This window comes from Cupressus sempervirens, chromosome 10 (assembly GCF_028749045.1).
Source record: "Cupressus sempervirens isolate cs-2001-9-10 chromosome 10, ASM2874904v1, whole genome shotgun sequence".
NCBI lineage: Eukaryota > Viridiplantae > Streptophyta > Pinopsida > Cupressales > Cupressaceae > Cupressus > Cupressus sempervirens.
The window spans coordinates 497,642,369-497,714,457 of record NC_143127.1 but is presented as its reverse complement, the minus strand read 5'-3'; the positions used below and the strand labels follow the sequence as shown (position 1 = coordinate 497,714,457).

At 34.0% G+C, this 72,089-nt stretch overlaps 1 protein-coding gene across 1 annotated transcript; it reads right to left on the bottom strand.

The window, feature by feature from the left end:
• Nucleotides 1-30,098: 30,098 nt before the first annotated feature.
• LOC149534841 (uncharacterized) lies at nucleotides 30,099-30,551 on the bottom strand. The gene is made up of 2 exons (XM_089806079.1): nucleotides 30,305-30,551; nucleotides 30,099-30,206 (listed from the first exon to the last, which is right to left on the bottom strand). The coding sequence occupies exons 1-2, from the start codon at nucleotides 30,512-30,514 to the stop codon at nucleotides 30,099-30,101; spliced, it is 318 nt and encodes a 105-aa protein (XP_089662205.1). The 5' UTR covers nucleotides 30,515-30,551.
• Between the last annotated feature and the right edge of the window lie 41,538 nt (nucleotides 30,552-72,089).

The following is a 72,089-nucleotide window of genomic DNA, read 5'->3' as shown; positions in this document are numbered from 1 at the left end:
AGTGAAGTTTTGAGGAAGAAGATTTCTAATTTTTTAGCATTAATTTTTGGTCCTAAAGCTTTAGTGTAGTTTTCTATTAAAAAAATTTAAAATTATCTGCCTCTTCTTTAGAGCTTATTGCTGTTAGGATTGTGTCATATGCAAACTCTTGATGGATGATGTTAGAGATGTTCTCGGTGATCATTATGCATTTAATATTTTTATCAGTTTGAGCTATTTTGATGGTTCTCCTCAAGGTTTCCACCATGAAGAGGAAGGGTGAGATAGGGTCTCCATGTCATATTCCCCTAGAGATACTAAAGAAACTTTCCGGTGTACCATTGATTAGTAGAGATATTTTTGGTGTTGAGATACATTGAAAGATGATATTGACATATTGATGCGAGAATCCAAATGCTTCTAGATTTTTGCATTTAAGAATCTCCAATCCACCTTATTGTATGCTTTTTGTATATCCAATGTCACTAACATAATTGCCTCCTTACTCTTTGATGTTGAATGAATAGTTTCTTGGATAAATGATATAACATCTAAAATGGATCTACCTAGCACCAACCCTATTTTATCTTCAGAGATAAGTTTGTGAAGATAAAATTTTAAATGGTTTTCTTAAGATTTAGATAAAATCTTATAAGTAGTATTACAGAGAGCTATCGGTCTAAAACCTCCTGGCTGCTTAGCATTACATTTTTTAGGTATTAGAATTAGGAATGTGTGATTAATTTCTGTTAATAGTGATCCTTCATTTTTTGTGGCTTCGATTGCTTTCCATAGATCTTCCCCTATAACTTCCTAGCATTTTTGAAAAAAGAATTCCTGGAATCCATTTGGTCCTGGTGATTTATCAAGATTAATAGTAAAAAGAGTTGTTTTAATTTTTGTAAGTGGGAAACATTTATTGAGAGACTTATTATCTTCTTCTGAGATAATTCATGGGATTTCTTTCGGCATCTCATCTTGAGCTACTCGATTTGAAAATTCAAAGTTATTTAGGATATTCTCAAAATAATCTACAAATACCTTTGATATTTTGATGGGACAATCTTCCATATTACCCTCTTTGTTTTTAATATTCATGATTTTGTTTATTGTCCTATGATGTAGAGTACTAGTATGAAATTATTTAGTATTTTGATCTCCTTCTGCCAACCATTTCTCCCTTAATTTTTGTTTCTAGAACATTTCCTCCTTTGCTAAAAGATCTTCCTATTTTGACAGTAGTTCTTTTTCTTGTATATATTTCTCATTGTCCATTCCATTTTTAATTTCTTCTTGATTTAGTTTGTTCATTTTTCTTCTATATTAAGGTTTTCTTTAAATATGTTGTTGAATTGTGATTTGTTCCATTTTAGGGTTTTTTTTCTTTGACCATTTTTAATTTGGAAATAAAGAAAAATATTTTTGACCCTTGGACTTGTCCTTCTTAACACCAATTTTTCATATTTCCCATGAAATTCTTATCTAGGAACCATATTTTTTTAACATTTAAAAGGGTTTCTCATAGATTTTGTAGGTTCAACAAAATCTAATGTTACTGGAAAATGATCCGAGCTTGCAAGTGGAAAAAATATTTAGTTTGATCTCCATATCTTCAATATTGCTTAGATCTCCTTTAATGAAGAATCTGTCCAATCTCTTTGCTATGTAGTTGAAGTCTTTCCTCCTATTATTCTATGTAAATATTCCATTTTTGGTTGGAATATCTATTAATGTGTTTTTTCTGCCCATTCTCTAAAGTCCACTATCACTCGTGAAGTTGTTTATAGTCCCCCATATTTTTCTCCTCTTTTAAGTGTTGTATTAAAATCTCCTCCAATGATAATATTTTCATTATGATAACTCTCTAGGAAGAAGTTGATCTCATTCCATACTAGAACTTTGTTTGTTGTTTGGGTGGGACCATATACATTTATTAGTATGATCCGGAAGTTGTTGCTTAGACATGAGACTCTGCAACCCATCTAATTAGTATTAATCTATTTGTCTATTTGTGTTTTCTTTTTCTCAATCTAATTAGAATGGTTGTGAGCTCTATTTTTCTAGCTGTGTTTTCTTTTTCTCAATCTATTTGACTCTTTCCCTCTATCTTATATGTCTTTCTATTTCCTAATTGTTGTTCTTGTCTTCTTCTAGATCATGGTTACTTCCTGGAATACCGTGTTCCTTAATAAATATTTCTTCGACCAATTTTACTATTTCTTCTCTTACTTCTTCTAAAGTCTTTTTTGTTTCTTTATCCTTATGTTTTTTTTCCCTTTCTACTCCATGTGCTTTTAGTTTGCTACTATTATTTGATCCTCTAGGTCATTTTGAAGGAGCAGGACCTTGCGAGTCAATTTGTTCAATTTTTTCATATTGAGTTCCATCTCTTCTAGACTTTCATTTTCTTCTTTGCATTCTTTACATTTTTTGAATTTTGATAGTTTATGTTAATTTTCCATAATTTTCTTCAATTCTCTTTTCATTTCCTTTGTTTTCTTTATTTTTACCCTTTGATCTTATTGTTCTACTACTTTAATCCCCTTTGTCTGTATTTTTGGGTTTTCCTTATTAATTCAACTTCCTTCCTTATGTTTGTCATTTTCCTTTTTCTTCCAGTTGTTGATGCTCTTTAAGGATTCTTTTAGATTTTTCTTGTTATTATCCATTTTGAAATGTGTTCCTACTATTCCATTAATTTCCCCTTTGAAATACGTGAATCTTAAATTATAGATTGATCTATTAGTTTTTTTTTCTCTAGATTTAACTATAGTTTGACCTAACTTAGTATTGACTAAGAATTTGATTTTATTTGAAGTTTTAAAATTTTCTTCAACTCCTATTAGATTTCCTAGTGATTGCCCCATCCTATTTAGGATGACAAAATCATTTAATTCTGGAGGGAAATTTTCACATTCTATCCATTTAGCTATTAATTGTTTCTGATTGTTGTTTTCATTAAAATTTGGCATCCATGTTATGAATTTAACTAGATATCCTTTATAAAAACAATTAGATATTCCTAAATTCATTCTTGATTCTAAAATTTAGACATTGAATAAACAAAGAATGCTTATTATAATTGGTGATGATACTTATATGGGTGCTACAAATCTTTGTTAAATTCCATACCAATTTTGATTTGTGATTTTGTAGATCATTCCAAAATGCATATACTCCTAGCATGGAGCATTCCTATTAGTTTTTCTCACTAGTTTCATTGCTAATAATAGTGTCTTTTCTATCATCAGGGTTGATTTCTTTGGGACAAAAAATCTGGATTTCTTCCAGCTTGCATAGGTTTAACTACCTTTTTCGATGAGGTGGAATGTAGGATGGGGGTTTGGTGGAGCTAGAAGGTAATTTGTTCATCCCTTTGACATGGTCTACAATCTGGGGTGGTTAGGTTTTGAAATGCATAATGGAACACTAATCACTACTAAAACATTTGTAGGGCATGGAATATTACAAAAATCAAAGATGGTCTACGGATATTTCCTTGTGGGACAGTCTTTACCTAGCTTTCTCTAATTTTAGTATATTTAGTTTGGTTAATGAAAAAAATTTGGTTCTTAAGTCACGTTGATTCTTTTTCTCCAATAGGGCTTGATTTTGATGTAATTTGGGTAGAGCTTGGTCTCTTGATTTTCTGATTTGCTACATGCTACAAATGCCTCCATTTTGATCTTCATTATTCTTTTGGTTAATGGAAATTTCTATATTTCACATTTCATGGAGTTGAACTAGGGTTTTGAATCCATTTGATTTTGCTTCAAGTTTGATGAATCATCTTCCTTTTTGTTTCGAAGATAGAGCATCAAAACTATTCTTCGTATTGAATAAGCTAGATACCACTGATTTATGTGATTTTGGTTTTGAGGCTAGATTAGGGTTATGAGGATGATTGAGAATGCTCATTTGGGGATGATATTTAGCACTTTTCTTAAGTTCTACTTTTTTGAGAGGACTAATTTTTTGGCTTTATTCATCATTTTCTCTTTCAAGAAAAATATGTTTTGGTTTTTACTCTTTTGAGCCACTTTATGATTTACTAGAAATCCTTTTTGAGAAATTTTCAACCAAAAATTTAGTTTCAAGATTAGGTAAAACAATTCAAAAAATCTCATTTTAAATTTTGTCAAAAAGTAATTTGTTTGAAAATCTAAAATTACATAATTTTATATTCTATTAAATTAATCTGTAGCCCTTTAAAATAATCTCTATTCTTCTACTTATGGTCAATTGATTAATTGGAATAAGAGCTCTTTGTATTTTATTAATACTCTTGCTTCTAGATAGGGTAAGATTGCTAATATCCTTCGTTGTTCTATCAGATCTTTTCCTTGTATTTACCTAGGTCTCCCTTTGGGACCTAATCCTTCAAATTATTTTTGGGAGGCTCTTGTTAAGAAATTCAACAAGAAATTAGTAGGACAGAAGGGTAATTTTCTGAGTTGAGTTGGTAAAGCCACTCTTCTTAGGGCATGCCTCCAAAGTATCCCTACTTATGCTTTGAGTCTCTTCAAGATTCCAACTAAATATGATGATACTATTGACAAAATCCAAAGGAATTTCCTTTGGTCAGGATTTGAGGAGAAGAAGAGAATGGCTTTAATTGCTTGGGAGAAAAATTTTAAGCCTAAATTGGATGGTGGATTGGGAATCAGGTCTATTAGGAGAATGAATAAAGCTTTACTTGCTAAGTAGGGTTGGAGATTTTACCATGACAACAAGGAGTGGAGTTCTATTTGGAAACATAAATATCTCTTTGTTGCTACTTCGTTGCTTGATTTTCTATCTTATTCAATTGTCCAATCTTCTTCTACTATTTGGGGTGTTGTTCAGGGAACTAGGCATATTTTAATCAAGGGATACATTTGGAAAGTGGGCAATGGGCATAAGATCAAGTTTTGGGATGACGTGTAGCTTTTGAATCATCCTTTGATTGAGGATTTTTAGGATAGAACACTTGTTGATATATGCAAATAGAGTTTTGGTATTTTAGTGGAGAATTATTGGATTAATAGTGAATGGGTTAATCTTGCTGAAAGTAATATGGTTTTTACCAGTATCTAGTTAATTTTGAATTTTTTTGCCTTTATCCTCATATTGAAGATAAAAGGATTTGGGGGACTGAAACAAGAGGTTGTTTTAAAATTTCTTCTATTTTTAGATTTGAGGAAAAGGGAACTATACCTTTATGGGTTAAAGCTTGGATTGAAGGTCTCACTCCTAAAATTAATATTTTTATTTTGGATCTTGCTTCAAAAAAAAATCTTAACTTTGGAAAATCTACAAAAAAGAGGGGTTTATGTGCTCAACAGATGTTGTCAATGTAAAATGGAATTTGAAGATAGGAATCACCTTTTCTTAAATTGCAGATCCAATCAAAAAGTTTGGAGTTATATCCTTATTTATTGGAACTTAAATTGGGTTCAACATAATAATATTGATCGATGTTTCAACAATTGGATCTATCCTTCAAAGGGTGTTGATATTGGTTTTTTGTGGAAAATTTCTCTACCCCATCTTTGGTGGGGAATTTGGAAAGAAATAAATAATAGTTTTTTTAGAGACAGAGAAATTCCTAAGTAGGTTCTCAATCACAATATTATCAGAGAAATCAAGGAAAACTTCAAACCTCAAAGAAAATTGAGTGATGAAATCCAAATTAATAATCCTATGAAGACTAAAGGCTATAAAACCAAACTTGATGATTAGAGACAGAATCTTAAATGGGATTCTCCACCTATGGGTTGGATTAAAGGTAATTTTGGTGGTGCTGCTAAAGGAAATCCTAGTAAAGTTGGTTGTGGAGGTTTTTTGAGGGACCATATTAGTAGAATTACTGATGCTATTACCATTCTTATAGGGATATCTACTAGCAATAAAGCAGAGGCTATGAATGCTTTGTAAACTATGAGGTTGGCAGTGAATTCTGGTTATCAAAGTCTTTGGTTGGAAGGAGATCCACTCAACATTATTAATGTGCTTAATCGTAAGAGCCTAGTTACTTGGACTATTGAGGGAATTATAATGGAAATTAAAAACCTTATTAATAAATTTGATAATGTTTTATTTTCTCATATTTTTCAGGAGGGTAATTCAGTTGTTGATTGGATTGCAAACCATGTTGTCTATAGGGAAAGTAAGTTGAGGTGGTAATCTAACCTATGTAAGGAAGTTGAGCTAACAATGATAGTTAATTATGACAAGCCACATGCTAGAGAAGGAAAGATTTCCTAAGATTGGAAAATTTATTAAGGGGAGTGATGGGTTTACGGAGGATAGTATGAGTTTCCTTAAGAAGTACTTAGGTTCTATTATGAGTTGTGTTTGACACTTATGTAAGGTTAATATCTCCTCAGTAATCATAAAAAAATTACACTTTTTTCTGGTTTCTATTTCTTATGTGAATTGTAGGTGAAAGCAAGATTTCGAGATGGGAGGGGAATCTAAAAAGAAAGAATTGAGCAATTGCAAGGAATGGAAGGAAAATGCTTTTGTGTGGGAGATTTTGTAGAAGGGGAAAGTTATGATGTACACTGAGAGACTCCATGGGTATAAACATCACATTACAAAGATCTTCTTCAAAAATTGCTTTGAAGAAAGGGTCACTTTGCATGGGGTCACAATGAACTTCACTGAAGAATTCATTTCTAATCTTATGGGGCCTCCTATGGAAGGGATAAAATTTAGTAAGGAAACTAGTATCTCGAACACACCTTTTAAGAAATTCTTGAAGATGGAAGATGAAGAGAAAAATTTGGAGAAAAATGATGACTTCTATGACTTGAAACAAATTAAGTTCATCTAGAGGGACGTGTTGTCATGTATCAGTCAATATTTTATTCTTGATGGTAGGGCAAAGAGAGTCCATAAATTTCACTTTATTTTCCTAAATCATTTTAGGCATAGAGATAACATCTCCTTTCTATTTTATCTAGGGTACTCTTTTCTTCAAAGTCTATATGCTCATAGGAAGAAAGATTCCTAGCTTATGCTTCATGAAGGTTTAATATTACTTATAGAATATTTTTGTAAAAGTGAGGCCATTAAGCCCTCTCCACTTTTGGAGAAGAGGAAAGTATCTGGTGGTGAACCTCATTCTAAGAGAATTAAGGTTAAAGCGAGGAGGGAACAAGTGATAGCAAGAGTATAAATAAATGTTTTCAAATGGTGGAGGAATATGAAAAACATGGAGAAAATCACAGAATCTGAGAATTCTGACAATGATGATAAGACAGCAATGGAGGAACTTAGTTCCAACCTAGATGGATATTTTGGAAGCAAAAAGGTGTCCACTGGTAAAGATAATGTGGAGGGTAGCAAGGAAAAAATTAATGACTCAAATTTTGGGTCAGAAGCCCTTGGGGACGATGAGAAAAAATAGAGTGCTCACCCTTCCCATTTGAAGATGAGTGACAACAAGGAGAAAATGGAGGAGGATACTAGTAAGTAAATTGAGGATAAAGGCCTTGCTACTAAGGACAATAGCCCAAGTAAAGAGGAAAAAGAGGAAAGGACGAAGAAGTAGGATATCAATACTAATATCTAGATCAATACAATAACTACTACTATTAACTTTGAGAATAGGCTCATTGCAGATCATAGGGAAGATTCTCATGAAGAAAAATCCTTTCTTCACATTGCTAAGCTTAAAGTGGAGGCTTCCCTTTAGTGCAATTCTTGGCTTTACAATGAAATCATGGTACTTAAGAAGAAAATAGAGGTTATGGAGAAGGAGCTAGATTATGAACATACCATGAGAGCTTAGATGAAAATACAAATTGGTAACATCTCTGGTAAGCTCAAGGAATATGAATAGGAGATCTATTACTTAATTAAGGAAAGTGGTCAAAGAATGGAATAGGTCAGTTCTAGTCTAGGTAAGAAGAGCAATGAGGAGATAATGTCTCCAGGTAATGTTGGGATGAGGAGTCCAGGAGGACCTAGTAAGAGAACTAGGAAAAGCACAAAGAAAAAGGTTACTACAGCTCTTGAGGCTCTTGTTTTAACGTGGTGGATATCATCAAAGAGATGTTGTAGGTGTTGGTCATGGGAGCTAGTGTGCTAGTTGTTTCTCTATGTAGTTTTACTAGTTTTTCTTTTTGTTTTCTAGCTTGTTTAAAAACCTAGGTTCTAGGTCCTTGTAAAACGTGGTTTTCTTTTTATGGTTTAAACTTTTGGTTTTAGGTCCTTGTAAAACCTATTTTCTTTGTTTAAAACTTTAGGTTTCAGGTCCTTGTAAAACCTGGTGGTGCTTAATGTTTATCTTTAGTTTTTTTTAAAGGGTTTTAGGTCCCTTCAAAACTTGTTTTTACCTTAATCTAAAATAGTGATGCTGTAGTTTATAAGATTTATCATATATTTGTTCTTTGCATTGGTTTTATCTTAGATTTTAGTTGCTACATATTTAACTTCTTTTTTTAATACTAACTCTTGTGTTCATATCGATTGATACTTACAATGTGAATCTTTCAATCTTATTTGTGTTTAGCTCACATACTACTTTACAAGGAGGATATAGGTTTTCTAGGATCAAAGATTTGTAAAAGGAGAAAGAAATGATATTTTTATCAAGTAAAAAAGAAAGAAAGAAAGGATATTATTATGATTATTTTATCAAATATAATCGTAGCAGGGTGAACCCACAATAGTGGGTTACACTTTTTCAGAGGAAGAAATTCCTCCAAACAAGCGCAGATCGAAAAAATTACCCGTATAGTTTCGATAGAAACTCTTTTTCAAAGTTTCGATCGAAACTAGTTACTTTCGATAGAAAGTAACTGTCGATCAAAACTAACCCACGTTCATAGTTTCGATCAAAACTTAAGTAAAGTTTCGATCGAAACTTTGAACGCGGGTTTCCCCGTGGTTTAAAAGTTTCGATCAAAACTTTGAACGCGGGTTTCCCCGCGGTTTAAAAGTTTTGATCGAAACTTTACTTAAGTTTCGATCGAAACTATGAAACCCGCTAGCATAAATAGCGACACGGTCGAATTCTCTCCTCATTATTTCGATCGAAAGTTGGAGAGAGCTTGGCATCCGCTTTATCGACCGTCTGAAAAAGGTATGAAACATTTGTTTTTTCATTTTTTCTATTGTTTTAGTTAAAATTTATATGTTTTTTTGTATATTTTATTGTTTTTTATATATGTTTCTTTGTATATTTTATTTTACTATTCATGCTTAAGCCTCTAATGTTATTATGAATCTCTAAATTAGATCTAAGTATATAATATTATCTTTTAATTTAAAATTTATTTAAAAATTTATTATTTTAGATGTTCTAAAATGTATTTAGTTTATGTATTTATTACAATGTTGAATGATTAGATTAGATGTAAATTTATGGTTCAAGTTACATGTAATTTTACAAATAAATATAATTTTGACTTAGAACCATATAACCTTGACCTAGAACCATATAACCTTGACCTAAAACCATATAACCTCGACCTAAATTCATTATTTAAACTATAATCATGACCTAACCATATAGTTATGTACAATAAAATCCTAAACATATATAAGTAAGTACTTAATCACATAACAACTCGCCAAGGGATCAAAACAAAAAACTTCTAATACTATTTAAAATAATTTTACTTAAATTGTATTGTACTTTGTTTCATGGATCAAAAATGGATGATGTAAACTATTTTATAAATGTATATTCTTTCAGCCTTTCATACCCTGTGACATGTACAGTGGATGATTGTGCATTCCGAATTAATTTGCCAAGTGGCATTCGGAACAAATGTATATAAATTATTTAAATGGATTGAACTGAAGTCTAGTTAATATTATTTCATGTGGATGTGTTATTTATTTTACTTTTAGTACTTATAATTATTTAAAAATGAAATGTAAATGTGCTCATTAAGGAATTTGCAATCTCTTATGTTTTTTATAATTGTAAATTATTGTATGTATGTTATTGTTTGCTTAGTAAAACTTTTGATTAGTTCTTTGGATCCCTTGGCTAGGCCTCATTTAGAATTAACTATAATGTCAGTTTGTAAATTGAATTTAAAAATAATCTAAGTATATAATTAACTATATTATAATTCAATCACATGTCTTAACTTGGGTCTAGATCCTAAATTAAATACATATATAAGAATGTCAGAGATTAATTTGCATCTAGGTAAGAATATAACATACATATACATACATACTTGAAACATATATAACTTAGAATGTGTATGACCTAAAGAATACATGTTACAACCTTTAATTAATAAAAGTTAATTATAAGAACATAACTTGATTAAATAATATACAAGTTACATAAAAAAATGTACATCATATAATCTAATGTTCATGTAAAGATTAAATATATTTAACTTAAATTTTAAGTCTTAAGTTCCTTAATGCTAAATAGTAGCCCTAAATTATACTAAACCTGGTCATAATCCTAACTGTAAAACCCTTTAATCATAAATTATAACCCCTAATCTTAGATGCACACTTGAAACCATAAAACTTTTCTAAATCTCAATTTGAACCGTAGAGGTCTAAATGATAAACCCCAACATTAAATAGTAAATCATATTAATACTTGATCCTAACTTTAATTAAATAGTAAATCATATTAATACTTGATCCTAACTTTAATTATATAAATTTATTTAAACTATGTGTTAAAACCATAATCAAAATTTTTATTGCTAATACAAATCCTAACCCTCAGAATCATACTTCTAGTTCAACATGATGTAAACCCATACCCTAACCCTCTAACCATACTTCTAGCAATGATCATGTACAAACCTATAAGCTATAATTGAATAAATGTTAAACCATGACCCTAAATTATACTAAACCCTAGAATCAGATGTATGTGTACACTAAGATCCTAAAATTTGTTAAATTTAAATGCTAAACTCTAATTTTAAAAGCTAGCTAGATATAAACTAATTTAAGTACTAAACCATTATTCTAACCCTATTTCATAAATTATAATGGTAAGTTCCCTTATACTAGATGATAAGTCCCAACCCTTATCCTAAATTATAAGCCCTAATCATAATCCTAGATCCATAAATTTAAACCCTGATGTACAAACCATAACCCTAAAAATAATACTAATACCAATGTCAACCCATATCCTAACCCTATAAATAGTACTAATAGAAATGTAAACCCAATGTACCCTAACCCTAGAATCATAACTATAACCCTAAATCCTAAATGCTAACTTGCCTACTTTACTAACCCTAATTGATCTAGCCTATAATTTCTACTCAGGTACTTGGGACCTCCGACCACATGATCCTAACCCTTTAATCATGGTCTCAATCCTAAATCATAGCCCTAACCATAATTCTAACTCTAACTAGGTAAACCTAAAACTAAAATTTAATTATCCAAACCCTAACCTCAAGATCTTAAAATTTAATTTCTAAACCCTTATATTATAAATGATAATTTACGAGCTAAATCATAAGATTATATATATATAATCCATGCATATCATATCAAAAGAATCATATAGAAATGTCATTTATGACATGTCCATCATATCAAAATATCAAAAAATGAATGATATCATAATTTAGCATTATATCTTAATATTTAACACTAAAATAAACTAACCCCTGGGTCTTGACCTTAAACCAAATTGAATATATCAAACTAGATTGAAAGGTAACCCTGGCCCTTAACTAATTAATATTATACTTATAAAACAAATTGAATTAAACCATGATCATAAATAGGTAATTATATATCCCAAGTTAATAGTAGAAACCTTGAATTTAACCTTAAATCCTTTCCCCAACCATTAACAAAATTGAACCGTTACCCTAAGATTGAATTCAAATGTTAATTCAATTTATTAACTCTTGTCCTAATTGAAACCTAAGCATGTAAACCTAATCAAATAGTACAAACCAAATTGAACCCTAATCCTAAAACTAATTAAACATTGATATCAAGGTCTCAAAATGATACATCAATGTTATATATATGTACACAAATAGATCTATATATGCAAATAGATCTAACAAGTTTATGTGCACACATATGTCTAAAACCTTTGAACATTCAATCTAACTTAGATAGATATATTACTTGCAGACATGTAGTTCTTAAAAGGTCCCTGAGTTACAAACATTATATATATAACAACATATGTGTTTTAAAATTTAGTTTTCTTTTAAGGTATATGTTCATTTAAGTTTTAGGACTTTTATATATATGTAGACATGTACGTGCATGTTTAATTTTATTAAAACAATTTAGATAAAAGTTTTTAAATTTTGTCAAATTGTACATACATATATGTTAATATAAATTTCAAGTTTATTAAATGTCATACATTTTAATTTTAATTTTCAGGTTTACACATTATACGCGCACCTACATACATTGACATGGCTGATCAACAACCTTCTATCCCCCCCGAGCAGCCTGTCCCCCTCGAGCAGCCTATACCTGGGCCCGAGCAGCCTATCCTGGGCCCTGAGCAACAGCCAATACCCGGGACCGAGCAGCCTATCCCAGGCCCTGAGCAGCAGCCTGTCCCCCCTGAGAAGCATCATGTCTGCCATGATTAGCTACCTATCCCACCTCAGGAGCTCTATGATCGCACTAACCAGGAGATTCATAGACTCCAGGAATCCCTGACTAGTGGCACATCCTCCAGTGTTTATAGTGGTACATGCCAGACTATCTTACGTAGCCTAACATTTATTCAAGATGAGATTCATGGCGCTGCCCCATATTCTACACATACTATATAGGCTGTCCTTGACAGTAAGAGACGAGAGGTCTCCTCTAGTCTTTCACTCCAGGAGGTGCAGGGCTTGGTGCCCAAAGATGTCTTGAAGAGGGAATGTTTCCCTCATTATCTTTGACAAAAGTATGTGAAGGGGTGTTCTCCCCTTAAGTGTACAGATCCACAGATGGATGCATTGATATACCCATGCTTCCTTGCTGCCCATGGTCGTTATCCAAATAACGACCAAATTCCACTCTATTTTTCCCGACAGCTTTATGCAGAGGTTCGCTTACGCAGGGCGGTGAACTACACAGATTTACCAGGACATTTAGGATAGGGGCGTGGTAGATTGGCTGATAGGCAGCCAGGTCGTCCCCCATTGGCACATAGATCGATTTTCGGAGAGAGGGCACCTGCTATTTCCCCTGTGTTAGGTCCATCAGCTGATGAGGCCATGCGTACCACTTAGTTACGTGGGGTCCTTCAAGGATTTGGAGAGATTGTAGCAGCTGTTAGATCTATTTCGAGTGATGAGGTTGGTTAGTATTTGATGTCTCATCAGCGTTCTAGATCATCATCCTATGCTTCATCTTCAGGAAACTTGTACAGTGCAGCAGGCATCCCTTCAGTGGCTAGCTTAGAGGGTCTCACTGGAGTGTTGGCATGAGATACTATGATTGGTTTGGCTGAGGATTTATTAGATACATATAGATTTTTATTAGAGCATCTTGGCATACCCATATCAGATGTTCGAGGTCATGTCCATGGTAGTACTAAGACACATCCTCAGCCATATTCCTCTCATCGATCAAGTAGTGGTCATGGTGGTAGTGCACATGATGATCCATCTATTGACCACTCTTTTGCTCCATAGAGACATATACATACCATAGACCCTTCAACCAGTGTTACAGTGCAGGCTCAGAGTTCAGATGTGGGCCTTGATGATGTTGATTTGAGCTTGTCGACCACAGGGTGGATGGACTTGTTGACACGTGATGATTCTACTTCTATGCCATCTCATGTACATAGTCCACTTGGCTCGTCATTATTAGGACATGTGCCAGTCACCAGCCATGGGGCCCACGTAGATGCAGAGATTGAGCTTGATGCGATGCAATGAAATCTGGATGCATTAGTGGACACGATCGATGCTAGGCAATCCGACTATTATCAGATGCCACCATCTACATAGGTAAAAAAAATTTCAAGTTCATGTTAAAATTTCAATCATTTCAAACTAATTTAATTTAGACATGTGCATGTGTGCACATGTACATGTATATCATGCACGTAGATTCAAATGTAATCATGTAGAGAAATTTTAATTTGATGTGTTGCCCGTGCACGTGTACAATGTAGGGGGACGTGCCTATTTTTACTCCAGCTTTGATGCCAGATCGTGTACGTCGTGGAGACTCATTGGATGATGTCAGTAGTGGAGAGGTAATGTTTATTTATGTTTTGATTACATACATGTACATGTATTTCAATATCACTTTCTCTTGATTAAATGTATGTATGTATTGATATCACTTTCTCTTGAATTTATATATAGGGGTCAGCACATCCTAGTGAGCACCTTGATACTAGTCAGTCTTCAGAGCGCGTTGTGAGGAGGCGTGGCGATGATAGTCCTGCACGTGATGATCTATAGTTTTTTTTATCTAGATGATTTCTTGTAGACTTTCATCCAGAGAGACATTCATATATGTTAGATAGACACTTTATATACACACATGATGCATGTTATATTTATATTTGATTTGATATAGATGTACCTGGATTTACATGTCTACATGTGTGCACACTATATTTATATTTGATATTATCTTATGATAGATCTCTAGATAGATACATGTTTTTGTTATTTGTTCTCGAGATGATTGATACATGTTGCATTATGTTGTGTAATCTAATGTACATACTAGATCTAGATCTAGTATATTATAAATTGTTTCTATCTAAGATATGTAAGTAATTTATTTAGATATGTACGTGCATGTTTAATATATTGATTAAATTTAGATATATATATATATATATATATAGTTCATGTAATTTAAATGTTTGGTAATATATTGAACATGTATTAAATGTTAAAGTATCAGGTAATTAGTTGTACATAATTCCTAACTCGAGTAAATCTATAGAACTCATCCCTTTTATTTGTACACATATCCTAGAATTTTATCCCCTTATTGATGTTGTAAAATTCAAGTCCAACTTAAAACATGTACATGTTCAAAATTTAGTTTAAACAAATTGCAATTTGAACTTGAAAGCTCACATGTCAAGTAATTAGTTAAATCGAAAGCTCACATGTCCTAAAATTGAAAGCACATGTCCTAATTAGTTAAATTGAAAGTGTACATGTGTTCTAAAATTGACAAGTTAAATGAAATAGAAAGTTCAATATAATTTAGAAAGTTAAATGAATTCTTGCATTGAGTTAAAAATGAAATAGTAAACGTTCAATTTAGAAAATTAGTTATTGGAAACCAAATTTCAAGTTGTTCAACACAATTTGAAATAGTTTGAACCAAATTTCAAATTGTTCTTGAGTTACATTTCAAATTTTAATCATAGTGAAATTTTAATTCAAGTGCACACATGTATCCTAGGATTTTATCCCCTTAAGCCCAATGTTCTAATTCAAGTCCAACTTAAAACATGTACATGTTCAAAATTTAGTTAAACAAATTGCAATTTGAACTTGAAAGCTCACATGTCCTAAAATTGAAAGCTCACATGTCAGGTAATTAGTTAAATTGAAAGCTTGCATGTCCTAAAATTGAAAGCACATGTCCTAATTAGTTAAATTGAAAGCATACATGTGTCCAAAAATTGACAAGTTAAGTGAAATAGAAAGTTCAATATAATTAATTTTACAAACTTCTAATTTCATCCTCTTAAGAAAAGTGGTGTTCGAATTTCTTTCCCTCAAGGTGCACATGTCAGGTAATTAGTGTACACACATGTACATATAAGTTCATAATTTCTATAATTAGTTACTTTAGAAAATTCAAAATGAAAGAGTAAAAGTTCAATTTAGAAAATTAGTTATTCCACAAAATTTCAAATTGATCAAATGATTGTTCAACCAAATTTCAAATAGTTTGAACCAAATTTCAATTGTTCTTGAGTTACATTTCAAATTATGAGTTGTTTCTATCTCATATCAAGTGGATCAACTCATTCTTGGATAACATTTAATATTTTCTCAAGATCATCAATATGGAGCCTCCACTTACGTATTCCAGGTCCTTTGACTGGATGAAGAGTTAGACCAGTGGCAATAACATGGTTACTATATTGATATACCTTATTGTTAGGTTGATAATCGGTGAAATGAATCCCACTTTTAAGTACTTTTATTTGCTTCAAATATGTTCCTTGTACAACAACAGAACCTACACATGTACACATTTAAAAAATACATCAATCTTGAATTTAAGTCAAAGAATTTGAATTCATTAAAAATATAGATACTTGACATACATATATACATAATTCAACTATATACTAACCTGTGGGAAAAATAATTTCATCACTTATTTCAGTCTTTGTTAGCTTCTCTCTTTCCATGGTGCAACGTAATAAATAATAGCTAGCACCTTCTACATTTTCCGATTCTGCTATGATGTCATGTCCCTCTCTTAGCAACATAATTATAACAGGGGATTTTCCTATCATTGACTCTCGTAGGCAAATAATTATGGGGAGAGGGTCGATTTTGTCTTCCAAATAAATAAGCGGGGCCTACTCATTTGAATATTAAATAAAGGTTGTATTCTAACTTTATAAAGTCAATTATTTAATTTTGTAAAGTTAATATTTGTAGTGCAAGAAGGTTCCGGATAATTCCCAGAAACTTCCCAGCAAAGAAATAAATAGAGGACATAGGGCTCTCGTTGAAGCAAGCAATTTAATGGATTTCTCTATTTATCATATTGGAGCAATTTGTGGTCTTCAGTCTGCAAATTCCCATTAGATCTTTGGGAACGAGAACTCCTTGGGATCTGCATAACTGAGGAGGTGGGATATCTTCCGAAGGGTTGCACATTGGAGGTGGTCTTCAGCCATCTCATGTTGTGATTATTTGCGCATTCGGATTATTTTGAGGATGACGATTTGAAATCCTGAGTACTGGCAGAATTGAAATGTGGAACTCTCTTTCCAGTCCGAAACAGCAGTTTAGAGTTTACGTGATCAATAGAATGCATTAAGATTGGACGGCAGATAGGAAGCCAACAGGAAGGGTGATCGCATCAAGATTGGGAAAATTACAGAATTATCACCGAATCTGAGATTGGATTACTGAAGGGAGGGAACGCGGATTTGGAACCGCTTGTGAGCTTCAATTACTCCTGCAACCAGCGGGGTCGGCTGCCGACAGTTTGGGTGCCTCCACAAGTTACGACCTGATCGCAGACAGGGAACCAGTCACCAAATCACAGGCGATGGGAGTTAATGCACGCAGCGGGAGAATGGTGGTCTGTCGATTAGCTGGGAAAGAGATCCTCGAATCTTGACCTAAGTAAATCGCACAGCAGATTATATTAAAGGAAAGACGGCACCCATATTCCCATCGTCCCTGAAAATGGACGCTTGAATAATCCAAATCTGGGGCACGAATCAATAGGTTCCATTTCTAATATTGCGCTATTGTAATTTTTTTTCCATTTGATCACCCATAAAACTGGATAGTTCATACTATAGTTTCTCTTGCAACTGTATCATTTACTGATTCTTGCCCATATTATTATTCGTTGTATAAGATTAGTCTGGTTCATGGCAAGTATTTGATAAAAGGTTAACACTTTAAACTCTTATAGAGAGGGCCATCAGTATCTGGTAGTTAATTGTTTGTCGAAATGACTAATCCTTGAAGTATGAATCGTGAGTGCTAAAAGAACCAATAACTGCTGGGCCATTTCAGTGGTATCAGAGCAGTAGTCCTGCCATCCTGATTGGGTAAAAGTACTTTAATTGCCGGAGTTATATTCAAGGACAGGGATATGGGTGAAAGACAAAGTCCGCCAAGATTTCCCAGAGTCGACGATGATGAAACCAGAGAATTTTACAGAGCCATGACTAACGGACAACAAGAAATAACTCAGACACTGCAGGCTTTGACTACCATAATGGAAAGAGTTATTCAGCCCAGAATTCAAGATCAAGGAAGAGGCACATCTGATCACGATGATAGGAGTGTGGCAGGATCACAAGGTGCTCCTAGGCGCAGATCATGGACAGCAAATAGGCCTACTCGTCCCACCTTCCTAAGGGAAGAGGCTCAGGAGATAGGAGAAGATGATGCGCCAGAAGATTTTCAGGATGATCTTAGGGCTGCTACAGCAGAATGGCAAGCATTACCCCCGCATGTGCGTGAGTTATTAAAATTTGATCGATATCTAAACCAAAGAAGAGAACATATGAGGAATAGTCGCCAGAATCGAAGACCTAGAGGGAGTCATGAAAGTGAGTTACAACGAGCTGTCAGTAAACTTACTTTGCCTTTCTTCGATGGGAGTGGTCAGATGACGGCACAAGCTTGGATTCATAAGTTGGACACCTTTCTAGCATTAAGGCCTATGTCTGAAATAGATGCCATCAGATATGCTACCTTGCATCTGGAAGGCGCAGCTCATGACTGGTGGTCACATGGAATGGTTACCTTGCAGCACAATCAGGTAACATCATACCAGGACTTCGTGGATAGATTAGTTGAACGTTTTGATAAGAAGGATCCAGAAATTTATTTTCGCGACCTTGCACAATTAAAATAGACTGGCAATATCAAGATTTATATTAGTGAATTTCAGAGGTTGTCAGTCATGGTACCAGATGTATCGGAGAGGAGGTTAGTTATCTTATTTACAGAAGGATTGTCTGAACCCCTCAAGGGATGGATTAAGGCATTTGATCCACCAACACTGCAGGAAGCCATGAGGAAAGCACGAAGTATGGAACTTACAGCCCCTTCTAGCCGGTTCCCTCCCAGAAGTACTACCTCTTTCAAAGACAATAGGAGGTTTGATAAAAATAAAGGGAAAGGCATTGAAACCAAAGGGAAATCTACCACATCCCTAGATACCGAAGCATTAAATGACTTGCGAAGGAAGAAACTGTGCTTCTATTGTAAAGGTCCATATGACAGGGATCATGATTGTCCCTTGCGACCAAAGGGGAAAGCCAACAGAGTTATGTGGGCATATTACGAGGGATCAGATTCTGACGGTACGGCAAAAGAGGATGAACATACTGGTTCAGAATCTGAGGAAGAAAAGTCAGAGCAGAGAGAAGAACCTGAATTGCATCTACAGCAAGGGCGTTTGTCTAGCATTCAACATGAAGGATCTTTCAGGTTACGTGGTGTCCTAGCAGGACAGAAGGTGATTACATTAGTTGATACCGGAGCTACACATAACTTCATTGATGCAAGATTGGTCGAGCGTCGTGGTATTAAGACAGAAGAATTCGAAGGTCTTCGTGTACAGGTTGCTGACGGATACACTCTTAAGTGTAACAAGATAGTCAGAGACATGCCTTTACGCCTGAATAATTATGAGTTCAAAGCGGATTACCACGTGGTCAATATGGGTGATTTGGATATCGTTTTGGGAATGACATGGTTACGTCTATTGGGTGAAGTTACTTTCTGACTCAGGGACATGGAGATTAAGTTCGAAGTAGATGGGAGGCAGCACGTATTGAGAGCTATTCGGAATAGTGATATCCGAACAATCTCTCTTAGACGATTGGAAAGATTGGTGAGACATGAGGATCTTGAATGGGCAGCCATGTGTACTCTCATGCCTACATAGGAGGAACAACCTAAGACAGAATATCATTCTGACATACAGATATTGAGGGAAAAGTACAGTAAGGTATTCAGCGATATTCCACCTAGAACACCACCTGATAGAGGGATTGAGCACATCATCGAATTGGAAGAAGGTGCTAAACCAGTCATGATTACTCCATACAGGCATCCCAAAAGGCTTAAAGATGAGATAGAGAAAACCATCAAGGAGCTACTCGCAATGGGACACATCAGACCTAGTAAGTCTCCTTTTGCTTCCTCAGTAGTTTTGGTTAAGAAGAAAGATGGTTCGTTACGGATGTGTATAGATTACAGGATGCTGAATAAGAAAACCATTAAGAATAGATATCCCATTCCACGGATTGATGAACTAATAGATGAATTACATGGGGCATGCTACTTTAGTAAAATTGATTTGAGATCAGGTTACCACCAGATTAGAGTCAGAGAACAGGACATTGAGAAGACGGCATTCAGATGCCACTGTGGGCATTTTGAGTTTGTAGTGATGCCATTTGGATTGACCAATGCACCAGCTACTTTCCAGTCTACCATGAACAAGGTCTTCCATCATCAGCTGAGGAAATTCGTGTTGGTATTCTTTGATGATATCTTGGTATACAGTCGAACATGGCAGGAGCACATGGCACATCTAGAAACAGTATTGAAGACTTTGCAAGAAGAATCCTTGTATGCCAAAGAATCCAAATGCGATTTGGGAATGATTGAGTTATTATACTTAGGTCATATTATCAGCCGAGAAGGTGTACGGATGGATCCTAATAAAATTCGTGCTATTGTAGAGTGGCCTACTCCTGAGAACCTAACACAGTTAAGGGGATTCCTTGGATTATGTGGATTCTACCGCAGATTTGTTTGCGGATATTCACGACACGCGACTCCTATAACCGATTTGCTTAAGAGGGGAGCTTTCATTTGGACAGCAAAGGCACAGGCTTGTTTTGACAGGTTCAAGGAGATCATGACTTCATGTCCGGTACTAGCGTTGCCTGATTTCTCGAAACCATTTGAACTCCAGTGTGATGCCTCAGGAGATGGTATTGGGGCTGTTTTAATGCAGGATAAACACCCAATTGCATATGAAAGCAGGAAACTCTGTGGGCCAGAGAGATCATTCAGCATTTACGACAAAGAGATGTTAGCCATCATGCATGCACTAGCTAAGTTCAGGCAGTATTTAGTAGGTGGCAAATTCTGCATAAAAACTGACCACAACAGTTTAAGATACTTCCTCGAGCAAAGGGATCTCAATGATAGGCAGCAGAAATGGGTCAGTAAGTTACAGGCATATGACTTCGATATATCTTATGTTAAGGGCACACAGAATGTGGTAGCAGATGCCTTGTCATGCAAGCCACATCTTAGTTCAATGATTGAAATCTCTGAGGATTGGAAGCATCTGATTATTGCAGAATATGCCCGAGATTCATGGGCATCAAGGATAGTTGATGGGACCCTTGTTGATACCAAGTACACACTTGTGGATGAATTGATTATTTACAAGAGTAGGATATTTTTAGTCCCAGGATCGAAGGTGAAATAGTTCATTATGCGAGCTCTTCATGATTCACCTATAGCTGGTCACCCCGGATACTTTAAAACATATAGACAGGTGCGAGAACGGTTTACATGGAAGGGACTTAAGAAGGATATTTTGCAGTATGTTCGTGAGTGTTCCGTTTGCCAACAGAATAAACAGGAGCACACCTTTCCAGCAGGGCTTTTACAGCCACTTCCCATTCCGTGTCAGAAGTGGGAATGCATATCCATGGATTTCATTACCGGATTGCCCAAGGCTCAAGGACGTGATTGCATTTATGTGGTGGTGGATAGGCTAACAAAATATGCTCATTTCTTTCCCATCACCACTACTTATACTGCAGTACAGGTAGCCGAAGTATTCTTCAAGGAGGTTTTCAGGTTACATGGGATACCCCGCAGTATTGTCAGTGACAGGGATAGTAGATTCTTGAGTCATTTTTGGCAAGAGGTGTTTCGATTATGCGGCACTGAGCTCACACCTAGTACTAGTTATCACCCGCAAACTGATGGACAGACGGAGACAGTAAACAAATGGGTGGAAGGCTACTTGAGGAATTACGTAGCCGATCAGCAAAAGGCTTGGGTAAGATGGATTTATTTGTGTGAATATTGCTATAACACCACTTTCCACATGTCTATCCAAATGACACCTTTTCGAGCATTGTACGGCTATGATACACCCAGTTTCATTGACTTATTGATGAGTGATGTTCGAGTTCCACGTGCTGGGGAATTACTGCAAGAAGGTAAAGATATCATTAGCTCTCTACGTGATAACATCGCTCGAGCACAGAATCAGTATAAGCAATATGCAGATCAAAAGAGGACGGAGAGAAGCTTTGAGGTGGGTGACATGGTTTACTTAAGGCTTCAACCATTTCGACAATCTACTCTCAAAAAGAGTGGGTCAGAAAAGCTTAAACCCAGGTATTATGGACCTTTCAGGATCAGTAGATGAATCGGGGAATTGGCTTATGAACTTGAGCTTCCATCAGACAGCAAAGTATATAATGTGTTCCATGTATCACGTCTCAAAAAGGCATTGGGACAGAATGTGATACCTTCTGCAGTCTTGCTGCCTCTGGATGATGAAGGGAAATTGGTCATGGTACCGGAATTCATTTTAGAAAGCAGGGAAAAACAGCTCCGCCGAAGAGTAATCAGAGAATATTTGGTTAAATGGAGGGATCTACCAGTCGAAGATGCTACTTGGGAGAATGAGACCATTTTGCAGCATCCAGCTCTGAGATTGCTTGAGGGCAAGCAATATCCGGAAGGGCGGACTGTCATGTCCCTCTCTTAGCAACATAATTATAATAGGGGATTTGCCTATCATTGACTCTCGTAGGCAAATAATTATGGGGAGAGGGTCGATTTTGTCTTCCAAATAAATAAGCGGGGCCTACTCATTCGAATATTAAATAAAGGTTGTATTCTAACTTTATAAAGTCAATTATTTAATTTTGTAAAGTTAATATTTGTAGTGCAAGAAGGTTCCGGATAATTCCCAGAAACTTCCCGGCAAAGAAATAAATAGAGGACATAGGGCTCTCGTTGAAGCAAGCAATTTAGTGGATTTCTCTATTTATCATATTGGAGCAATTTGTGGTCTTCAGTCTGCAAATTCCCATTAGATCTTTGGGAACGAGAACTCCCTGGGATCTGCATAACTGAGGAGGTGGGATATCTTCCGAAGGGTTGCACATTGGAGGTGGTCTTCAGCCATCTCATGTTGTGATTATTTGCGCATTCGGATTATTTTGAGGATGACGATTTGAAATCCTGAGTACTGGCAGAATTGAAATGTGGAACTCTCTTTCCAGTCCGAAATAGCAGTTTAGAGTTTACGTGATCAATAGAATGCATTAAGATTGGACGGCAGATAGGAAGCCAACAGGAAGGGTGATCGCATCAAGATTGGGCAAATTACAGAATTATCACCGAATCTGAGATTGGATTACTGAAGGGAGGGAACGCAGATTTGGAACCGCTTGTGAGCTTCAATTACTCCTGCAACTAGCGGGGTCGGCTGCCGACAGTTCGGGCGCCTCCACAAGTTACGACCTGATCGCAGACAGGGAACCAGTCACCAAATCACAGGCGATGGGAGTTAATGCGCGCAGCGGGAGAATGGTGGTCTGTCGATTAGCTGGGAAAGAGATCCTCGAATCTTGACCTAAGTAAATCGCACAGCAGATTATATTAAAGGAAAGACGGCACCCATATTCCCACCGTCCCTGAAAATGGACGCTTGAATAATCCAAATCTGGGGCACGAATCAACAGGTTCCATTTCTAATATTGCGCTATTGTAATTTTTTTTCCATTTGATCACCCATAAAACTGGATAGTTCATACTATAGTTTCTCTTGCAACTGTATCATTTACTGATTCTTGCCCATATTATTATTCGTTGTATAAGATTAGTCTGGTTCATGGCAAGTATTTGATAAAAGGTTAACACTTTAAACTCTTATAGAGAGGGCCATCAGTATCTGGTAGTTAATTGTTTGTCGAAATGACTAATCCTTGAAGTATGAATCGTGAGTGCTAAAAGAACCAATAACTGCCGGGCCATTTCATATGACTGCAAAAACATTTCCTACACAAACTTATATATGTCAAAATTCTGGATACACGTCATTTACATAAGTACATATATATAATAAAAATTAACCAAAATTATGAAAAATGTATACATGTACATGATCCAGGTATATATATAGTTCATACATACCAACTCTGATCAATCCTGAAATATGGTTATAATCACTAGAAATCAATGGAATATCATCATAGTTTTCGTCCTCAAACTCATTCGTATTAATAACATCTAGTGGCACCAAAGTCCATTCACCCACATATCCACGTTCTTGATTAATGCAACCACCATAGTCTTCATCAATACAATTAGGACAAAAACATGAGTATTCTCTTGTATACAATGACCACACATTACTATTTGTACTCATGACTGAATGCAAAGATCGTGTCTTCTCTACCCTCTTGCATGCATGCATTGATCTTCTATCAACACCTGAATGTGTACACAAGGTCCATAATTTAGTTAGAGATCATCTAAGGTAACATATTAAATATAAATTTAAGATTCAATTTAAAAATATGAACAAATTAATTTATATATACCTGATACCTCCCAAAACACTCTACATGGTATGACTCGATCCGCTTCTGATGATGTGTTATCTATATTTGTTGGCACCGAAAAATGTGTTTTGCACCACTCAACCACATCATGAGCATTATTAATGTGATATCCTTTATAGTCCATTTGATACTTTCTTAAAGCACGTTTGATACAAGCTCCTGCACCATCATGCTCACCCTTTCCATGTCCACTCTCAAAAAAACTCCAAATGTGTGGTATATTAAGGTATCGATGATATCTACATAATGCATAAAATGGTCTAGCTGATTTAAATTGTGCTGCACATCCATCTGACCATACCAAATGTTTTTCTATTTTAATGTTTTTGTTTTTCAAATATTCAAAAAATGTCTTAAAACAATGTTCCACAAAATGTGTGTCATGTTCTTTGTCATCACTAATATAAAAGTGATACTCTTTTTTAATGACTCGTGCTTGATTTGTACTTTCCACACCATCCAAATCAATTTGTGCATGTCAATAAGACACTTGAACCATAACAGTAACCTGCTCTGTATAGTAGTATTCTGCTTGAAGTTGTTTTTGAGATACGAAAGAGTAATTCTCTGCAAAGTCAACAACAGATAGAATTGTTCCAAGTGGGAAAGTTTATCTTAGTGTTTGAAATTGTTCTACTTGCCACTTAGCAAAAAATGCATGGCGTATATATGGTTGAATCAATTTATGAAAATTTGACATAAATTCTCCAGCCAATATCTCATCCTCTACATATTCTAACCTTGTTGATTCTTTTCCAGCTTTTGTTTCTGACTTTATGTACTTATATCTCTTACATTTTACCATCCTTGTCATATTAGTATCTTCTTCTCTCAAAGGAAATTTAGTCAAGTTACCACATGTTTCACAAGTTCCTCTTATGCAATCTATTTCACGGACACAATCATTTGGTTTGTCACATAAGATTGATGTTATGAATTGACTCGGTCATTTAGGAAAAGTATTTTGAGAAGTTTCACCACTTTCTTCTATCATCTTTCGAAACCCTTCATAGTACAGATCAAATTCAACATGATATCGACAACATGTTTCAAAAGATTTATTTATCTTCACAAAATAGGGCTTCAATCTTTCAAACATTGTTTGTCCAATCTTTATGTTAGGATTTAAATTACAAAATGAGAGATACAATTCATGTTGAGTGACATCCAACCAATGTTTTGCGTGTTGAATATATTCCTTGGGCCCAATCCTCTGCTTGATGATATCTCTTCTATTTGGTGAAGGACAAGTATTATCAATCCAAAATTGAATAACTAAGTTCTTAATTGTTTCCCCAATCATGTCAGATCGAGGAGCTCTACACATTAGTGCCCAATTGCCTTCTAATGTACTATCATTCAAATTGTTTCTCCTTTTTAGATAATGTAGTACTGTCTTCTGACTATACCCAAAATGAGATGATAATGAAGAGATCTGTCTATTTTGGGATGTTTTCTTATTTAAAATAGATGTTAGTATCACTCTTCGTGCAATGGATTTATCTGCAGATCTAGTTTTTTTCCCAATGGAATGTAACCCTTCCTTAACACTTTCAACAATATCTTTTTCTAGTTTAGAAGTCCTCATCTTTTTTATACTTGTATCTATACCCAATAGTCTCAGTGGCTCTTTTAATTCATCTTTGAGAAGTGAAATTGATAATAGTTGAGTTTTCTCCACTGTTGATAGATTCTCAAATTGTGCAATTATGTCTTTAGACTTTTTATTCAATTTCCTCTTCGTAGTATGTGTAGGTTGATTAGCATATTCTCTCAATGTTTCCACATCCATTTCAATTAAATGATCTATGTTTCTATGATTAATTTTTCTCTTCAATCTTTGAGCTAAATTAACATTCTCATTTGTTGTTTGATCTCGGGCTGCACAAGAAAAAATGAAACAAAGTCTTAAGATACAATCTAGATTTAGGGGACATATATGTATACATATATACATGTTTAACTCAAGAGTGAAATATTATGTACTTGATTAAATTATCTAACCTTCAGATGGTCCTTCTTCAATATCCATTGCTTCATCTTCAATTTCCTCATGTCCAACATTTTCATCATCTACTAGAATTGCACGTGCATGATATAACAAATAAAATCAAGTAAGTTTATAAGGGGAAATATCGCTCACTAAATTTAAAAATTAAAGATATAAAGTTTGATAGAGACCTAGAATTCTAGAAAGATCTATATTATATACTTGCAAGAGATGCACATGTACCTGTTTGAACTTGGGATGAACCTTCTCCAATGTCGATAGGTTGTCCTAGTTGACTACGTCCTAAATAAATTCATTTATTTAATTTTAATCATAATCTAATAAACCTTAATGGACTATAAATTATTAACATAATTGAATAAACAAGGTAATTCCCATGCTAAATAAATTCATAATTTAAATTTATTCATAATGTAATATTCACCCTAAGGACTAATATGGACATAATTGGATAAACCCTAATGGCCTAAATATGAACATAATTTCAAATAAAATCTTAATATTAAGTTAATCTAGTAATGCTAATTTAAGATAAATATGATATTCCTAATTGGATTTAAACCCTAATCCTAACTAAATAAACTAATTAAATACATTGGAAAAAAGATTGTGCATGTGTACCTGATCTAAGATAGTATCTTGCTAGCGTTTTTTGACGATTTTCATCTTCTTGTTCCTTAGTTCTTCTTCGTGCATATTTACTTGCTCTTTTATCTTTATTGCCCATGTCGTAAATTCTTCTTCCAAAATTTGAAAATAGGTTGAAGTTTGTCAAATATTTCTTTCTACCCAATTCAAAAGCCAATAACTTGATTTCACATAAATGCAAATTGTAAAAAATGAAACTTATATTTATATACAAATTCTTTTTTTTAAAAAACCTCTTTATTAGCCGACTAGACAAAAATCCTAAGGAGCCGACTAGAAAAACACCCCTATGGTTTGCTTCTAAGGGGTTAACTGGCTTTCCTAGTAAATACTGATAAAATTATCTAGTTCTAATTACACAAGGTTGTGAATCATTAAAATTGAACAAGTTTCTTAGGAAGATTTATTCAATTTCAAAAAAAAATCTCCTATTGTTACAATAGGAAGTCTCAAACTATATTTTATCTTCATTAATTTTATGTCATCCTATAATTTGATGATAGATCTCAAGATTAGGCATTTCATAGTAATTATATTTTCCTAATGGTTCAATCATTCTATTAAAAATACATTGTTTAATTGAGTTTATTAGAATATTCTCATGCCTCTCCAAAAGGTAGTATTTACATAATATGAGGCGATCTCATCAATTTTAGTTAAAGAAGAGTAACTACTAGAAATAATGATACAAAAATTTGTGAAAGGACAAAAATAGAGAATGGATCGATAATATCACTTTTGCGTAAACAAATTCTCCACATATACGTTCGAAAATAATATATTGAGCACTTTTTATTATAAAAGAATTTAGATCTTTGGCATTAACACATTTTAACATACTCAGAAGAATGACAATTTGATCAATCGATAATCAACACAATATTTTTATTTAAATTATTGATTGAGAATATTAATTATGGTTATTGATGATGATGTAGAGGCAACTTGGGGGCTTTACAAACTCTTGTCAAATGCATAAAACACTTTTATTTCCCAATATTTTAAATGTTACCAAAAGGCTTAAATAGGCCAAACTAAGGATGCATTATTCCAAGTGACCTCTAAGGGTTTCAAGGACTTCATATTATCCAAATTCATCAATGGAAAATACTCATGAGGTTTCAATTCCCCATTTCATTACAAAGCTCTACTTGTTTTCCTACTAGGCCTAGGAGGCAATTCGACCTCCAATGACATAATTTAAACTTTTTCTGAAAAAAATTTGAAATAAGACTTTAAAAATTGCATATCTAAATACCAATTTGGATTTTCTATATCATATCAAAAACTCACTATGGGTTACTTTGGACCAATCCCCTCAACTAGTCAACTATGATGATTTTTAGGCTAAAATAAGGCCACTTTAAGAAAGGAAACCTATCACAGAACTAACACCTATCCATGTAACTTTGTAAAGAGTGTTATTATGGTCCCAATTAGAAGAATATTAAATCAATTTGAATCTCTGTCATCCTACATATAAAATCCTCAATTTTCCCTCTTAAAACCCTCAAAACCAATTCTTTCACAATGCCACCCTTCCCAAATAAATTTTGACCAAAAAAGAGTGCATTCACTATCTCCTTAATGTATTCTAATTGATTCAATCATAAAATATAACCCTCAAATGGATAAAATCTCTACTACTATAACTTGCATCCAATTTGGTGATCCTTTCACCAATTGATCACCCAAGTCCAACACTTATCTTCAAATTTGGGTTAGAATCATATCATACATGTTGTACCATGACCATTTCATGAGAAATAGAGAGGAAATATTCATGGAGTTTCCATCAATCCACCAATATACTTAAACTATCAAGGAATTGTAAGCAACTTAGGAACTGTCAATAACAAGTTATCAAATATCAACACAATATGGTCTCAAATCATATAAAGTGTTATTTTAAAGGTTTATTAGTATCCTTAAACCATTATGAAGACATGAGATGAAAGATCAACCAACAATCAACAAGGAAATTATAAAATAAGTTAGTTTTTATTAGCTTCCAATGTACTTTTGTTGTAGAAATGTTACTATGTAATCGTTCACCATGTGATCATTCTGCCTTGACCAGGAAATAGAAGGTGTCTCCCAACTGATCCAATTGATCAAATTTGGTTACATTTGATTACAAACTCAATAAGGGACTAAAATAAAGTTTCCCTCCTAAAGCAAACTAACAATTAGAATAAAAAAATTTAAACTTCTAACCTTTATTAAATGGCTTTATTTGCTTTGTAACTTATCAAAATAGTATTCAATTTCATCCTAGAATCTCATCAATCTATCTAGGACCCTCCTATTCTATCTAGATCTCATCTAGGCACTATTCCCCAAACCTACCCCCTACAAACAATTTGGTCTTGAGGTCCTTATTAATACCTTTAAAAGACTTTTGGTGTTTTTATTAGTTTGATCATTACAAGTGGCCATGATTGGCCTTAAGATATCCCAATTGACCTTGATTGATTCCTTGGAGTCTTTCTCCATATCTTGTGCCTTCATGTGGCCTTTTGTTCTTCTAGGTTCCCCTACACTAGACAAAGATTTTGAAACATGGTTGTCATGCTAGCAAATCATCGAACCAGTAAGTTAATGTTATTGAAAAGTTAGACCAATAGGTAAATAGAATTTGACAATAGGTAAATGGATATACTTTGTGAAGCAACACCAATTTCTTTAACAAAGTTTGTTTAGTTGAATACAATTTTTTTAATATAACTTTCTTAAATTTTTACAATATATCTATACATTTTAAACGTTTGTGATAAAAAATATTATACCAAAAATAAAAGATATCAATTATTCTCCTTTATAAAGTGACAATATAATTTTACAACCAGCATCATATCTAAATATAAAGTATAAAATAATCAAAACTTGAAACTTATGAAAAACATATATACCCTAAAAACACTTATAATATATCAAACTTTAAGCATAATCGCCATTATATTAATTATAAGATTAATAATAATAATAATAATAATAACATTTACATCTAATGTCAAGATGAATGATAATAATAACATTTACATCTAATATCATTTATTATGTTCTCATGAAGTCAGCTATTCCATCTAATGCTTGACCCAAGGACTATATACATGTATATGTAGATTATTGAGTAGCAGTATTTGTACTATCTCTATTAATGGGAGACAATCATTTATTTTTTGGGAAGGTCAGGCGTTTGGGTTTTTTAATATGAGATGTCTGCTTCCTTTTCTTGAATCTCCTTCGCCGTCCTCCCTCTTCTTCATCATCGCTTGACTGCATATAAAATACTGGCGTTAGAACCATGCTAACAAATTAAACAATCTACATATATATGAATGGTGAAGAATAAGAAGGCAGATATTAGAACATACCGAGCTGCATGAAGAAGAGCAGAAAGAGGTACTAAAACAAGAACAACTACAGAAAGAGCTGTTTTCATCCTCTCTTTTCTTCTCACTCTTTCCTTGCTGCTGCTGCTGCTCAGATTTCTCCTCCTCTTTCTCTGAGATATTCTCCTTTGTTTTAGCAATGCTTCCTAACTCCTCCTTGTGCTCCCACTCACTTGTTTTTTTCTCCTCCATGAATTCAAGCTTCAACAACTTATGAAAAACAACAAGAAGAATAATGCAATGTTGTTATGATGGAAAAAGGATGATGTTCCACAGAGATTTATACTCCACTTGACCTAAATTTACACACACGAAAGCGAGCAGAATTGAACGTTAAGAACAAAAGTGTTTTATTGGCGAGAGAAAAGCATCAGACTTCACGAATGTACTCGACCATGCCTCATGACGTTTTTTGCTTGCATTTTATTATGTCTTTACAAAACATGCTTCAAATAACTGAAATGGTAACATAAAGAAAATTATAATAATTATAATAGATCACATAAAATGAAGCTCATAACAGAAGGCGTCCCCTAAAAGGTGCTTAAATAGCACAAATAAAATATAAAATAATATAATAGTGAAAACTAATACACGTTTCTGTCTCTCCTATTGCTTTAATATATAATAATAATATCTGTCTTTGTGCCATGCACGTGTTGTTGTATCCATGATTCTCCTTTCTTTTTCTTTAAGTTTCGGTGTTACCTATGTTTCCAAACATTTCTTTGAAAGCGATTCACAGATAGTTTGGTCGGGGTTATTCGTTGAGTATCTTCAAAATTTTGGGTTTGTTGGGAGTAAAAGTAATGTAAAAATTGGACTTTTCCATTTAATTGTAAACCTATCTATAAGAATTTTGAAAGATCTCTATCTCGGTTAGATAAATCTATAAGGTTGGGTTTGACTTAATCTCTGTATATATATATAATTGTTTGGGTTTTATCTATTGTTTGACTTAAAGATGAAGAAAGCAAATTATTGTTTGTATTGTATCTATACTTAAGTTTTAAAATAATGTCATCTTTTTAAAAAGTATTAGAAGTAGCATTCATGATTTATTAACAATTAAAATATAAATATATAGTGTTACGAAAATAGCGACGAAAGCAACATGTAATAATAACATCGAAATCCACTCCTGCAAACCCTTTCAGACTATTGGCGCTTTCGAAAGGGATAACCGCAGTAGGACCAAGCCCAAAGCCTAAACCATTACCCTTGGTTCAATCTAGAAGCAAAGAAGGTGACTATTCAACCCTTAGCGTACCATAACACCTTTGAAATTCTTGCAAAACTCCACGAAGCCAATGGAAAGGAACTAGTTAGGGCCTTGAAAAAGGAAGGCAACTAGTGCACCAACAATCAATCTTCAAGCACGATAAATGAGAGAAACAAAAAGGCAATTTGGAATGACACATTCGCAACCAAATCTGGAAGAAGGGTGTGAAATGGTTCGCAAAAGAAAAGCTAAACCCTCTGTCAAATCGTCTGGATCGAACCAGCATCAGTTCCATAAAACCAAACAAGTCAACAATAATGTTTCCAATATGAAGCACATTCCTCAAGATCCTGACTAGAAGATTGATTCAATTACTATAAACCATGAACTAGATCATAAAAAGACTTTCTCATTAGTAGAGAAAAGTGCTCAAATAGAGGAAGCAATGGGGAGGCAAAGAACCCACTTCTAAAAAACAAAGTACACAAACCGAGTAGTAAATGGATTAGAAAGTCAACTAGCTCCTTATATTCAACCAATTTTACAAAGGCAAAGGGAATCACTAATCCTAGAACTCAAAAACAAGGTACCCCCTTAGTTTCTAAATGTTTGGGTTAATAAGAATTTAGAACCTAATAAGAAACTTAGCCCTAGTAGAAACTGACTAGCATTTTTATCTCAATAGCCAATAAGATCCCCATAGGTTGAAATGATAAGAACAAAGCGTTCGATTGCCCCTCTTCCCATGATCAATCTAGTAAAGATAGATTCCTTAAAGAAAAAGGTAGGGTTGACATTCCACCCCATAGGATGACAACCCTAGAATCAGTAAATTAGGAAATTTTAGCAATGCTCATACATAGGCCTTTGAGTAGAGGGATAGACATAGTAGAAAAAAATCTACAAATAGTAGAAAAGCCAATTGGAAAAGGAGCTTATCAAACCATAGTCAAAAGATGTAGTGAAAAAAGACAACCACTTTTTTTCTCAAAGGATATATAGATTATAAGTAATTCTTATAGCAAAGAAAGATGGATGGAATGTTAGGATCTAGGACTATATGCCCTTTGGAAAGAAAGAAAGTCCAAAACCTCAGACTTGATAAGTTGGCTACATGATTTTTGTGAAGTCTAGGTAATTATCTCTATTGTATCTAATCATTTATTTTACATGCATTCTAAGGATAAATATATTAGAGAAGACTTTCTTTCAGAATTATATTATTTTTTATTATAAAAAGAAGGAAAATGGTGTTGACCTGCAGAACAAACAAAATACACAAGATACGGTTAAATAAGATTAACAACACCTAGTGCAAGACATCTAGAGAGAGATCAATAGAGGTCTACCTCTATAAAAAAAAAAAGGGGTTTGAATGCATAAAACTCACCAACCATAGTCTGCATTGCTAAGGATTAGCATGGGACAAGTCCCCATACTAGCTACATTCATTAACCAATAATAAGAACAAATGACCCATGTGAGCCCTTTAAAACTAAAAACCCCTTGGATAAGGAGGAAAAGAAATAAAAAGGGAGAGTCAAGTCATCCTTAGAAGGCCTAGAAACCACCAATAGGTAGCTTGTTCTTCTTTTACCCATATAGCTATATCTCCATAGCCAACATAAACACCAATTCATATCAACCTTCCCAAAAATATCCCCCCCATCCCCACAAACTCTCTTCCCACCTCAATAGTGAAGGGGTCCTCATCAATAGCAACAAGGGGAGGAAAGATCCCAAATCCAATGTTGGGGGAGATAAAATCCCAAACATCAACACTATCTATAATGGACACCCAAGTGTCATCCCCTTAAATAAAACTAACCTCCACCATCAACAACAAAAGAATGAACTGGACAACTCTATAGGAGTCAATCCCCTAGTCAATATTATAGAGGAAATAATCATATAACTCCACGATCACTTTGGAGGAACACCCCAAACCCACAAATGAAGAATAGTAGAAGTAGTCCTCCCAACATAGCTTCCTTCCACCTTAAGAACAAAGAATCCCATCTTAATAATGATAATAAGGAGGAATATAAACCCCAAGAAAACCTTCTTCTGAAACCACTCCACCTTCCAAGCCACAAAAAAATGAGGAGGTTTGTTCATCCAACTATCAACAACATCCACACAATATATCACCACCTCAATAGATGATATATCTACCTCATTGAGAGTTGTACACATAATGGATAGCAACATGAACTAGTCCTTAAACAAGAAAGCTAGCTAAAGGTGTCATTGAACCCAAAGGTGAGAGTTCATCTCTATAGAAATAAAAAGCACCTAGAAGCTAATAGGAAGGCCAAAAAATAGAGTTCACTTGATAAATTGGATAATGTGCACCTACAAAATTATTAAAGAAGAACCAAAGCTTGATAAGGAGTTAGAGTGGAGAGATCCATGATTGCTAAACACTAAACCACCAAAGAGCCTCCAAATTTAGCAAACCCAGAAGAGAAACACCCCTAGATGAACAAAGAAGGGGCAAGAAACAATCTTCCTATAATATAAAATACCTTCACACACAGATCCTCATGATCCCAAGGGAACACCAAAAAATCCCAAGAAAGCCACTAGAAAATAAGAATGAGGATACCTAAAACTGTCAATCAATGAAACAACGCAAGGACCCCAAATCTAGATATCCCAGCAACACAACACCATAGGATGCATTATGGAGAGGCATAAAATGGGTGTTCCAAGCTCACAAATAGAGAGGTCACCACTAAGGTAGAATCCCCAAAGTCTTGAGGGAAATCCACCGAGATGGAACTACCTCCACAAAGCAACGAACTTGAGAAAATGACATCCCTTGGCCCAAAGAACCTATAGGGAAATGATAACCAAATCCCCCACTTTGTAGCTAAATCTACCCACAATTTTCAATAGCACACAACGAGAAACCAAGGGGTAGGGGAGGACCTCCTTCCATTTGGCTCAACATCTTCTAACTCCTGACCATCTACATCGTTGGATTCAATAGTGTTTGAAATCTTAGCCACACATAGTGTTTGAAATCTTAGTCGCACATATGATGTTGTCAAGTCAAAAGTTGAGACAAACTTAAAGACAACTTCTATTATCAAGAAGAAAGATAAATTAGTAAAGAAGATAAAGAAGAAACTTGGGGCAAATATTGAAGGAGAAGTAGGTGGTGAAGAAGAAGAAGAAGAAGTAGAAGGAGAAAGTGAAGAAGAAGAAAAGCAAGGGCAAGACTCAGTGGAACTTACAGAAGGCTTAGGAGAAGACAAGGAGGAAGGTGCCGAGGAAGAAGAAGCTGAGGAAGCACCTACTCAAGCTAAGAAAAAGAAGAGAAAGGATAAAACTCAGTCTGCAACTCAACCAATGGCCAAAATGGCAGCAAAGCCCACTCAAGCAAAACCAAAGAAGCCTACAACAAGGGCTACTACAAGGGAAACAACACAAAAAGCCAAAGAGGAAGCAAAAGAGAAAAAGAAAACCACTAAACAACCTGTTGAAGAGCCAAAGAAAAGAAGGAAGTATGTGGCACATCCAGATACTGATGATGAAGAGAGATCAGAGTAAGAGGACCACAACCAATTTAGAGTGGTAAGTCATCCTCCAAAGTTTGCAATTTATAAACTTTGTGAAAATATTAGGAATGTAGATTTAAATGACTTAAGGAATATTTATTTTAATAAGCTTAGTAGGGAAGAGAAAATTAAAGTAGAGGAATCTGTGTACGCCATGATGGTAGAATTCAAAAACACACCTCTAGAACTTGACAATACCATGCCTAAGGAACTATATGAGATAGTTGAGAATAAATGGCATTATTGTTTGAAAATGGAAAGGGAGATCAGAGAATCTACCCTAGCTCAAGTAAAGCCTAATATGACAAAAGGAAAAATAACAAAGGCTAATAAGAAACATGGTAGCAAATTTACACCTAAGTATAGAGCCTTCAGCATCCTTCAAAACAAGATTGAGGATGTAGTGAATAAATCCACACAATTGTGGAAAAGAATTTACAAAATAACTAATAACAAAGAAGAGGAAGTAAATAAGGTAGAAACTAGTACCAAGGAAAAGAAAGCAAAAGAGAAGAAAGTAGAGGAAGAGAAGGAGAAGGAAGCCACAACAAGAGAAGATGAAGAAAAGGAGAAGGAGGAGGAAGATAAGAAAGATGAGCAGGATAAAGAAAAAGGTGAGGAGGAAGAAACACAAAAGGAAGAAACTATGGCAATAGCTAAACAACAGCAAGAAGAGGAACAGAGTGTGCAAGACACATAAATGCCACCTCCTAGCTCTCCTCATATAACTATCACACTTGAAGATACAATAACTATTAAGGATGTTCCTAAGAATTCAGCTCAGAAAATCAATCCCCTAACTATAGAGGATCTGTCCAAGATCCTTCACCAATCCACTTTACAAGCACAATTGTGTACAAGCCTTGTATTGGTGAGTGTAGATGAACTAAAAAAGGCAGTAGCAGAAACACAAAGAGAAAAGGTGAAACCAAAAGAACCACCTTTCATCTATATAGCTACTAGTAGCACTAAAATTTTGATGCTTCCACTACCTCCAGTAGTAGGTGATACATTAAAAAAGCCAAGTGCAAAGGAAGGAAAATTTGATGAGCAGGCTGCCATACAAACATTGGTAGAACTACCAAAGACTAGCACTCCCACAAAGACCCTTCAAAAGCTGAGCCTTGAAGCCATAACCTTGCAAATCTCTACTCTAGGCTCAAGCTCAACCACAGTAGCTAGGGTACTTCACTATGGAGACCTTGAATTAGATGAAGACATAGTAATACCTTCATATGACTCCAAGACCATCACCATGGCTCAGATCACTGAAATGCAAGATGCTTTAGACAAAAGGAAGAGGTAGGAGATACTCAAAAAAGAGTATAAACACAAGCAAGCATTGAATGACATTAAGGATGTCTTTATGGATGCATTCAACTTGTAGTCATCAGATGAAGCAAAGACCATAATAGAACAACTATCTAATATAGTTGACTAGGTGACTAGTGAAGACTAGGACACCAATGTTAAACTTATGGAATGGTCTGAGAGAAAATTTTAGGGGAAAGTAAATGAGAAGATATCAAGTGGTATATCACTTGAACAGGTAGAGTTGGCCAAGAAAATTGACAAGGTCAAAGCTATAATTGAGAAAATTTTCTCATTGTACAAAAAGTTGTGTGATTTTTCCAACTTCACACAAGATATAGATCAAAAGATATTGAGCTTGGAAAGAAATTTGAAGATTTCTAGCATGCAACTGCCAAAAGATCCAGCTCAAAGTGAGAAGCATTTTGCACAATCACTTCACACTCAAATGGAGTTAGTTGTACTCACAACAAAGGAAGCCAATATAAAGGATAAATTAATGTAGATTCAATCCTCTATCACCCCACATTTGGAGGTCCTCCACAAGGAACAAGTCTATGCTAAAACTATTTTAAAGAAAGATTTAAATATTTCTACATTGGATGGACTTGTACATCTTGCTATAGAGACTGCCATCCAGCACAAGTCACTAGACATTGCTTTGGAGAATTGGGATGCAGCTTTTAAAACAATAATGGAGGTAAATAGTAACTTTTTGGTGAAATATGGTATTACTCCTTAGAACCCTTTGACATAAGTATCAAAAATGGGGAGAAAGATATAATGTTTAAGGGGAGTAAATAATAATATGGAAGATATGACTAAGGGGGAGATAAGTCATAATGTGTAAATAGTATGGGGGAGAAATAATGCTTTGGGGGAGATATGAATGAATCAGCACAGGTATAGATTACATATACAAGACAAAAGGAAAAGAGTATTAGGCACATCAACATAGAATTTTGGTTTCAAGAATGTCAAGGCACAATCGGCTCAGGGGGAGTAATAAGGTATTTTGAACAAATTTTGAAATTTTGCATATATGCTGAGCAGAATGAAAAATTTACTAATAAGTTCAGTTCAATAATGCATAATTAAGTATTTTTGACACTCATGTCAAAGGGGGAGATTGTTGGCCTTAGAATGGTTTTGACATTTGAGTGTCAACACACTTAACCACTTCTTACACTGAAGTTGAGTACACTATGAATGTCGAGTCACAGTGTGTGCCGAGCCAGTATTTCAACAGGTGCTGAGTGACTTCAGGTGCCGAGTAAGCAATAGATGTTGAGTGATATATAGGTGTCGAGTCATAGTTGATGCTAAGAAAAATAGGATGTACACTATGAATGTCGAGTGATCCAGAGTCATACATGTGCCAAGCAAGATAGAATGAAATAGGTGTCGAGCAATCTAGGATCAAACATGTGCCGAGCACCAGTAGTCCAATATGTGCCGAGTAACACAAAATTAACATATGATTTTGTGCCCTCACAAAATTAGATGTAAACCATTTTTGGAGCTGACATAGAAGATTTTTGAAGGATGATAAGGATAAGATTGAATCTTTTGCATTTCCTATGCAATCAGCATGCAACCAATCAAAAAAATGGAGAAGGCATACAACCAATGAGAAAAATGCAAGGAATGAGCGAGAACTTAAGATTCAGTATGGATCATAGATTTATACCTAACCGTAATTCTTTATAATCTTTAAAAGGAGGATGAAAACTCCATTGTAAGTGTGGAAGAGAGAAGTGTATGGGGAAACTATAGTGAAATTCAGCGTGAAGTGTGAAAGACTTAGAGGAACAAAGCAACAATTACATATCTAGTTGATCAGAACAAAGGAAGGGACATGATTAGATATCAGATCTCAGAGGATCAAGATCAGAATGAGTAGATCAAGTGTCTGAAATTAGCAATTGGAGATTGTGAACAATTAGGTCAAAGGTTTCTAATACTTTCTAGCCATTGTATTAGATAGTGAAAATTCTATGTTGATAGGTTAGCTTAACAGCTATTTTGTAGATCCTTTGAAGAGGTGACTAAATCCTTTAATAGGGTGACGCATCATGTAAAGTGTTTGTAAATCCTCTAAGTGGGTCAATATTGACACAGTGTAAATCCTTTAATAGGGCAGACCATCTGAAGTGGTCAAACAAATAATTGCTATAGTGATTATTGTGGGTATCATCCCCACCCCAGTTTTACCTTCTTATAAATGGAGGGTTTCTGAGTTACCAAATTTGGTGTTATATGTTTTACTGCATGTGTTTGATTTGTGTTCACGTAATATGTTTACATGTATGCATCTTATTTTTAGTTATTTGATTTAAAGAAAAAAAAGGTTAAAAGTTTGGCACTTCTAATTCACCCCCCTCTCAAAAGTACTCTTCTCATTTTGAACATTCCAACAATTAGTCCCTAGATAAATGACAAGTGTGATTCCCTTAATATGATTCTTCCCAATACCCTTATTAGTCTCTGATATAATATTTAAAACTTATTTACCATATTCAAATCTTTTCACAATTTCTAAAAATGGAACAAAAACTTTTAATTGAGATAAAGCATTTGAGATGAAAGAAGTACTCACCTATTGCTTACTTTAACCCTATTGATCCACATTTGAGCCTTCTTGGGAGATGTTTTGAGGAGGATTATCTATTGCAATCTATTTATGTAGAGAAGTCTTGTCATCTCTTTTAGGGTCTAGATTAATCATTCTATTCCTCAATCTCTAATTGGTTCTATCTTGTTCAACTACAACAATTGTGAGAGCTTTTCCTTCTTCAATTGTGGCAATTCTTCTTATTGGTTCTTCTTATCAAATTAAACTTTCTAATCTAGGTATCTATTTCTTCTCATATTAACATCAAACATATAATCATCTTTGGAGGAATCTTCACTGAAAAAGGGTTGTGTAGATAATGCATTTATTTTTAGTTCATATGTATAATGAGAGTCACTAGTGATAAAAAAATATTCTTAGCAACAAAGCATTGTTCTAGAGAATGTGGCATTCTACATGCTTCATGCCATGGGCCACTTTTAGCATAATGATTAACTCTATTTAGAGGATTAGGACTATCAATATTCTTGATAGGTTTACCATCTTTCTGTGATGTAGTGTAAGGCATATCTTGCATTCTATATCTTTCTGGATTGTTATTTTTCATTCCTTTGTTCTTACCCTTCACATGCAAATCCTTAATCATTGCTATGATCTCTTCTATCTTATCTTCCTCCTTATTTTTCTTAGGGGCCTTGGGATCAAAGAACCTAGGATCTTATCTTTTTCCAATCCTACCCATAGCTCTTCTATCATTTTCCATTTTCATGGCCACTTTATAGGCTTCTTGCAGCGTATTAGGTCCATGAGACCTTATCTCATAATGTGTTTTGCTTTCAAAGGAACTTAAATAAAAAAAACTGAGAAAGGAATCAATAGGGATAATGTCTTGGAGTATCATATTCAAAACTTTAGTAAATATTTTATTAAATTTAGAAATAGTTTCAATGGAGTTCTTCTTTATATTGATTAATTCATGAGATATAAAATATGTGTGGTAATGATTCCCAAATTGGTCAACAAACATTTCTACAAAATCTTGCCAACTTGTTATATAATTTTTGGGCAACCCTCTATACCACACTGCAATTTCATTAGTTAGAGATTGAACAAATAATTTCATGAATGCATCTTCATAATGCTCTTCTAATTCCTCAACGGTACTTTTCTGATTGATGACATGCATTTCTATAGATTGATTTGAGCCTTCCCCAAAGAATTTAGGTATGGCATTCCTTAGATCATTGGATATAGAATTAGGATATCATTCTATGTTTATAGGGGCTCTCACCCATTGGTTTTTTGATTAAAGTTGAACCTCCTCTCATTGTTTTGATTATTAATAGTGTTATTCCTCCAATTATTCCTAGCGCTATTTGTCTGGTCCTTATTTTGGTTAGAAAAATTATTATTTTCTTCATTCGTACATAATGGGTTTTTATTCAAAGTAATGAAAGAGGAATTTTTATTTTTATGAGGAGTGTATTTGGATGACTAACCTTTATCACCATTCATCTTTTCTTCAACATTTTTTGGTGTAGTGATAGAATCTTTTCTCAAACTAGACTTTTCTAGTAATTAATCTAGAACTCTTCTTAATGCATTTGTTTCCCTTCTTGAGGACTACAAATTTTCTAATGCTTTTGTAATCTTTTGAGAATCTTCATTTGTTTCCTCATCATTTTCTTCTTCATTAGACTCATCAACCACTTGGTGAGCTTTGAATCATCCTAAATTTAGATCAAAGAATGGATTTTATTCTTCTTGTGTGTCCATTTGATCATCATTTCATAAGTTTTTTTTTTCTCTATCTATGAATTTTTTATATCCAATTAATGAGATATCTTTTGATTGCTTATTCATTCTTCTTCTCTTTTTTGGGGTATAATTTAAGTGTTTTCTAGAATGTATATACCTCCTTCCCACATAAAATTCAACAAATAATTGATCATTCATAAATACATACAAAATAGTAGTCACCAATTTTTTTCAAACAATATGTCATACTCTAGTAAAGTATGGAAATATTCTAATTTGATTTGAAAAACACTATTTTCTAGGTCTTATGAGTTCTCCCTCCAAAAAAATTGGAATTCAAATAAAATAATTCTACTTCTTCTCTTCTTTGGTCTATAAAACTAAAATCTCTTGGTAACTACACAATATGAATTGTGAGCAACTCTCCCCAGTAGAGTGACCAATTTGTTGGTGCACAAAATTGTTGGTCGACATCCTATGAGTTTTCCTACTTGATACTAGGAAACTCAACACAATTTTGGTCAATGAAGAAGGTTGAAACTTTACTAATTCAACCTCCACACTTTAGGCTCTACAAGTCCTAGGTGGTTGTATCTTTATTAATGGTGTGGTATGTGCAGACATAAAAATGCTCTTGAGTTGGCAAAAGTTCTCAACGAGAAATTGATTAGACTAGTAAATGTTTGTAAAATTGGGTAATTTCAAACAAAATGTATGACTATATGTTGTAGTATATGAAAGTGGGTTGATACTAATTTTTTGCCTTCCACAAAGCCATTGTCAATTTTCACACTACAAGAAGACTAGTGCCTTCCAAATTAGATAAGAGAGTCAACTTTGATACTAAAGATATATTATATCTTGGAGATAGGTGTGCCACCATAAATTAATGAGAAGACAAACTGAGAGAATTCAATAAGTTAACCTAAATAATTGAATTTAACTTTAGGATGAAGACCAATTATACAAAACATACATAGGCACATGAGTTTTGTTTTCAAAGGCTTATCACAATTTTACTTTGCAAATAGTAATAATCCAATAAAAATTTTAATTTAGTGAAATCAATGACTAATTCCCTATATTTTGGAGAAGAGCATAATATATTTTATTAATAAAAAATGGAGTAAAATGGGGTTGTAATAAGTTGTAGTATCTAACACTGCTATGCATGTGTATATCCACAATATTTCAATTTTGTATCATTTTCATATATCTATTTCTATATCATATACAAGGCCTTGCTATCCTTTCTAATAGAACATTAAAGGGTGCAAAAAACATTCAGGCATCTTCATCCTAATGAACTAAAAACTAAATGCAACTTATTATCGAGTAATTACAATCACAAAGAGAAAACAAATGAAGATCACAGTTTTTCATCAAATAGAGAATTTCCTCCAAGCCCTCGATAACCTCTTCATTTGGCACTCCTATTGGCATGTTCAAGGCTTCTCATGTTTCTTCTTTGATTAAAATTTCATGCCAGTCACTCTGATACAAGGCATATGTTGTTCGCAAATTACATGCAACTATGTACATAGTGTTAATGATGTCAAACTAATCCTCCTAGGTTGGTGTCAATCTTGGTTACATAATTGGGTGTAGCACTTCATTTTTTTCATGTGATTATACTAGTAAAATGATAGCTCTTGTCCTACAAAAACAACACATAAAATTGCACAATAACAACTTTTTCCCTGAAAAGAGAAAACCCACCACATGTCCTTATATCCATGAGTGAGGTAGAGTGCATTAAATGACCATATTTTCAAGTCAAATCCTTAGCACAAGCCATCCTTGATTAATGTCATGTTGAATAAAAATTGGGCAAATTTTTTTTTCTTTTGACATAACCTACTTTGCTAATTAATTAATGAAATTGATGCCTCTTTATGATTTTTAGAATTACGGATTGTTAGAAAACTAGCAGCATTGAAGTCACAAAATCACTCACCAAAGATATCTGCTTCACCAAAATCATGAAATCGGAGCACAACTGAAATCTTAGTTCCAAAATTGTAAAATTAGAGTGTTTCCTTGAACATAGTTCTAAAAATGCAAAATCAGAGATTGAGAATTTCTTACATTCCATAATCATGAAGTTAGAATGCTACTTAAAATTGTATCTCAAATCTGTAAAATTTAGCAAAAACATTCAAATTTTGAGGTTCCATCACCTTCCACTTGGCATATCTTATGGAAATTATATAATTAAATAATTACAAATTAGTTCATTTCCATTTGAGAAATCTTTCAAGGGATCTCTTTCATGAGTAAATTATGTTGCTACAAGGCATTATGGTCCCAACTATCACACATGAGTTTATCCCTAGTTCATGATAATTTTTTTGCATAATTCAATGTGTTCATCAGTAGAAGAAATAATCATACACATATACACTATAAATAAATTACATCATAAACATAATTCTATCTCATATTTCAATGGGATAAATCAATTCACAATTTTTTAATATTCAAAGATACAACATATGTAATTCACATTAGAATCATAAATCACATAATGTGGATGTATTCTTTGCAACACAATATCCATCTAATTTAATTGATTATATTGTAATAACTAAAGATATCTAGTTACCGTGTTGAAATCAAATCTAATTAGATAAGGTACTTATTCACAAAATCTAATATGTTATCTAATCAAGATATATGCACGATTATACCAACATAAGTTTAGTAATAGCATAAAATGCATCATATCTAATGTTATCAATCCTTCCAAAAGAAATACTTTATCATAACCTATGTCTTAGAAATACATCACCATTTCATCCAAAAAAGAAGTTCAAATTTTTTTTATATCTCCATTAGTAACCATTTACAATGTAAATTATATCCAAGTACTTTAAGAGACCTATAATTATTCTCATGAGCTCAATTGTGAATCTTGTCCCTAGTTACTCACAATTAAAGTTAGAACTTGGCACATCGATATTTCTTGCCTAAGGATGTATTTGATATAATGTAATTAAAATTCCTTGGAATTAGATGGTGTCCATAAGGTTTTTATTCATGAAAGAATGTAAATTAAATTATTCATAAGTTTAATATCTCTAATTGTATTCCCTCCTATGGAAGGACTAACATTCTATGAGAAGTATGACAAACACTTTTCCACATAATTTCATGAGTTAGTTCAAATGGTTACCAAGTCCTTATGAAGACCAGTTGATCCCCATTAATTATGCATGAAATCATATAATCAAATTGAAATAAGTCGGTAGGGAACCTTTATAATTTTATTACTAACTAGAAAATAATAATCCATTCATTAAAGAAAAACCACATCTTGTTTGCAACATAATCAACTAATGAATCAAGTTTTAATAATTGACAAAAATATTTGACGGTTGAATCACTCTCCTAAAAAGTATGGTCTTAAAAGTCCTTAGTGACATAGGCTCTTACATTTATATCTGACATGGTGGTATTGTTAATTTTGTCTATTTATTTTTATCATTGATTATGCATTCATACTTTGAATGATGAAGGGTACTCCACTTAATGCCACAAACAAATAATAGAAACAAAGAAATAGCAGCAATTTGCAAGAACAAATTGTGGGCTTCTTATTATCATCACAAATGTGAAATTATAGAATTTTGAACTATAATATGCAAACCCACATGGGTGCCTTCCTTACAATAATTTACAATGCATAATTGTGAACTATCACTAAGAGTTGTCCTAGACAATGTACATGTATTCCTTATATAGGCAATTTTTCACCATTTGAGAGGTTTCTAGACATCAAACCCAAATCCTTGATACTAACTAACCCTAAAAAAGAATATCTAGAGTCAACCTGGTATAAATTTGATATTTATATTAGAATTTTTGGTCAACCCAAATTTAGAAGGCCATAAATTTTGAACTATTCCTTTGATTGACTATTATAACCCCATTCTAGAATCCTCAACTTATGATCTATAGGGCCTAAATTGTGCAAGCTCTACTCGACCCCATTTTGGAACCCATCCATGGCCTCTAATAGGTTCAACACTTAGCCTAAAGTTTTTTATGCCAATTACACACCAAAAATCCACAATAACTTCACGAGTACTCATGATATGACATTGAGCCTCAATGGGCAGGTTGGTATATCCAAGATGAACACCCATCTCTAAAATCAGGACATTCTGAGCTCATATGACCAACTTACTATGTAGAAACCCTCTAGAAACAACAACTCTTCACTGAGGCAACCCTTATTGAAAAAGCAAAAAGTAGATATTTTTGGGAAATGCAAAATTGCTCTTACACCCATGATGCTCCTACATCAGACACCTGGATAATTTGAGAAGTGACCTCATTACGTCTTCAGTGTTTAGAGGAAAACCAAGATGACCAACCTCCTCCCTTACTAGCCATGATGAATATCCAACATGACTATCAAGTATCTCCTCAATCTCCTTTGTAGTTGATATAGCTACTGAAATACTCCATTGGACTTTTGCAACTTCATCCACATCACCTCCTTTATAATACATTGTCAAATCTAAAATGTTAAATACTGGTAAAATATTGAATTTAGTAGGTAGCTCTACTTCATGGGCATTTCTAGAATTGTGCTTTTTTACTATCTTACACAGTCCAAACTTTTCCATTTTTACCTTATTATATGTACGCACTCAAAAATGATTGTTTCTCAAATAGACCATGACTTCATCTCTAATATGAAATTTCTTATACCTCATTTTCATATCTTCCTTAGCCTTGTACTATGTATTCATCTTAATAATATGTTTCCTCACCTCCTTATATATGTTCTACAAATGTTCATCAAAATCTTCCACTTCAGCACTACTTATTTCTCTTTTTCCAACTACCTCAATTCAAATGCATTTCTAGGAATTCTCCCATATACAACCTGAAAGTGTAATTTACTAGTATTCTAGTTGATAGAATTATAATATGGAAATTTTGCCCATAGAAAAACAAAATCCTAGGCTATTGGCTTATCTCCAACCAAACATCTTAGCAAATTCCCTAAACTCCTATTCACCACCTCTATTTGTCCATCGATTTGTGGATGATAGGATTAACTAAACTTCATATTTGTCTTCAACTTCTTCCACAATGTATGCCAGAAATGCCTAACAAACTTGGTATCCCAATCTAAAACTATGCTCTTTGGAAGACCATTTAGTCCCACCACTTCTCTAGAAAACAACTCCACCACATAAGCAACATCACTAGTTTTCTTGTAGGGAATATAATGTTTCATCGTTGAAAATATGTCAACTACCACAAATATTGAATCATTTCATTGCTAAGTCCTTGTTAAATCAAGATTAAAATCCATGCTAACATCCTCCGATGACTTCTTTGGTATAGGTAGGTAATGGCTAATACAACCTTGTATAATTTTGTTTCACTCTTTTCATCATCTAATATACTCCACAACTCTATACAAACTTCTAGACATTTTACTACAATTTTGGCTAATAATAATTCTCAGCAACCAAAGTAATAGTTTTATCTCTACCAAAATTTCTAGCCAATCTTCCATTATGCTTCTCCGTGATGAGATTTTCCCACATAGAACTTCTTGGTATGCACAAATTACTTCCATTGAAAAACATACCATCTTGGATTATGGATCCAACCACTTCATCCTATCAAGTATAGCAGGTTCTATGCAAGCTTTCCAAGCTTCACCAAAATCAAGATCCTCTAGATGCAATTTCTTGAGTTCCTTAAACCCCACCACCTCAATCTACATCTCTATCACCAAAAGTTGTCTTCTGCTAAGAGTGTTTGTAACTTTATTAGACTTCCCAATCCTTTGTTTGAAAATAAATGTATAACTTTGCAAAAATTCAACCCATTTCAAATGTCTTTGGTTTAATTCTCCTTGACTATTTAAATATTGCACAAAGCTTGATAATTAGTATACAAAAAAAACTCCTTAGGAAGAAGATAACTTCTCTTCTTCTTCAATACTTGAACTACAGCATAAAATTTGTAATCATAAATAAAATATTCTCTTTTGGCATCATTTAACTTATCACCAAAATAAGTACCAAGTCTACCTTCTTGGCTCAAAATAGCTCCTATTATAGTACCACTAGTATCAAACACTACTTGAAACATCTTATTAAAATCTAGAACTAATAAAGCAAGTTTCTCTATAACATTTTGTTTCAAAAAATTAAATCTCTTATGTACTCCTACAGTTCGCTTAAATTCGTCTCTATTCTCTCTCATTGTTTAAATAAAGGGTTCACAAATACTATGAAACCCTCTAATAAACATTCTGTAAAAACTAGCTAGTTCATTAACAGATCTTACCTCAGTTACACTCCTTGGAGTAGGCCATTCAAGGATATCCTTCACTTTTTCAAGGTCTATTTTTAGACCTTCTACTAAAACTATAAATCCTATGTACACCAATTCCTTTTTCACAAAAGTACACTTCATCAAATTTATCAACAAATTTTCTTCCCCTGGCTTATAAAACACCTTACAAATGAGCATCAAATGCTCCTCTAATATCTTACTAAAAATCAAAATATCATATATATAAATAATAACAAACTTACCTAGAAACTCATTTAGTACCTCATTCATGAGCTACATGAAAGTGCTTGGTGCGTTGGTTAGCCCATAAGGCATGACTAACCACTCACATAATCATTCCCTTATCTTGAAGGTAGACTTCCACTCACCTCCCTCTCTGATGCGAATCTGATGGTACCCACTCTTCAAATCTATCTTTGTGAAATACACATCTCCATTAAAGAAAACCATAATATCATCCATCTGTGATAATGGAAATGTATAATTGATTGTGATCTTGTTGATAGCTCAAAACTATTTGCACATCCCTCACTCTTCATTCCTCTTTGGTGCTAACACTACTGGTACATCACATCGACTTCGACTCTCTTTAATCAACCCCTTTTGCAATAACTCATGCACTTATTTTTTTCATCACCTCACTTTTTGCTGGTGTCATTTTTGGTGCTACCCTATTTGGTAAACTAATCTTCTACACTAGAGTGGTTATCCATTAGTGATATTATATCTTAGACAATATCTAGAAACTCTTCCAAAAAATCTTTAACTTTTGTAGGTACCTCTTTGACTTCTTCTTTACCATCTTTCAAAATGATTGTAGAACACATATTGCATTGTCTCATATCCTCTCAGAAATTCTTTCCAAGAAGAAAACATACTTTGATAGCACCACATACTTTTTCATTTGTATCCATCAATGGCTTCATCTTATGTTTCATTCCATCCTTTATGATAGCATATGTATTTTCATGTCCATCATGTACAACATGTCTATCAAATTTTCACGACTTGCCCAACAACATTTGACATATGTCCATAAGTATGATATTGCACAACACCTCGTTCTAGAAGCTTCTAATCTTGAACTTCACTAAGAATTTCTCATTGATCATGACCTTGTGGTCATCCTGCACCCAAGCAATACAGTTTGGATGTAGGTGTTTCTACCTCTTTAGTTTTAACTTCATGACCATTTGTTCTAACAACTAATTTTTAGGACTTCCACCATCAATGATCACAACACTTATCTTCACATTTACACCTTGTGCAAAACAAACTCCTCATTTGATCAAGGTCATTCTCATCACTCAGCAGGACTCTTTTGTTAACTAGGACTTCTCCTCTTTCAACATCTTTGAAATGTGATGATATGACATCCTCATTAACATGTGTAACTCTAGCCTAACCTTCAATTAGGGTAGAAGCAAGGAGTTGGGTCGCAATTCTATAGAAGTTCGTGGATTGAGATCGTGCTCCTTTAGAAATGGGTACCTGTTTTAGGCTCGGGTACCCAATCCTAAATTTAAAAAATGAGCACCCATTTTTTTAAAAATCAGGTGCCTATTTTTTCTTTTCAAAAAGTGGGTACTCGTTATTGAAAACATAAAAAAATTATATTTTTTAGAAACGGTACCCATTTTTCACTTTTAAAAAATGGGTACCCATCTATAAAAAAAAAAAAAATTTAAATTGGGGGGATTTTGTATGCCGATTTGACATTTTTAAAACAGGTGCCCATTTTTTTAATTTTAAAAAACGGGTGCTTGTTTCTTACAACATTGGGCAAGTTTTTTTCTCCCACCTTGGATTTTGGTTCAAGATAGGCTTGGTGAGACCAAGCCTATGCCTTGACCTCTCAAGATTTAGCTAAGACATTGAACTGACAAATTCATGACTTGCCATAATTTTTAGAGGGACTTTCTAATCAATTTTTTTATGAAACAAAAATTTATTAGAGCTCTCACTGTCTTGATTTTAGAAATATAAATTTTATAGTGCTATGATTTTATTTACTATTTTTACATTATTTTTTAATGAAAGGTGGTACCTAAATGTAAAATGGTGAAGTTCACTAAAACTTTAATAACTTTTTTATTTTATAAATTTTCTTAAATTAATTTATATGTCATCAATCTACATACAATTCTTTTGAGGTTAAAAAAAAGAATTTTTGAAAAAAGTGAAATTTTGATCAAATTATGGTGTCTGTACATGAGAGGTTTTAAAATTTACCTTTATAGCCAATTAATAATTAATAATAATAAAATTATTCAATAAAAAATTAAGGCAAAATGTTGTCATCAATCTTAGGTGTATTAGGTAACTCCATTTAAAAGGATTTATGAAAATTCATTTATTTGTGTCAAATTATGGTGTTCGTACACAAGTGTGGTATGGTCCTGAAATAGACATTTTGAAAAAGTGGTTTTTAAAGATCCATACCAAAAACAAAATCTATCATATGGGTACACAAATAAATTACATATTCAAAAACTAAATTCTGAACACTAAAAATTTTATTACTGAAGTTTTTTATATTCAATCTCTAAGTGCCTCAAATTTTGACATCAATTGACAAAAAAATTCAAAAGTAGGAAAAACACTTCCACTTTTTGCCCAAAAGTGAGACCCAACTTCTTGCACTTACCCATTATTCTATTAGTCCTTCCTAGGTGTTAGGATCATTAAAATGCTTTATGCCCTTCTTCTCCATAGTGAAAACATTTTCCATGGAAACCTCCTCTCCTAGATCCTTTCCCTTTTCCTCTTTCTCTCTAATCTTGCATATGGCCCTAAAAATAATTTCTTCTTCAAGGTTCAAAACTACCTCTTTGATAACATTTTTTGTTTCCTCACCTTCATCCTCACTTTCATCTCTTACAACAAGATTTATCCCTTTGGATATTTCTTCAATTCCAATGACTATGTTTTTCTTTGGGGTGCTCTAAAACCTTCAGGTGTAATAGCTATGACTCTTCTACCATGCTCTCTTTGTGGAGGCATTTTTTCTCTTCTACTTAAGCCCTAGTGCAAATTGCCTCAAAATCGGTGATCTATCTACATGCTTAGTCAAGGCTATGATCCTGGGGCAACTGCCTCATAGTTGACAATCTATTTACACACTTAGGAATTCCCACTCTGATACCACTTGATGAAGGTGTTCCCCTTGATACCAAAAATACATAAAATAAATAATGAAACAACAACAATTTGTGAGAACAAAATATGAGCTTCTTATTATCGTCACAAATGTGGAATTGTAGAATTTTAAAATACAATATGGAAATCCACATGGGCGCCTTCCATATAATAATTTGCAATACAGAGTTGCGAACAATCACCTAGAGTTGTCCTAGGTAATGTGCATGCATTTCTTATATAGGTATTTTTACACTATCCAAGAAGTTTCTATACATCAAACCATAATTTTTGAGATCGGCTAAGCCTAGAATAAGATATACAGCGAGCCTGATACAACTTTGACATTTATGTTGGAATTTTTAATTGGACCAACTTTAGAAGGCCTTAACTTTCAAACCGTTGCTTTGATTTACTATTTTAACCCTATTCTGTAATCCTCGGCTTTTGATCTACAAGGCCTAACTTGTGCAAACTTCAGCCAACCCAATTTTGAAAACCATTTAGGGCCTCTAAAGCCTTGAATATTGAGCCTAAAGTTTTTTGTAACAAAATCACTCACAAAAAATCCATAATAACTTCACGAGTACTGATGATATGATACTAAACCTCAACTGGCAAGTTAATATATTCAAGATGAACATCCACCTCTAAAATTAGGACATTCTAAGCTCGTATGATCAACTTACTAAGCAGCAAGCCTCTAGAAACAATAATTCTGCACTAAGACAACCCTTAATAGAAAAAAAAATATAAATATTTTTGGGCAACGTCTTGCACCTAAGATGCTCGTGCATCATTAATTAATATTTATCTTTCATTTATAAAAATTGACAAAAATTGACAGTTAGTTGATATCTTGTTGAGATGTAATTTAAACAAGTTGGTCAAACTTTTTTTTTAGTTTGATATAATATCTCTTATAGTGCTATAATATCTCTTATAGTGCTTACATGACAGAACTTTGGACACTTGGTGTACACTCCATTTTTCTTGGACACCAAGATATGTCAATTTTTTCCACTTATTCCTTCGTTATCTTAAACCTTTTTATATTATGTGGATTTGAGCATTTGACCTTTGGTCCTTTGAACAACTTCCTATAATTTTTGGAATTTTTATGATGTGGCATTAGAAGAACAATCTTTACAATTAGCACCAAGAAGAAAATAGTGACAGTGAAGCTCCCATAGTATCAATTGGGTAGAGAAAATCAATTTAATCATTCCTTCAAGTCTCAGTATTGTATCTATTTTGTGTTTCAACTTGGTAAACAATTAATTAATGAATTAAAAGATAGAAACCTATTATTAATGATGGGGGAGAGCAGAAGATTTATCACAAAAATGTTACTACAGATTCACACACTGTGGTCATTGAATGCCTAATTTTCCCTAATTGACCCGATTTAATGGTGACTTCCCTTTTCAAAACCATTGATGACACTCGGTATGATATCGAAAAGAACACAACTTTTATGTGACACGTCTTATTTTTCTCGAAAGAACAATGATTGAATGACTCATGTTATTTTATGGCACAAAAATTGGAGAGGTCAATTGTGAGGTATATGTGAAATCTGGAGTGCAAATGACTCTATGTGAAAGTCAATTTTGAGGTGTAGTTAAATGATATGATCTATTTTCTAAAATTCTCATAGTCTTAGTATATAAATCTAAACATCAGATGTTAGGTCTATATTGTCAATTAGTTTTATTGTGTAAATGTTTTCTTCAAAATTTAGGTTTATTATATTATCAGTGAGTTGTTAAAAAAAAATCAAAGAGATTAACAAGTCAAATATAAGATTGTTAAGATTTAATTTTTTAAGGAAACAATGTACGTCATAGAAAATAAAAAGTTTAAAAGTTTTAAGAAGATAAATCTTATTCATAAAATTAGTTTTCTAAAAATAAATAATTATAAAAATGATAAGTTGTTAAAAAAAAGTTTAAAAATTGAAAAGATAATTATACTTCTAAAATAAGTTACTAAAAAAGAAAGAGTGTAAGTTATAAAATAAAAATTAAAAAAATTAAAAATTCAAAGGAGAAAAAAAATTGTCTAAAAAGAAATAGTTTTAATTTAAAAAAGACAAGGTGTCAAAAAAAAGTTCCTTTTTTTTGAAAGATAAAATAGAAAAAGTATAAGTCAATAAAAAAATAAAAAATTCATCCACAAATATTACTTTTAAAATAGAAATAATTTCTAAAAAAATAAAGTTATAAAAAGTTAATTTCTCAAATAAACTTTTTTTAAAAAGGAAAAAGTATAAATTTTTTTTTAAAAAGTTTAAAAGGATTAAGAAGATAAATCTTATTTATAAAATCAAATTTTGAAAAATAAATAATTATAAAAATTATAAGATGTAAAAAGTACAAAAATTATATTTTTAAAATAAAGATAGGTTTTATTTTTAAGAAAGGTTACTAAAAAGGAAAGAGTGTAAGGTATAAAAACAAAAAAATCTAAAAATTTAGAGGAGATAGATTTTATTTAAAATAGAAATAGAAAAGACAAATTGTCAAAATCAAAAAGCAATGAAAAAAGAAAAAGTGTAAGTTATTAAAAAAACTTCGTTCATAAATATTACTTTTAAATTATAAATAATTTTAAAAAAATGAAAAAGTCCAAATTTTTGGGGAAGATAAAAGTTTATATATTTTTTAAAATTTATATCCAAACAATCTATTGCCATCTCGAATCCTATTCTACAAATTCACATCATTGAAGTATGAAAAAGAAATATAATAAGTATTGAGAAAGAAAGAGTGTGATGGCTGCCTTGACATTTATGAACTTAATGTTGGTTGTTTGCATTAACTTGTTTTTCTATCAAAAGTATGTGTCAATGGCCATGTAGTCAGTATGTAAATCTAAATCATATATTTTTATATGATTTGTATGATGAGCAATTAACAAAGTAGATGTTAAATTGCTCACTCTTGTATGATATATATTGTGCACTGTTTAAACATCACATATCAAGCTTCATTCTTAGGTCAAAAGAGCTAAATAGTCAAAGTTGACTTTTTTTTTCCAAGCTTCCTTACTATGTAATGTTTATATATTTATGTTTACACAGAGTTAGAAAGTCTAGATCTTAGCGGTGCTCTCTCACCACGGACCGATGATCTTCCATACTTACAATATCTGTAAGTGTCTTCCATACTTAGAATATCTATAAGTGTATTGTCATAGGCAACTTAGATATGGATACATATATCCTAATTTGAAGGTAAAACATTCTTAAAACATGTGGTTGTTTCTAGGAGGTTACACAATAATTCATTGAGTGGTTACCTGCCAATAAGTTTGGGGAAGTTGAAGATGTTGGAGAGCCTTGATCTCAATGGCAACAAGTTTAGGAGGAAAATACCCACCTCAATCACCCATCTTTCCCACCTCTCTTACCTGTAAGTCACCATTCTTAAATTCTTTTGAGCATTCATTGTGATATTATTGAACATTGAAAACATTAATTTCCTTTTTTACTATGTTTTCAGAGATCTCTCAAGCAACCAACTCAGAGGTCCCATTCCTACGGGAGGACCGTTCTCATTGTATGGATATGATAGGTGAGACAATCTCTTCATTTTTATCTCAAGGTTTCTGGTAACTAAAGCTATAATAATCTAACATGGACTTGACCTGGATTAATTGGCTTTGCATCTTTGCATGTTATGTTGCGCGATTAAAGTTTTAAAGGCAATCTTGACCTCTGCGGTGATATTGTCGGCAAGCCATGTCCAAGAATGGAATGAAATGGAAACCTTTTGTTTTGTCACTTTTAAATAAGTATTATTAAGCAATGAAGTTTACCTTCTATTTTGCCTCTACATGCTGGCAATCTGAAATCTGTGTAACTTTGACTTATGTATTATATAAAATTTAATAAAAAGAGAACAAATAGAAAATCTTGATCAAATCTGAATAACGTACAATATTGTATTGTTGAGTGATGTAATATATGATTTGTTAAGAATTATTGTTTTGTATAAAATGGATTAATTAAAAAAAAGGCTTCCATATTTATACAAATTACAAGTTAGAAATCAAATTCATGTCTTCGTAGTTGATGATCCAGCCACCTGATTGCCAATTATTATAATGAGATTAAGAAAATATGACAAAAATAATCTTAAATTTCAAAAAAGTATAATTAAGCTCATAAAAAATAAATGTTTTGAACCATATAGTTTTTCTTTGTGACTATCAGTACAATGATAATTTTGATATAAAACTATTATATTATGACTAGTAAAATAATAGGAAGATATTTTTCACAAGTGAAATAATATTGCTATCAACTGTATAATCTGTATACGTTAAAATTTAATGCAAATAATAAGAACCGGTCCTAATTGACAATTACCCTGAAATATTATATTTGCTACATGCATTCTTTAATGAGATAAAACATTGTATCTTGTGTTTGAGCTCTTCTATATAAACTTAACATGTGCACCAATTAATGTGAATGAAGAGAGCAATGCTTTACAGTCTTATGAAACTCACTAGATAGGGAAATCAATTCACCCGAGTATCTCATTTCTTGCATCTTGACTTCAAGAATATAAATAGTTGTTTTGCAAATAGGAAAATTCTTGCTTCTGATTTGTTGGTAGGTACACACATTCATCAACCTACGGAATGTCATAGTATTCATAGTATTCTACCATGGGCAGATAATGAAAATAGTATTCACACTGAAGTGTGAACTAATCTAGGAGAATAATATTCTTTTCCAACAACTCTTAATTCATTGATGCAATTGATTATGCATTGAAGAGCCAAAAAATTTACTTCACTGAGATTCAAATGGTTATATGTGTTGGGATATGAATCTTCATTTTCTTTCTTGAGTCTTCCTATTCATAGGGTTTTATATAATGGTTGTGTGTAGCCAATGTAATGTTTGGTTGATTAATACAAATAATTCTCTGTTGGAGTGTGCACGTAGACAAGTTTTGCCCAACCATAATAAATATCAGATATTGTGTTCTTGTATTCTATCTTCTTCATTTACACTTAATTCAGTTTCTTTATTCATTTTAATATTTACAATTGGTAACTGAGTGTCATTAGCTTGAGTAAAGATGGAAGAAGATGAAGTTGATTCTGTCATCGATGGGTTTCTTGATAATTTAGAAAGAGGTGTTGTGTATGTGAAGGTCAAAAATGAACAACATGTATGCTGGTGGGATGGTTGGAAAAATCAAGAGGATTCACCTGTAGAAGAGGTGAAAAATGGAATTATATCCTTTCGTAATGTTGATGCAGCTATGACATTTATTCAGAAGAACAACTGGCATCATAAGAGAAGTTTCCAACTTATTTTCCCTATGCTAAAGGCAAAGACAATCCTTGCCAACTAGAGAATCCAACCGAAGAATCCAACTCCCTCCCTCTTCTTAAATTCCTCATCTAGCTTCACCTATAATAAATGGAACTTTTCCTACAAAGAAGAAATAGACAAGTGTAGTTTTTTTATTTCATTATACATCTGATTGCTCATCTCCAACCCAATAGTATCCCTATAATTAGCTTTATTCAGATATTCCAAGACTTTATCATCACCCTTTAAATCCTAGGTATCCTCAGACTCCACAGTCTGTTGACGATTATCCTTCTAGTCCTGGTTTGTGGTCTTTGGCTCATTATCTATCCCAAGATCAATGTCACCATGGTCACATTTGGCCCGAGAATCAATAGTGGTCACAAGATCATGGGAAAGGATAGTGTTAACAAAGGAGATCTGAGCATGCACCAAGTCCAATGAATGGGTATTCGGGCTTAAAATCCCATCTCTTTAATTGTTGTTGGTCTCCTTATCTTGTAAGACAACCTCATTCACCATCTTTCTACTATCATCTTTGGTGGTAACGTCCTTCACCGCTGGAATAAAGTTGTTTCATTTTATTCTTTTACATTTAGAGGAAGGGACATTATCTATAACATTAACCTTAATGGAAGAATGCTTAGCTCTCTTATTGACAGTACTAGGTGAGGAAAGTGGAGAGTCATGGGCTGAGATATCATCTAGGCTAAGAGCAATATCCTTATTCTCAAAAGAAAAACCATCACTTGAAGTCTAAGCAATGACATCATCCAGGGGAGCATGAACAACCTCCAAATTATCAAAGCTCTAATCAGAGTTTGTTTCCATTGCTAGAGCCCACTTGTTGCTACCTTTGTTTTTTCTCAAAGATTCACCAACATTTTCCTTGCTACTAGGTGTACCTTCCACAAACCTTTTTCGTTTATTGGTAGAAACAGAGTAAGCAAGGGTACTATCTCGACAAAACTAAGTGATAAGAAGGATGAGACCCTCATGGATGATAGGTCTAGACCCCTTATGCTTATGGGCTTTAAGTCCAGTTAGGAGAGAATTTGCCAAGAAGCAAGGGAAGGATATTTTTTTCTTGTAACATAACTTATTTAGTAAAACAAAGTGGTATTGATGCTCCCTAGAAACCCTACCATCTAGAATGAAATATAACCACACACAAGTGAGACCCTCCTACCAGATATCCTTAATTTGAGCAAGATCATAGAAGTTACCAACCTTTACTAGTCTCACTTCCTCCTAATCATTTTTGGGAGAATGCTTAACAACCTCTTTTGAAGCTTTTTTCTACTTGAAAAATCTCATTCCTTCATTTGGTAGCCTGGTCATCTTAGCAATGAAATTAGCATTAATGGTGAGTTGTCTACCATAGAGAATAGTCGTATCACCATCCCAGGCTTTGTAGAAACTATTTGTCACATGAGGTTTATAACCATGAAGTTTTTCTATGTAATTGGTAACATTTCCTTTCTCAAGTTGATGTCAAACTTCCATCTTCTTTTTCCAATAATGGCACTTCTTGGGTTCCAAATTTTTCGCTTCCCTACCCATATTTGCATAAAGAACACCACTCTACAGAATGTGACTGAAAATGCTCAAAAAAAATGTGAGGTAATGATCAGCATCTTGCATTTTGAAAGTCCAAATAATACCCACAATCCATGTGAAGTACTAATAAACATGCATTCACAGAAAACTTTCCATTTAAAACAATAAATGAAAGCATTGATGATATGAAAAGTGGATATTTTTCTAGACTAGATCTCAACTTCCCTTAGTGTTGATATTGATTTATAGTTGCAATGTGAATATTTCAATCTTATTTAACTCTAGCTTAGATATTGCTTTACAAGGAGGATTGAGGTATTTTAGGATCAAGCATTTGTAATTGTAGAAAGAAAAGATGGAGAAAGAAAGGATATTATTATCATTATTTTATCAATATTATTTTATTATATTGATATCATTATCTAGTTCTAATTAGACAAGTTTTTGAATCATTAAAATTGAACAACTTTCTTAGGAGAATTTATGGGTGTGTGCACCAAGTTGTGGTGCCAAAAACATGACACCCCAAAAAAAATTTAAATTTTAAAAAGCGCATACGCGCTATAGCACGTATACACTTTTAAAAACTAAGAAATTTTACAACCCACGGCCCATTTTATTTTTCTTGTATTTCCTCCTCACAGTGTGTACGCGAGTTGAAGAAATTGAAGACTTTTGTCACCCACCTCCTCAAAATTCTTCCTTGTCACTGAAGTTTGAGATCAAGATCATGACGTATTTTTTCTACTCTTGTTTTTGCATTATTTTGTAGGTTTTTTTCAATTTTTCTTTAAATTTTTTTATTTATTTAGATTGCAATTGGTTTCTTATTAGGAAATGTGAATAATGAGCCACTAAATCCCTAGCCTGATCAATAAGATTAAAACAAAAACCCTCCACAACAAGAGCAAGAAAATTTGCAACCTGCACCAATTGGAAGACCTCCTCCTGGCACACAAGACAACATAATAAATGAAATAGAAAGAGGGGAAAATGAATTAGAAGCAATCATTGGTAGGTTGAAAGCTTGTGGACAAACCAATCTAATGAGAGCACAATTGGCATCCTCCCTCAAATCCATTATGACCCATGTAGCTTCTATTAGTGGTCAATTGGATATTTGGTAGGTTAAGAGGGATGAACAAAGAAGATATTATGCTTATCAAGATGTTAAAAAAAAAAGAAATAGAAAAAGGTAGCATTTGTGCATTGTTTAAAAATCCTGGTGAACAAAATACCGTTAGAACTACAACTAAAAGATTCCCCATCCATTGGTGCATACATGATGGTATTATAAATAACCTTTGGGAGAGATGGTGGATGGTCTTTGATGCCCCTCCCTGCAATAATCATGAGGTTCCAATGTATTTCTTAAAGAAATTGTATTGTGAATTTGTCTTCGGGGAGATCCCTAATTTTTTTGATGTATTAGAATCTCAGGGTAGAGGTGGGGGGTCATCATTTGAGAGGTCGGGGGCACATTGTGACTAGTTGTCAAGCCACAAGGTGAGCATGTGAGTATTCCTTCAATTGTGAAAGAACATGTAGAGACCAACACACTAGGGACTATTAATGTTTTACGTAGACCCTCGTTGATTGCACGAGTCCATTAGTTGAGGAGGAGCCTTCTGTGCATTGCGATCACATGTGCACATCATGTGGATCCTTATGCATATTTGGCAGTCATGCTGGAGATAGTATGGATGATGGGCTAGTCATTGATCAGTTCCTGAGTCAGACATTTGGCATTAACACATAGGTAAATTACAATTATAATAAACTAATTTGATCACATTTCATATGTATAGTGAATGACTAATTAATTAGCATGTATTGAAATTGTTCAAAATTTAGGGTAAGAGTGTTGCTAGCCCTAGTAGAGATCCCACAACCCTATTTTTTGTCCCGTCAACAAGTCCAAAGGTATGTATTGATTTAATCATTTAAATTAATACGAATATTTATTAAGTAATCATATGAAGGATTGACAAAAAAATTTATGCATGTGCATCAGTTCTCTACAAGACCATCAACATTCACTAGGGACTCTGAGCGTAGGTGTGATACAAGCTTCGTAGAGGTACATTTGTTTCATGTTACATGTAACTTGTATTTTATGACATGCAGCTCTTGACATCTGAGACTCCTCATCTTTGCTAGTTCATTGATCATGGAGTTGCTGTAATGATGGCTAGTTCAGAGCCATTGACTGAGGTATGGAAGAATTTTCTTGATTTTAGTTGTTGTTTATAATAGTTAGTATCAAGATTTATAATGTTATTTATAAGTGATTATATTGATTGAATTGTTGTAGGGCTTTGTTACACCCGATCATTTGCAAGCCTTTGAGGTGGACGTATAGAGTGACTATTTGATGGCGGTAAGAAAATAATTAATTTTGTGTGTACATATATTTGATTTCAATGTATAATAATTATTGATTCATATCTACTTTGTTTGTATCAGCTCAAGTTAGAGAAGAGCCTACATAAAAGGATGAGCAAGCGTGTGAGGAAGACCCCATCATCCCCATCATCTCCCTCTACACAATGACCGAATACCTCTAGGGATTTGTTTCCTTCCCATCATGGGAAGGAGAAGATATAGTTGATAGACACACATGTGTAGGCATTAGTGGACATATATGTTGGATTTTATGTCAGTGGACATACTTGATATACATTTGATGTATGACATATATTTGATGCATGACATTATTAGACTTATGACATTATTGGTTAATATATGATATGTTTGTTCATGTATGAAATTATTGGTTATCATAATATATTATGTATTTTTTAATGTATGAAATTATTGGTTATCATTTTATATTATATGTTTGTTCATTTATGACATTATTGGTTATCATAATATATTATATGTTCCTTCATGTATGACATTATTGGTTATCATAATATATTATAAGTTAGTTCATGTATGAAATTATTGGTTATCATAATATATATCTTGTTTTTATTTTTTTCATTTTAAATACATTTCAAAATGATGCAGAGTGCTCACACCAAAAGCTAGTGGATTCCTAGCAAGAACACTTTTAAGGCAAACTACCTTTCCCACCTTTGTAAGTGTCTTCAAAGACTCTTTCCAATTTGTTTACAATATTGAACAAACTTCTACCCAACATCACAAAACTACTTGATCACTTTTCCTATTCAAAACTTGGGAAGCAATAAGGGAAAAATGAGCAAATTTGAGAAATGGATCATAATCAACTTCTTGCTTCAAACTAACATCTTAGACACTTGAAGGAACACCTAATAACTATCTCACAAACTTTAGTATGTCATCTATTCCATCCTTCCAAGAGATTTTTCAACATCCTATGAGTGAAAAAAATCTTCCAACATCCTATGACTCTATTTTCTTTGCAACAACATGTAATTTGTTGATTTTCGGACAACTCTTCACAAAGGGAAGTGATTATTTTTCAAACCCATAAAATGACTATTAAGAAAATCAAGAAGATCATTAACATCTTCCATTAACTCCATTCAGTGATAACATGTAGATATATAAGGTGTAATGACTCTTTAAACACTTATTGAGTCAACTTATTAACAAAAACAATAGAAAAAGAAAAATCGTTAAGACTAAGGCAATTTGGATTTATAGGTGACCTCAAGTTCCTTGACCTTACAAACAAGGATTACCTTATTACCATAAAAAAATAACATGTTGAAAATGATGTGTATGTTCACCCCTTTACCTTCTATCACGAGTCTCTATCATTGGATGAGATGACATATCCAGTTGCCACAATCCAAGATTGTTGCCCTATGGCATTTAGTGACTCTTAGGGACAATTTAGTTCAGCATGTCTGAGAACATTTGATAACTCAACAGGATGGGAGGAGCTTGGGGCTAGTGTTTACCTAGCCACCCAAAGCTAACAAAATAGATAGTTCAATCCCATAACAAAAGGTGAGAGAGATTTGGCAGTTGACAACTTTGTATTGGCCAACACTACAAGTTTTAGCATCACTCGAGATGGAATTGAAAAATAAAAAAGGAGTAAGCTCACCAAAAATAAAGAGAGATTATTGGAGGTCTCTGCAACACAGTCCTATAGCACTTGGAATCACGTCCATAGCTCGGACGAGCTCTGAGATATGCCTCATCAAAGATTGTTTCCCTATGGCATTTAGTGACTCTTAGGGATGATTTAGTTCGACATTCTCGAGAAGGTTTGAGAACTCAATGGGATGGGATGAGTTGGGGGCTAGGGCTTACCCAGACACCCAGAGCTAATGGAATAGACAGTTTGATCCCATGATGAATGGTGAGGGAGATTTGGCAATTGGCAACTTTGTACTGGCCAACACTATGAGTTTCAACATCACCCGAGATGGCATCACAAAATTAAAATGGAGTAAAATCTCTAGAAAGCAAGAGACTTTATTGTAGGTCTCTGAAACATAGTCCTATAGCACCCAAAATCACTTCCATACCTTGCACAAGCTCTGAGATATTCCTTGTCAAAGATCGCTACCCTATGGCATTTAGTGACTCTTAGGGACATTTTGGTTTGGTGTACCTAAGAATGTTTGAACGCTCAACAGGATGAGATGAACTTGGGGCTAGAGTTTACCCAACCATCTAGAGCTAATAGAATAGACAGTTTGATCCCATAACGAATGGTGAGGGAGATTTGGCAATTGGCAACTTTGTACTCGCCAACACTACAAGTTTCAGCATCACTCGAGATGGCATTGCAAAATCAAAATGGAGTAAGATCTCCAAAAAGAAAGAGAGGTTATTGTAGGTCTCTATGACACAGTCCTATAGCACCTAAAATTACATCCATACCTCACATGAGCTCCGAGATATGCCCCGTCAAAGATTGCTACCCTATGGCATTTAGTGACTCTTACGGACGTTTGGGTTTAGCATGCCTGAGAACTTTCAAGTGCTCAATGGGATGGGACAAGCTTGGGCTAGGGTTTACGCAGCAACCTGGACCTATCAAAATAGACAATTTGATCCCATGACTAACGGTAATGGAGATTTGGCAATTGGCAACTTTGTACTAGCCAACACTACAAGTTTTAGCATCACCTAAGATGGCATCACAAAATCAAAATGGATTAAGATCTCCAAAAAGTGAGAGAGTTTATTATAGGTCTCTACAACACAATTTTATAACACCTAGAATCACATCCATACATCTCACATGCTCTGAGATATGCCCTGTCAAAGATCATTGCCCTATACATTTAGTGACTCTTAGGGATGTTTTGGTTCAGCATGCCTAAGAACATTTGAGTGCTCAACAAGATGGGATGAGCTTGGAACTAGGCTAACCCAACCACTTGGAGCTAACGAAATACATAGTTTAATCCCACGAAAAATAATGAGGGAGGTTTGGTAGTTGGCAACTTTGTACTGGCCAACACTACAAGTTTCAGCATCACCGATGGCATCACAAAATCAAAATGTAGTAAGATCTCTAGTAAGTGATAGAGGTTATTGTAGGTCTCTACAACATAGTCCTATAACACCTAAAATTGCATCCATACCTCGTATGAGCTCTAAGATATGCCCCGTTAAAAATCGCTGCCCTATGACATTTAGTGACTCCTAGGGACGTTTCAATTTGGCATGTTTGAGAATGTTCAAGCACTTAACGAGATGGAATGAGCTTGGGAATAGGGTTTACCTAGCCACTCGATGCTAATAGAAAAAATAATTCAATCTCATGATGAACGATGAGGGAGATATGGTAGTTGGCAACTTTGTACTGGACAATACTACAAGTTTCAGCATCATCCAAGATGGCATTGCAAAATCAAAAAAGAGTAATATCTTTAAAAAGTGAGAGAGGTTATTTTAGGTCTATGAAAAATGGTCCTATAGCATCTAAAATCACATCCATAGCTTGCACGAGCTCTGAGATATGCCCTGTCATAGATCGCTGCCCTATGGCATTTAGTGACTCTTAGGAACGTTTCAGTTCGGCATGCTCGAGAATGTTCGAGCACTCAACAAAATGGGATGAGCTTGGTGATAGGGTTTTCCCATCCACTTAAAGCTAATAGAATAGACAATATGATCCCATGATGAACAGTGAGGGAGGTTTGGCAATTGGAAACTTTGTACTGGCCAACACTACAAGTTTCAACATCACCCAAGATGGCATTGCAAAATTAAAACATAGTAAGATTACCAAATAGAGAGAGAGGTTATTGTAGGTCTCCACAACATGATCCTACAGCACCTAAAAAAAAATACCTCACACGACCTCTAAGATATGCCCCATCAAAGATCACTACCCTATGGCATTTAGTGACTCTTAGGGACGTTTCAGTTCAGTGTGCTTGAGAATGTTTGAGCACTCAATGGGATGGGATGAGCTTGGGGATGGGGTTTACCTAGTTTCCTAGAGCTAACATAATAGATAGTTTGATCCCACGATGAATGGTGAGGGAGATTTGGTAGTTGGCAACTTTGTACTGGCCAACACTACAAGTTTCAGCATCACCCAAGATGGCATCACAAAATCAAAACGGAGTAAGATATCCAAAAAGTGAGAGAGGTTATTGTAGGTCTCTACAACAAATTCCTATAGCACCTAGAATTACATCCATGCCTCACACGAACTCTAAGATATGCCTAGTCAAATATCACTACCCTATGCATTTAGTGACTCTTAGGGAGGTTTTGGTTTTGCATGCTTGAGAATGTTTGAGCACTCAACGGGATAGGCTGAGCTTGGGGATAGGGTTTATCTAGCCACCCAGAGCTAATATAATAGATAGTTTGATCCCACAATGAATGGTGAGGGAGATTTGGTAGTTGGCAACTTTGTACTAGCCAATACTACAAGTTTCAACATCACCCAAGATGGCATCGCAAAATCAAAATGAAGCAAGATCTCAAAAAAGTGAGAGAGGTTATTGTAGGTCTTCACAACACAGTCCAATAGCACCTAAAATTGAGGCCATATCTCACACGAGCTTTGAGATATGCCTCGTCAGATATCACTACCCTATGGCATTTAGTGACTCTTAGGGACGTTTTGGTTCAGCATACCCAAGAATGTTCAAGTGCTCAATGGGATGGGATGAGCTTGGGCATAGGGTTTACCTAGCCACCCAGAGCTAACAAAATAGACAGTTTGATCCCACGATGAACGGTGAGGGAGATTTGCCAATTGACAACTTTGTACTGGCCAACACTACAAGTTTCAACATCACCCAAGATGGCATCGCAAAATTAAAATAGAGTAAGATCTCCAAAAAGAGAGAGAGGTTATTGTAGGTCTCTATAACACAGTCCTATAGTACCCAAAATTGTATCCATACCTCACACGAGTACCGAGATATTCTTCATCAAAGATTGCTGCCCTATGGCATTTAGTGACTCTTAGGGACATTTCAGTTTGGCATACCTAAGAACATTCAAGCACTCAACAAGATGGATTGAGCTTGGGGCTAGGAGCTAGCCACCTACAACTAATAGAATAGACAGTTTGATCCCATGATGCATGGAGAGGGAGATTTGGCAGTTGGCAACTTTGTACTAGCCAACACTACAAGTTTCAGTATCACCCAAGATGGCATCGCAAAATCAAAATAGAGTAAGATCTACAAAAAGAGAGAGAGTTTATATTAGGTCTTTGCAACATAGTCCTATAGCACCTGAAATTGCATCCATACCTTGCATGAGCTGCGAGATATTCCCCATCAAAGATCGCTGCCCTATGACATTTAGTGACTCTTAGGGACGTTTTAGTTCGGCATGCTCAAGAATGTTCGAGTGTTAAACAAGATGGTACAAGCTTGGTGCTAGGGTTTACCTAGCCACCCAGTGCTAACAAAATAGATAGTTCGATCCCACAATGAATAGAGCGGGAGATTTGGTAGTTGGCAACTTTGTACTAGCCAACACTATAGGTTTCGACATAACCCAAGATGGCATTGCAAAATGAAAATGAAGTAAGAGCTTTAGAAAGAGAGAGAAGTTATTGTAGGTCTCTACAACATGGTCCTATAGCACCTAGAATCACATCCATACCTCACACAAGCTCTGAGATATGCTCCGTCATACCTCACACAAGCTCTGAGATAGGTTTTTCTCCATTGCAACTACATCTTTAGGTATCATACCAGCACTTACAAGGACACAATCATCTTAGAGACCTGAAGAGTTATATCAACCCTTATTTTCTGAGGTACAAACATGACCAAAACCTCATCCAAGACCAAAGAAGGGCAAGAAATCCCAACAAACACTTGACAAAAATCATACAAAAGTCCCACAACCTTTACTTATGGACACATTGAGCATGTATCCACAAAAGCCTAACCATCAAACCCTCAAAGAGTTAGTAGTCCCAGATAACATTAATGTTTCAATGTTTATGAGTTCCAGGCCATGGTTGGGAACTTATCTGACTCACAACATATCACCTTTTCCCCTCAAGATATTCCTAAGGATAGAACCAACCACAATGACCCCTTCATCTTGAAGTCTTTATCCGTAATGCCAAGGTCAAACATGTCTTGATAGATGAAGGAGCAAGACTGAACATCTGTACCCTTAAATTTGTCAAGGATCTAAGTTACTTTGAAGAAGATGTAGATCCTTCCTACAAGATCAAAATAAAGGCCTATGATGATGGTGAATGCTTCTACAAGGGTGTCATCATGTTACCCATCAGACTTGGTTCAGCTACTGAGAATACATTGTTCCAGGTCTTAGATATTCAAATGAATTCAACATGATACTAGGATGCCCTTGGATTTGTACTATGGAAGTCGTTCGTTCTGAATACCATCAATGCTTCAAATTTTTCTATAACAATATAGAGGTTATCATCTCTAGTGATCCAGACCCATTCCAATTCTGTGCTAGTCTTAAAGATGCTGCTGCATACCAAGTCCCAACAAACAATGAAGCACAACCCATTGATTCCTCTAAATATGTGCATGTTGATAGACTCCTCAGTAAGGCTAAGGAAAATTTGAAGATTGAAGACAAAGGGTGTAAAGAATACTTTATGTCTCAAGTATTCCACATTAGGGAGTCACCACTTTCTCCCCAATCTTATGGTAAATCACAACTATTGCAAGCACAACATTCTAAGATCAGTACACAAAATGCCACTTCTATCAATTTCATTAGTAGCAGTGGACTACATAAAGAACATGTCTATAAGACTAAATATGTCTATATTGAGAAAGAAGAAGTAGAACAAGAACCCACTTTGATATCTCCTAACAAGTATGGACTTGGGTTTACTATCATGTAGAAACAAGGCTATGATGGACATAGTGGTCTTGGTTCTCAAAAACAAGGAATTACTAAAATTATCACTACAAAAGGATGAACTCCTAATTTGGGACTTGGATTTTAACCATCATGAATAGATCCTTCTATTACTAAGATACCTACATGTGAGATTGAATGTTTTGAATGATAAAAAGGCATCTAAGGATACCCAACATGAAACCGATAATCTTGTTACTCCTTATGGACTTGACCATATCTTTTTTGACCCCAATAATACAACTAAATCTAATATCCATATATATCTTCAACTAGAGCCCATTCCACACTAATGATGACATCCCCTCAATTTATCCTGAACTATTAGATTGGGACCAACGTGGACCACTGATCTTCGATCAATTTGACAAAGATGATGTTGTTATAAATGTATTTGAAGTTTATAAAGGCATTACAATTGAAGGTCATAAAGAATGAATTCCTCCTAAATTGAACACATTGGCATATTTTTGGGAGGCAAATCCATCTTCCAATTACAAAAATGGAAGCAAAGGAAAAGATAACAAGCATATGTATCTTGGTGAAAACTAAAAGGCACCATTAGACCATAAAAAAAAAGCTAGGAAACTCCCAAGGATAAAAGATGAACAAGATGATGCCATGAATATCATTGTTCTAGTGTTCAACATGCCACGAAGTCTTTTTGAGCTCTCTCAATCAATCTTCATGTGGAAATTCATTGGTCTCAATCCTCCCAATCTTTCCTTATATCCAGTTGTTTATCCCCAAATCCAGCTACCTAATTTGTCTACTACCCAAAATAAAACCTCTACCCAATGATCTTTTGAATATGTCATCATCAGTGATATCCTATACAACAAATCTTTTGATCAAATTATCCTCATATGCCTTGATTCACGAGAGGCAGACACTATCTTACATACGGTACACAATGGTATATCTCAAGGCCTTTCTAGTGGTTTGATTTTAGCTACACACTCAAAATGAATCCTAAATAGTTATGGTCGGTCATGGATCTTGATATTATCAGCTAGAAGCACCAATAATAGATTTATTCTCATCATTCATCAACAACATTCATGATTCTATCTAAAAGTCCTACAAAAAAAAAAAATTTAAATGGCAAAACATTCCTAAAAAAAAAATCAAAAAATAGCAAAAAGTCATAAAAAAAATGGATTCCTTGATAAAAACCTAGTAAACAGATATCTTGGCACAAAATTTTGAGTCAAGAGAAAAATTTTGTACAAAAGTGAAAACTTGGCAAATAGGCACTTTGGGAAAGTACATTATGAAAACTTGGCAAACAAGCACCATGTGTAATTCGTTGTTGTTCCTCCATCTATCAGGATTCCATATGTGTTTTTACCCCTTTTGTCATTCCCTAATCATATCCTTCATATTGAAAGACATTTCTTGTACTTGATCATGGCTCATGAACTAGTTGATATCCATTGTTATCTTACCCAAGCATCACCAGTTTGTACATACTTTGTCTTTGGTCATTGTACATAGTTGGTGTCTTATCTGGGGGCACATCACCTACATAGTGTATGAGTTTGAACTTGAACTAAGGGCATGTCCCTAAGCACATCTTATCCATTAGATTTATCAAATATCGAGTTGGAGCTAACACTTGTGAATCCTCTACGATCCTTAAAAAATCCAAATACGATCCTGAAAAATCCTAAAAAATTCAAAAATGATCTTGAAAAACTCCTACAAAATTCAGATATGATCCTAAAAAAATCTTTAAAATTAGGTAATGTCCTGAAAAAAAAAAACCAACAAAAAAATCATAAAAGATCATGGACAAATTCATAAAAATCATAAAATGTCTTGAACAAATCCATAAAAAGCATAAAACATCCTGAACAAATTCATAAAAATCATAAAATTTCCTTAAAAAATTAATAAAAATCATTAAATGTCATGAGAAAACCACTAAACCTCATAAAACATTTGAAATAAACCCTAAAATTCATAAAATGTCCTAAAGAAATGAGTCACACAAAAACATCAAATATCCTAAAAAAACCATAAAAATCACAAAACTAACCACAAACTTGTAATAAACCTTGTAAATAGTCACTATGGATAATCACCTTTTTTGTATAAACATTCACACTTTCGTAGACTGAAACTCAAAGCATTGCACTTGAATGACAATCACATTATCTGAGCAATGTGAACCAATAGTCAATCCAACATGTCACTATGAACCTATCAACTAAATCAACACACAAATAGGCCTATCACATGATCAACCTATCAAACACTATTTGCAAACCTAAAACACTAGAAAGAAAGTAATAATGGACAAGAATAGTTGTTGGCTCATGTTGTTTAGTGAGTGATTTATTTATTTATTTTTTTTCTTCAATCATGTTCCTATGCCACTCGATGGTATAAACTGATCTATGAGAGTGGTCGGGATGGTTCATGGTCATGTTTTTTTTTTCTATCTATTAAAATGTACCTTTAGGAGTCTACGACATGTATATATGCCTTAGGAAGGACAAGGTCATTTTCTATCTTCATCATACTTGTTTATGCACAAGGTTTGCATTTGCGCTTTGGCCCGTTATGCCATGATGTGTTGCATTCCATCTACCATATCAAATAAAGCTCCATTGACATATAGTGCATTTTATGAAAGAAAAACTCCTAACCTCATTCTAACTAGTCCTCATCTCATCTCCTCAATCTTCTATCATTCACCTCTTCATCCACCACCATGATCATGTACTCTGATACACCAAATCATCCTTATCTTACATTCTTGCATTATTGCATCATACTACATTGTTTGTCAACCTTCTATGGCTCTTCACCAAGTCTATCCTTAATTTGACCACATTTGACCATTTTTGATTAATTGTTCCCATGTTTTGACCTATCTCTATGATTTTTGGCATGCACACAAATTTTTAGGTCATTCTCAATCCAGTCAAGCTGATTTTGGCCCCTGGAGCCTTCTGGGGCCCAATCTACACTTTTAGAGTGCAGATGGGCTTCCCAAGTGCACTTAGGGAGCACTTTGTTCTGCCATAGCACACTTGGCATTACCAAGTGCACCCTAGGCACACTTGGGTGCATTTTGGGTGCACTTGGGGTGGTTAGATGCCTAGAACTACTCACAGAGCCCTAATTGACCCTTGTCTTTCACTCTAGAGCTCATAACTTTTGAGTTTCAACTTCGATTCACAATCCGTCAGTTGTGTTGGATTTTTATATTTTTGGTGAAAAAATTGGCCTATAATTTTCATTATTTTCTCACTTTATTGAGTGGTAACCCACGAAACTGCTCCTGGGCCCTCGAGTGATCCCCATTTTGCACTTTGAACCCCATAACTTTCACATTTGAGTTCCGATTTGTGATCTGTCAGTTGCTATGAATTTTTCTTATCATTGTCAAAAAATTGACCTATCATATGTTCATATTGGTCAATTTATCAAGGGGCGCCCATATGTACCACCCTTACTAGGGCATGCTTTTACTACTTTTTCGTCAGGGTTCTTTGACACAATACTCTAAATAACATTGTATCAAAGAGGGGCAAAATTTAGATGCTCAAAAATGGTTTTTATATACAGTTTGATCACATTTTCATACTAATTCATCCCATTTTCTCATTTCACTAATTTTGATCTTTTGGCCAAACTTGAATATCTTTGGGGCAAGCTTTGTTAATGTCATTCATCATTCACATCATTTACAAATCAACCCAGAATCATATCAAATCAACTTGGAATCACCCCAAATCAATCATAATCAACCCAGAACATGTCAAACATCCCAAATCCATCATCATTTGTCCAATCCTAGGCATTGTTGTGTCTCTCAATGTCTTGGAAACCTATCAAAACCTATCAAACTAATCAATTCCAACCTTAGCATTGTCATGTTTCTCGGTGTTAGGTCAAATTCTCATTCACATCATCCAAACTTTGACATTTTCGAGTCTCTCAGTTTCATATCGTGGTATTATCAAATCAATTTAATAACATTGACAGTGTTTGTCGATGTTATTATGATCAACCCTACCAATCAATCTCAATCCTGTAGCATTTAAAATGTCACATAAATGTTACATGCCCTTGATCCATGTCATGTGTCCTTGGCATGTTATCAATTTTAATCAATCAATCAATTTGATCATGGCTTTGATCTATCCACCATTGTCCTAGTCTATCTACATAATCATCACATTTCATCCTACATTAACCTAATCAAATTGGCCAATCATCTACTAATTTTCTCTATAGGATTAAATAACCCATAATTTAATCCTATGGCATCCCAATTGTCTTCGCCATGCATTACCAATTGTTCTCACTATCCAAGCATCCTCAATTGATCAATATCATTAATTAATTGATTCGTCATTCACAAACCATGGCAATTCTCAATTTCCTAACTCATATTTTCCACCTCTAATTTCCAAATTACTAATTTCCATTTGTGTGGAATAATGATTTTTTAATTCAAATATTCTACATAATAATTTAACATAACCTTGACATCATCGTTACACATGGGCATGATACATCATAGATTCTCCATTTACACTTGGCTAGATATGTCATATTGGATATATTTGATTCCTTACACATGGCTATAATAAGCTTCCATTGTCATAGATTCTTGACTACAAGTGGCATTAGGATGTCATATGCACATCATAGATTCCCATCCATTATTAGTCATGTTGAATTTCATGCATGTCATAGAATCTTACATTTGGCAGCTTGTGCCATATGTGTCATAGATCTCCAAAAGAAATCTCTTGCCAAGTTACACATTCAAGGTGACAAGTTCAATGCTTTCCTCTTGTGTGTTGGCTATAAAATGAGTCTTCTTGTTGCCTTTTCTGCTCCTAAGTCTTGAACATTCAAGTCCTTGATCCTTGAGCCCTTGATCCCTTAAACTCAAAATTGCTCTTCTAGTACTCTCATATCACTATCATATCATAGACTTTTTCTTTTCAATTGTGTGCATTATAGGAAAATTGAGCTACATAATATGGAGAAGAAAGAAGGTATTGGGAGCTATAATTAAAGAGGAGGTTTTTACTTTATGTTTCTTTCTTTGTTTTAGTTGGCTTTCATGGTAGAATAGAGGGTATTATCATACTTTTATTGAGTTTTGTGATTTTCTCATAGTATGTTAGATATTAGCCTATTTTCTTGTCCTACAGCCCCATCAACATTGCCCCCTAAGATCTTACCACTTTGAATAAAAATAGACTTTCTACTTTATCCTTTAGCATCTTAGTTTCCTAAAGAAGTACTATATCCAGTTTATTATCTCTAATTGTGTCCCTAACAGTGTCTTTCTTATGATGATTATTTAATCCTCTGATATTCCATGAGATAGTCTTCATTTCTTGTGGAATTATTTTGACTCTAAGATAGTCCTTTGACTACCATGTTTTGTTACTCCTCTCTACTAAGGTAAGGGAATGACTAACATCCCCTGCTTTATTACTCTTTAGATCCCCTATTTTGTTACTCTTCCCTGCTAGGCTAAGGGAATGACTAGCATCCCCTGATTTGTTATTCCTTATTTTTTTTGTTAAGAAAATGATTTTCTTTATTTTTTTAAAGCTAATTTCCTCCTTTTTCATAGTTCTAAATTTCTTCTTATGCTCCACATCTATCCAATCTTCTCCAAAAATTTCATCCTCTCCCAA

What these genes read in the sequence shown, in the direction of transcription:
- LOC149534841 (XM_089806079.1), bottom strand. Translation starts at nt 30,514, where the DNA reads ATGGAGGAGAAAAAAACAAGTGAGTGGGAGCACAAGGAGGAGTTAGGA. An exon ending in GCTCTTCTTCATGCAGCTCG is followed by an intron (nt 30,207 to 30,304) that starts GTATGTTCTAAT and finishes TTTTATATGCAG; the next exon opens with TCAAGCGATGATGAAGAAGA.